Source organism: Rhyacophila brunnea, unplaced genomic scaffold (genome assembly GCF_057557595.1).
Source record: "Rhyacophila brunnea isolate RB1 unplaced genomic scaffold, BYU_Rbru_1.0 scaffold_3, whole genome shotgun sequence".
Classification (NCBI taxonomy): Eukaryota; Metazoa; Arthropoda; class Insecta; order Trichoptera; family Rhyacophilidae; genus Rhyacophila; species Rhyacophila brunnea.
The window spans coordinates 52,593,784-52,650,987 of NW_028232965.1; the positions used below are offsets into that span (position 1 = coordinate 52,593,784).

At 35.2% G+C, this 57,204-nt stretch overlaps 3 protein-coding genes and 1 pseudogene across 4 annotated transcripts; 3 read left to right on the forward strand and 1 right to left on the reverse strand.

The window, feature by feature from the left end:
- Nucleotides 1–2,577: 2,577 nt before the first annotated feature.
- Nucleotides 2,578–29,288, reverse strand: LOC147068534 (ski oncogene-like). The gene is made up of 2 exons (XM_085952051.1): nt 28,184–29,288; nt 2,578–3,963 (listed from the first exon to the last, which is right to left on the reverse strand). The coding sequence occupies exons 1-2, from the start codon at nt 29,018–29,020 to the stop codon at nt 2,986–2,988; spliced, it is 1,815 nt and encodes a 604-aa protein (XP_085808177.1). The 5' UTR covers nt 29,021–29,288; the 3' UTR covers nt 2,578–2,985.
- A 4,845-nt stretch (nt 29,289–34,133) lies between these two features.
- On the forward strand, nt 34,134–38,788 carry LOC147068535 (sepiapterin reductase-like). The gene is made up of 3 exons (XM_085952052.1): nt 34,134–34,228; nt 36,011–37,041; nt 37,461–38,788. Exon 2 carries the CDS (start codon nt 36,096–36,098, stop codon nt 36,882–36,884), a length of 789 nt encoding a protein of 262 aa, XP_085808178.1. The 5' UTR covers nt 34,134–34,228; nt 36,011–36,095; the 3' UTR covers nt 36,885–37,041; nt 37,461–38,788.
- LOC147068536 (uncharacterized) lies at nt 34,134–41,478 on the forward strand (annotated as a pseudogene). The gene is made up of 3 exons (XR_015071380.1): nt 34,134–34,228; nt 40,049–40,232; nt 41,472–41,478. The product of XR_015071380.1 is annotated as an uncharacterized LOC147068536 (transcript).
- A 5,957-nt stretch (nt 41,479–47,435) lies between these two features.
- Nucleotides 47,436–56,905, forward strand: Slob (Slowpoke binding protein). The gene is made up of 9 exons (XM_085952375.1): nt 47,436–47,679; nt 49,091–49,250; nt 50,014–50,085; nt 50,288–50,390; nt 51,683–51,868; nt 53,411–53,607; nt 54,676–54,865; nt 54,981–55,097; nt 56,608–56,905. The coding sequence occupies exons 1-9, from the start codon at nt 47,436–47,438 to the stop codon at nt 56,854–56,856; spliced, it is 1,518 nt and encodes a 505-aa protein (XP_085808501.1). The 3' UTR covers nt 56,857–56,905.
- Nucleotides 56,906–57,204: the final 299 nt, after the last annotated feature.

Genomic DNA, 57,204 nt, shown 5'->3' on the forward strand with positions numbered 1-57,204 from the left:
TGCCATTGTAATTCGCAATTCAATCCACGGCCTGAATATAATTGGTCTAGCATGGCACCATAGCTCTTACAAGTTTACATACATTACATACTATTGAGATTGTACCGAAACAATTAATTATTTTAGATTTAGCACTCTTCTGAACGATTTCTAATATTATGCTATGTAATATAATATACTTCTCTTCTGACATACAAAGATTTACTATAAGAACAAGTGCAATTGATGACTGTAATAATTTGACAATGTTAATTTATGTCAACGCGGTACTTTAGATACATCACTCAATTTTTCGAAAATTTTAATTCCAATGCATGTATTCTATAATCAGTCTACAGTGCACTATGGATGATGTGCAGTTGTATTGTTTGCTCCAATATCTGTTCCAAGCTAGCAAACAAAACAAAATTGAACCACTTATTTTATCTCACTTCCACATATTAAATTTCCACATCTACAACATGAGAATCCACAGATCATACTGAAGATATTTTACCAAATGTTTAAGAATAGACAAGAAATAAATATCAATAGTTTCATATAATTATGTAAAATTCATCTCATTGGCCCTCATAGTCCAATGCGTAAGGCGCTGGCCTTTAATCTGAGCGCTCCGGATTCGATACACAATATATTTTTGTGATTTTCTCAGTCCGGATCTTTCTTCTATTAATAACGACACTACTGTCATTGGCCCTAACGGCCTGTTGTGGCGTTAAAGAGAAAGAAAAAAAAAATCATATGTAACCCTCAAAAATCCATTGCCAACACCAGCTCACCTCTGGCGAGTAACAAACGTCCTTTGATGGGTGAATTACTTCATGTTAAAATCGAGTCTGGTAAATAGTGTTTGCTTCATAATTTTGGCTGTTATCCAGGCCAGCCGGACGATTGACTTCCAGGAGGTTGATTCTGTGTGGTTAAATTTATTTATATTTCGTAGAACATGGGAGTTGTATCGAGAGCATGGTGCATAAATTTGTATTGAAAATCAGCATGGGATGTGTGTTAACACAATCATTTATTAAGCTTGTCTGTTGGTTTCAAAGTCCATTGAAGATCAACCATTTAGGAACCCATAATATAAAACACAGAGACTAAAAAGAGTAACCCTCTGAGCTGCGACAATTACATACCGAGGAATCAAATCACCTTCGTGAAAAATTTTGACACGCATCCACATGGTGAGAAGGGACCTTATGATGCATATCATAAACTTGCATAGTTTCCTACTAAGGAGCATAGACCGAATACAGTCCAATAGCCTGTTGCCTCGTGAATTACAAGCAAGTCTAGCAGAACTATCACTCCACAAAACCACAATATATTATCAACCGCCCCCCAGACTAAATATGTAACAAACCCCCTTAGATGAAAATGTAGCAAATAATGGGTATATATCTTTAAGCACAGAATTCCTACAAAAGTTACCTCATGTAGACACAAATTGAATGGTGATTTAGAATTTTTTAATACAAATAAATATTTTACACGCAGAAATTCTTTTTATCTTGAATTCTCGTTATAGAATAGTATTTCACTGGTTTATGATTGCCATTTAATTAGTCATATTGCATAAAACATGATTAGTTTTCAGCAGAGACCTGTTTCCAATGGAAACACTCGTTCATGACATTGATGCATTATGCGTCAGAGTCATGTTTTTGTGTGGAACAAGAGTGCATTATGTTAATAAAAAGATAAAATAGGACAGATTTATCTTCTAGTTGAGTAATATAAAGTATGACTTAATTTAATGACTTGATGAAATATCGTTTCTGAAAATGTAGGCATAAGGGAGTAATAAATAAAAGACAATGTAAAAGGCGTAATTTGGGCATATATTATATAGTAACATATGGAGGGGTACGATTCTCTGTAAAATTTGGTTGTTATTAAATAAGAATTATCCGCAAGTATATTTTGATGTATTGCATAATCGGCCTTACCTTAATCGGCTGACGCATTAAACCTAAGCTCTAGATTATTGACAATATTATATATTAACACTATTACATTTTGAATGCAATAATTACAGGTAAACCGCTCACACCTTGAGATCACATGAGTACTTTTAACAGCCTACGAGGGGTCGACCGCGACCGCAACCGCCTAACAAAAATATCTTAATTCAAGAAAAGGCATACGACTAAGCCTCCGTCGGAACGGACGCACCATAGACTTCAAAGAAACGGGGGTTAGAGTCGTCGAGACTAACAATAAATAGGATTACGTAATTAGTGGTAACTGGCGGGCGGCGTGCGCAACGCACTCGGTGCGCGCGGCCGACGCGCCTCGACCCCCGCTAACGTACCGAACACTCCCTTACACGTAATTATATAGAAAACCTATTCTTTAGACTACCTTTAACTGTATTACATAAAATTTACCCAATGCTGTTGACAATTTACACAGCACCTTACAGTTTTGTACTTTCAAATCGATTAAAATATTTTTGACAGACGCATAAACGAGTAATATAATTTTTTAACAAATAATCTGAGAAAAAAATCAACAAGTAACATCATATTATAATATATATTATATATATATATGTATATATAGTTCTCTCTTAACAATTTCACCGAGGAAAATAATATTATGAATCTTAAAGCATAAGAATGATTATACAAGACTTTTTTGTACATTGTTTCGAATATAGCATGACTTCTAGAGATTATACTTGTTTTACAATAGTACGTGGAACCACTCCGGTGATGGTGATAACTATGTTTTTAACATAAGTACTATTCTTCGCGAGCGGCGGACTCGAGCGTCGAGAGTCCGCCGCGAGTCTTTCCTCTACGTAACGTTTAAGTAGGTGGGATTCATTTCGTACTCTATCGCCTTCGCCCTCCGCCTGGGAACAGCCAAAACGATAATGGAGCGCCGTCGACAGTCCACCGGCCGGGTTCACATCACGCAGGTATAAAACGGACTCGATTATCATTTTAAGCAGTGTTCTACACGCATTATTATCGAAGGTCACTCGCGCTCCGGCCCCGCCACGCCCCGGCCTCGGCCGCTCTCCTCACCGTCTGAGTCTCTTTTAATGTCACTTTCAACGGCAGGCGGGGTGCGGCTGCTTTCACTGGGCGCCTCCGAGAGGGGAGGGTCGGTCACGGCGGGAGGGGCTGTTCGCTCAGCGACACCCGCCTCCCACCGTCGGATGGCGTCCGCTTGCTCTGCAATAATCCTCTCCTTCTCCTCGAGGAGCTCCGCTTGGCGGGCTATGACGGCCTCCTTCTCCTTGAGAAGCAGGATCTGACGCGCGATGATCTCGCTCTTCTCCTTGGCGACCTCCGCCTCGCGGACGATGGCGGCTTCCTTGGCCCGCAGCCGCTCCGCCTGCTCCTCTACAATGCGGTCTCTCTCCCTGACGCTCTCCGTCTTCTCGCACGCCAGATTGTCCCTGTCTCTGAGGCTGTCGGCCTGCCGAGCGACGACCGGATCTCTGTCTTTGGAGGCGTGAGACTTCCGCGAATGGGGTGGCGCGTCCCTGTCAGCGGGAGGGAGGGAGGCGCAGCCGTCCCGGGCAGATTCCTTGATGTCCTCCTCATCGGTGTCGGTGGACAACTCGCACTCTGGAGGGGGCGCGGCGGCAGTGGGCGGGTCGCCCCCCGGTGGGGGAGACGTAGACGAAGTAATCTCGTCGGAGCTGGGGGGCGTCGGCGGGTGCGGCGGCTTGAGCGCCACATTGGGCTGGAAGGTCCTCTCGAAGCGCGCCGTGTCGTCGAGCCGGATCACCTTCTCAGGGTGCTGCAGCAGGGGCGGCTCGTGCGACAGGAAGGGCCGTTTGTTGGGCCACGGTCGGAACGCCGACAACACCCGGCACTGATCGTAGAACGCCGCCTGGATTTGTATGTACGGATCGATGGCATACATGTAGGCGCACAAGTCTTGCATTTTCGGTTTCTTCAATGGCACGTCTGATGGCTCCGATTTGCACGTCGGCTCCGTCACCTGAAAAGTGAAAAATAAAGTTGAATACAAAATACTTTTAACAATAAAATAGACAACCCTTAAATGTGAGTAAATTTTAAATTGCCTAGAATAATACTCCACTAATTAAAAAAAAAAAAAACATTTTTTTATGTTATAACATAATTATGTTTATGTATATATATTTATTTATATCATGAAACTACAATTTCATGCAATAATATTATTTTGTAGCTGCAACAGCAAGGTCGGTGGAGAATACTTCTTTACTCATAAATTATTTCTGATGAATCTCCATGATCTAGTTCTAACAAAGGCGCAGAATATGTAAAGAGAAATTAATAGTCAAATGCAGTCATTAACTAGTCTATTCCCAAATAATAAGAGATTTATTATCATTAGGGCCCGGATTTGTATGCAACAAAAAACATGGTTATATGCATGCACGTATGCACTTAAAATCAATAAAATATGCACTAAAACCGAAGAAATATGCAGTTAAAAATTGACATTTTTTGTGGGAAAAAATTGTAAATACCCACTTTACCCAATATTACTGACAAAAACTAGTTTATAATTTTTCAACATAATACGATATCAGAACAAAAAACACAAACAAAGAATATAAAGTTAATCAATTACAATTTTCAAAATAGTTTTTTCACAAGTAACTACAAATAATTGAATAATAAATGCAATGTAAACCAAACATAACTTAAAAAACAAAAACGACACACTTAACTATTCCTAAATACTATTTTCTGTTTTTTGCCAGAAAAAAAATTACATTATTTTTTTCAATATTATGCTGACATTAAATTTTTCCTCATAGGTATCTGTCAGTATTTTGTTTATATGCGGAAAACTACCTCTTAACGTCCACTTTGGCAAACTTTAAATAATAGCGCCCGAGTTGACTTCACTTTTTCCACTGATAAATCCACAGCTCGGAGATGGCATTAAAAATGCAAGTGCATCTAAACTATCTTCCTTCCTAACTTAGTTATATTTCGATAAAATACTTAAAAAAACTAAAATTATACATACAAAAGCTCTAAAATATGCATTTATTTATGAAATATGCACTAATGTCTCAAATATGCTCTAACGTCTCAAATATGCATTTATATGCACAATAAAATTTTATTTTTGGATTCTGTGTCTTTCAAAACAGATTTCTGTGCAACTCTCATAGCTGTGCATACACCCTAACAAAACATGCACTAGCATATAAATCCGGGCCCTAATTATCATGCACAATTTGACTTATCTGTGATATTTCAAACCAGTTGAAGAATCAAAAAGAACTTTCTCTACATCAAGAGTCAAGACTGATCTGCACTAAAATTGGATCCAGTACAAATGATGGAAGCCTCAAATATGATGTTTCTTAAAGGGATACTCCAATTCCACTTCGGAAAAACAATTACATAATATATAAATAAATACCTAGACAAATACATAAACAGCGGAAAAGATTATCGCTGACATTCGATGATGATTTAATGAATATGGCACAGAAAAAAGAGTTTGTTATGCCCTATAGGACCTATAGTCTGCCACTCAGACTCAGATTATATCAATTTAAATGTCATGTCAGCTTCGAAATAAATATAATTGATAACAATGATAACACACAGAGGTACTAGACTAAAAAAAACCTGTAGAAAGTAATCTAGTTGGTTTGGTAATGTGTCATGTCATTAATGTGTATGTTTATCGTTTACAGAAAGGTTCAAAAACATTCGCATTTCACTGCATTTTTATGAAAATAGAATTTGTAAATATGCCCCTTCTTGTGCTTGCCAACGTGGATTTTTAAATCATATAAAATACAGTATTGAAATAATTTCACATGCGAGCCGCACTTTCCGTTAAATTGTCCATCATTTGCAAACAATTTCAGATTTGCAGACAATTTGGGCTGCAAAAAAATAGACGTTTGGGCCCATACGCCCCAAGAGCCGCTGATTTCCTACCACTGGCTTCGATTAAAATATGTATATTATTTATTTACACACACATGATAATAACGCTCTTATGTATGAATAATGCCGATATTGACATAAAGTATAGCAAATGTACTTTAATCCAAAATGTCAATAAAATTACGTCTTTATGTATAATACGATACATTACCATTATACAATATGAACAAGTATGTAAACATTCTCTGTAAAAACATTATGAGTCGAAAAGGCTTTTTTCATTATAAAAATAAGTTATTTTATATTGTACAGTGTACACGATACTTACTAAGCTAGACTGCTTATCATTATAATTATTATAATTGAGGGCAATCTGCTGAGTGCAGAGATATTATCTGACCCAACGAATTATAATATGGTATGTTTATGAAATCAGCCAGTAAAACAATAAGGCTTATCAAAGAAGTCTGGAATAAAATAATATTATTGTTGGCAAGCCAAGCCACGAAAAACATTTTAAACACAAAAATTAATGTATATTATATTATGTACTTATTAGTATTTATAATGTTTTCGTATGCCAAATAATCGAACATACATGGTAAATAAAAATAGTATTTTTTGCTGTAATTCTGCGCTGCAGAGTGAAGATTGTCTCTAAATTGAATAATAAAACCTTCCAATGGCCCTCCCTCCTCCCGACAATACCGCATACAACTCACGCCGAAGGACATACTTAGGTACGACTCTTTCAAATCGGTCTTCATCCAAGATACAAAAACGATTATTTTTAGATCCACACACATCTTGGATACCAATATAACATGTCTGGAATTCGCTGACAGAAATATATCTGATTTTAGTATGAATATCTTCCTAGCGGGCAATGACCCGGCCATTCCATTCAGAGATAGGTATTTCGTTTACAAATCACAATATTTTGATGCAAATAATGGATGGGATTAATTATACATTTTTCTTTCTGGCAAGTGTGCACGCATGCCAGACAAACAATACAGAATTAAACTGCATTTCTCTGTTGAAAGAATTTCAGTACTGTTCCCATTCAGTACGTATAATCGAGTTTTCCATCTTAAAAGAGTTCATAAATTAAAAAACATTGAAATCTAAACATTATTTTAATATGAAGGTATGTACATTGTATAACTAATAATAGTTACCTACTTCGGAAAGTAAAAAATAGGATTTGATTCTAATAGGAAATTTACCATTTCGCCAGAGGTACCATGGGTCTTTGGTTAGGCATGTGCATGTATGTGCGTAATGTAGATTTTTCACACAACGAATTGCATTGCAATAACAATATAGCAAAAATCGTTTCTAAAAACCGCGTAAAAGTACTTCGACTTCCATCTGCAAGATTTTTTAAATAGAACTGAACTCTATGACACATGAACAAATCTAAATCGTTGCGCTACTTATATTAATTTGGCTCTTCTAATGTCAAAAGTTTGCCGAACCCGAGGTAAAATTTTCGGGAATGGAAATTCTGGCATGGATTGCAATCCCTGGTATCTACCAAAAAAGTTCATATGCATACCAAAATTGATACGGCGACCCTACCTCATTCCCCGAAAGAGTGGTTTTTTTACATTTTATTGATTTCATGATTTTCAAAATAAAGGACAAAACTGGGAGAATAAAATAAATGGGATAATCGCCGTAACCAATGTTGAAAAACGTTATATAATTAATTATACTCGTAGTATAATATACTATAACTTTGATACACGTCATGTATATGTACTATGAGTTGTCATCCAGAAATCTTGTCTCGAGAAATAATCAGATAATGTGAATCTCGAATCTCGCGTTATTAATTATTTACCGAAATTTAAAATGAAATCATCAATGAGATTGTCGAGAATTTGACTACGCCAATCTGCCAACTGTTTGAATGAATTGAACTTCTAAAAATCGGCGATAAAAAAATATAGGCGTAAGAAAAAATTTAAAGTCCTCGAATTTGATTCTGCGTGGAATTTTATTTCTTAAAATTCCCTGGTGAAAGTTTTTGGCCGATAGACCCTAAAAAGGGTCTCCACTTTGATCCTGAATGGCAATATCTAAAAATTTCCCACTGAAAAAATATTTGGCCGAAAAACCAAGAAATGTTAATAAATAAGGCAAGCGAAGGTAATTTGATTGTAATGTTGATTTCTTGAGAAATCAATAAACTAATCGCGAATTCTCGAGACGACAAATATTCTTGATTTCGAGAATTATCTCGAGAAATACACAAAATCGAGAAATCACAAGCTACAAAATACCTAGCATCTACTCACATAATACCTAGCATCTACTCACATAGTGCCCAGCATGCTATATTTTATTAAAAATACATTACATACCTACCTACATAATATTCGTTGGGAACTATAACTTCGAAAATTGGAATAGACAAACGGGAATTGATATTCGTGACGCGTATAAAAATGTAGTGGTCCAATGAGGTAGTTTTTTCACCGAAAAAAAATTCCTATCTAATCACATAATACCTAGCATCTACTCACATAGTGCCCGGCATGCTATATTTTATTAAAAATACATTACATACCTACCTACATAATATTCGTTGGGAACTATAACTTCGAAAATTGGAATAGACAAACGGGAATTGATATTCGTGACGCGTATAAAAATGTAGTGGTCCAATGAGGTAGTTTTTTCACCGAAAAAAAATCCTATCTACTCACATAATACCTAGCATCTACTCACATAGTGCCCAGCATGCTATATTTTATTAAAAATACATTACATACCTACCTACATAATATTCGTTGGGAACTATAACTTCGAAAATTGGAATAGACAAACGGGAATTGATATTCGTGACGCGTATAAAAATGTAGTGGTCCAATGAGGTAGTTTTTTCACCGAAAAAAAATCCTGTGATAACGTGCCGCGCGCCAAGAGGAAAAAATTGGGAAAACTTAAAAAATAGCTCTCGGTCTCGTGTATGGAGGGAAAATTGGGAGAGAAACGTTTCAAAATCAAATCGACGCATGCTACGCTACATCTACTTGCGCATTTTTCTGTAAAATGTAGATAGGTACTATAATTTTATTCTACACCGTACATTTATTCTGCAAGACTTTGACGGAAGATTTATAAATCATTCACACGAAAATTCAAGGCTCATAGATGATTTATCTAAAAAGTGGCTTTACTGAAATATGTACATACGTACACAGATAACAATAGTTAAATGAGATTAGATACTCACTATAACCTATAACAGAGGTGGCGAACCTATGGCACGGCGAGATGATTTTTCATGGTAGTAATAATGAATGACAGATCGCATTGTATAAAAAATAGCGGGCACATACTTTTCAAGAAGAAGCATTACGAGTAATGTAAATATATAATTGCATAGGTCGATCCTTAGGTTTTATACGTCACATAATATAATAATATCGTACCAACCTCATCAGGCGGCGGGGGAAGCCGCGCCGCAAACTTTGCAAAAAAAAAAACAAAGCCGATTTTGATCGATTTAAAATGGTTGAGGCCACTATAGCGAGAGAATTCCTAATCTGATAGGAGCAATTCTGTCAATTTGTGCATAACGAACCGAACTAAGTAATACAGTAACAAACAATTTCAGTTCTACCCACAAAAATGGCTGTACCAAATAAGAAACCAAAACTTGGTGGAGCTAGTAGTAGTAATTCTGGCAGACAGTTTCAAAATTGGTGAAGCGAAACGTATGGCGTAATTATTGGAAAAAGTGATAAGAGTTACACGTATGCTATGTTCTGTGAGTGGTATCTAGAACATCGTCACTTTTAAATAGAAGTCTTAAAAACTATTTTTTCCCATGACTGGCCGGCACGTCAGACAGTTGAAAAATAATATTTGGGAAATTTTGGCAAGCGTACGTAAAAAGGTTTGCCAATCCTGACCTATAACATTTAATACTTATTAATATTTAAAACTATGTATGCACACTCAAATGTATGCCTCATTCTTCCGGCATACTTTTATTACGCGTGCAGTGATGGATGATAATAATTACTAATAATATGTATAATAATATGCTTCCGACTATTGCGACGTTCCCCCATTGCCATCATTTCAATACAATAACATCGCTTGCGAAAGAAACCCCTTTCGCAAGGATTTCTACTAGGGCAATGAATGCTTTGAGTGCGCTCGTTGGAAGCCTGACCCCATTCCGGAGTTATTGTACTAACTTTACTGTGCTTTACATGGGGTCGCGACTGCCCCTCATGCCATTGAAAAGCACAGGATGGTAATCAACAACGCCACGCCGCTCAACATTAATAGATAGGTTCATACATAGTATTTTAATAATGTAAAATAAACTAGAAAGGCACCCATCAGCGTAACGTGCGGTCCATAAAATGCTAGAGTGTAGATGCTCTGTATCCACAGATATTTATTATGTAGGTATATATTGTGCAATGGTATATACATACCTATAATAAATTTTACTTAACTTTACTTCTTATGCAATATGTATAATATATAATATAAGTAGTTATTTATCAAAGTTATCGGGCTGCAGTACTGCACACCATACTACTCCACAGGTTACCCGCCAAGATTTAGTCAAATTAATAAAACCCTACCCGTGGTCGCTAAACCGTGGCGCATTGGATGATTATTAGTGGCGCATTGCATCTTTACGCCTACTTATTCTTTTGAAGTAGGCGCCATAACTGAATCCATCTTCATTTATTTTCAACACCTGAGTGCTGATTAAAAGCAAAACAAGGTCGCGAAAAACTGATTCAAATTGAAGAATTCTCTGCTGCTCTCAGTAACAAATTTAACACCAAGCATTGAAAGACTAGCGAAATCCAAACGCTCCAAACTCAGTGCTCCATCCCGCTCAGAGCTATCTCTCTCTCTCTCATCACATCCAACAACTGTGGCCCAGAGTTATATTCACCAAACGACTCTCCGGCAGCTGTAGCACCATCAGCGGGTCCCACGACAGCGATCACCCTCTCGTCAAAGAGATCACGTTTGATGATCATGAGTGCAAGAACAAATGAAGATTTTATAAAAACTGTTCATTCATCAAACGGCTGCTAATTTGGGGCCCTTGGACCATAGTAATTTAGCCCTAGTAGGGTAAAGTCAGCTGAGAGACTGGCCATGGTATCGAAGATAAATAAATGGTAGTAGGGGAAGAAGACCCGTACCTTGCAACAATGTATCTACATTCCTCAAATCTCGCATTCCCCGACCGCTCGCATTGATTATCAATTAGTTTCCAATCAGAATACATTTTTCTTTTTCCATCTTCACAACTCTTTCCTCGTTAAGTGCAACTAATTGCATTTGAATACTTTTTGACATTGGCATTCAGAGGATTTATAACAAAGGCTAGGATCGCGTCACTATTCCAGAAACCTTCACAGAAAACATTTTCTCAAGCTTAAAATAGCTATCCTAAAATGAAAACATTGTTTTCTTATCGGTGTTTGGTAAACATAATTTCTTGTTAATTTTATTTTAACATGCAATACTTTTGAAAAATCGCGCGTCCATCGAGTCTTAATTTGCCGACCGCTGCACTAGACTAATAATTGGTCTACTTTACTGTGTAACCGTAACCGAAGGGTGAGTAAACACCTAACATAACAATAATTTATTTTTATCAAAATTTATATGTACCTACTCCTATTTGAAACCACACACGATATTAAATATGCGTAATAATTAATGATAATTTATATCATATCAATTGTCCTTCTGTGTTGACTGCTGTTTCAGGAAGTGTTATTTCGAGCAGATAATATCGCTCAGCTGAGTATTTAAGTAAAACTGAAAATAATATAATTGATTAATTATCTAGAATCTTATGTACCTAGGTTCTAGGTATAGGTATACAGTCGAGTAATGAATGTTCATGAAAATTAATACGTTACGAAAGCTATAGACAGATTTAGTTTAAATTATTGAAAACCAAAATCACACAACCATACCGATATTTATAGGTGTAAACAGTTAGTGGTGATATTCAACAAGGGACCTACAAAGTCAACTGCACTAAATGAATAACTATCATGGTGTAGGGGAGAGAATTTGTTTTGGTAAATCTAGATTTACCATAATGGAGCTGAATAACCAATGCCCCCCAAATTGGCAGGTGCCCCAGAACCTGATACTTTTACATTAATTACCATGGGTTTTTTTCCAGGTGGACGCGAATAAAAGCATCGCACCTTTGATCAACATCGATTATGGTCAAATTCCCCAATTATCAATTGGTATTGTCTGTCAGGGCGAAATAATTATTCTTGAATAGAATATTCATATACTGTGGAATAAGCACAAATAAACTGCAACAGAACATTTTAAAAAGTTTTTATTTCTGTCATTCTAAAAAGAGTAAACAGTGAATTAGTAATAAATAATATTTTGAGAAGTAGTTTTAGGAGTATCATTTTAGATGTCTTTAATTACTCGCTTTTTAATGTTGTTGGGCTCCCGATCTCCATTAGTCCGATGGATGAATGCCCAGACGAAAAATAGAAAGGTAATGTATAACAATTTATATTAATTGGTACCTATATTCATATTGAATTAATAACTAGTCTGTGGTGCAATACAAAGATATCGATTCTTCCAGGTGCAACCTTCCGTAATACCCTATATATCGCTAGAGTAAGTTCCAGTTTGACATAAGTGCCACTTTTGTACTAATGCAAAAGGGTGTAAGGTACGTACCTAATATCTTAGCAGGGTTTATATAAAAATTAATGGCCCTTTTTTCTTTGACATAATGCCCTTGTGGAAATGGAACTCACAATGTGCTCTCATAGAAGCTATTGAATATAATTTCTTAACCTCTGGGTCCCCTTAGCATATAGAGTGGATCGCGCAACGTTTTCGAAAGTAACAATAAATTTAAGATAATAAATAGCGTACTGGGTACTTAGGTATATAAGTAAATATTATAATTATAGTTTTGTAAGGGTTAAAAAAGGGGGGTTTAAACCTCTTAACATGGACTCTGGGCGGATTCTGTATTCGTAAGTGTCGCAATCATCACACAATAACAACTAGGTATACGCTAATAATTTGGTTCACGACTCAAATAGAGGAACGCCAAACACACCAACCAATACTGGCATCTTTCCAGTTCATACTGCATACCATAATGTACCCACGGGTGATGATAGGTACGAATCTTTAGAGTATTTTCAGTATAATTCCTACTTGCGTCATATAATACTATTATGGTAGCATATATTTTACGGATTGACAAATTCTTTATTAATATAGTCTTGATAAATGACAGAAAACTTATCGATTCAAGATTAACAAATAAGTAGGTACATATGTTGATGCAAAAAATTTACTACCAAATTCATCTAATTACTGAACATTGTTCAATTACAGAAATTAAGCGTAGTATTCTAAGTTTCTTCTAAATTCAAACTATTAAATAATTATTAATAAGCATACAAATAGTAAGTCAATATTTATTTAGATGACAATTCAAACAGATGAAAAAGGTGACAAAAACAAGTACGCGTTATCTAATCTCAGTCTGAAGGTTGTAAAAACATTTTTTAAAACTGATAAGAATTAATTTTTCACTATTATCTCCTTGCTTATAATTAATTTACTTACGTAAAATTAAATGCTGATATACCTACGTCCCCCAATAATTTCACAAAAGTACCGAATTGTTCTTTTTAATGTAGACTCCGTAAAAAAATATCCTTAAAATATTGTATTGTTTCCATTAATAAAGCAATATTATATACTACCGAACTCACTAATAACCAAGGTGTGTTTAGTGTTGTGTCAAGTGAACAAATGTTTTTTTTAGTTAGCAATGCCGCCCAACAGATACCTACATCCTACATAATAAGTACAAAACTGAAATGTACCTATTAATGAGTTGACTCAATATTCTATTATTTCTCCGTGAAAAAAGACAATAGAAATTGTAATGGGAAATGTTCAAATTATAGAAAACTAACCTACAAATAGTATCAATATTTCAATAAATTGAATATACAAAAAGGAAGAGCTCATAAAATATAGCAAAATTACGTAGGTATGTACCTACATCTCAAAATTGCATATTTTGCACTAATCATAAATTTAGAACTTTGGTAAGTACCTACATATTTCATTTGAAAATTGGATGGAAAAACGAACGAAATCCATTGTTCCTTTATTGCAGCGGTATCCAAACGGTGGGGTTCGACATTTATTTCGAAATTGGTACCTTCTATATTTTTGAAAAACGGAAGAATAATTAATAATACTGGAAAAAATGACACGGAAAAAGATCTTATTGAACAAGGATTTGTCAATCTCATGAAAAATTAGATGGAACCAAATCGGTAATAGTACCTACACTACCTACATACCTAAATTCTGAAATTTATGACATGACTTAATAAAATTTACGACATTCATAATAATTGTATCATGCACATAAATGCATAACTGTCACCAATTACAAATTATCGTATTTTTTCATTGAGTAGATATAATCCACTGTCACACTATAAACGGAAAATTCGATTGAGATGTGGTGTTGGAGCAACCGACCAAATGACTGTAGAGGACGAATACCTCCATTCTGAAAAAAATAAATGTTAAAGACCTGCTTTCTAAAATGTGTCTGCGAAGTTGTGCAGTTCTTTGACCACGTGGGCAATCATAAATGAAAACAATAATTTAGAAGTGCTCATAGTCAGCGGAAGACAGAGGTCGCTTAGAAGATGGCCCGACCAAGGCTAATAATGCTGCCTTCGCTATACGGACTGGATAGCTCGCAGATACATTGAAACGAAAGGGGAGGGTTATCAACAGCCACTGCTTGTATTAATATAAATCGTTTTCTTCTTAAAACAAATAAATATTATTGCATTTAACTTATACCTACACAAACCTACTCAACACAACACAGCCTAATTTCTCGTTTATCGGTCTTTTGTCTATTGCACTCGGTGTACCTACACACCCTGAATCGGGCCCTCAGGCTAGGATATTTGGCGGGCCCCCTACCTACCGCTAAGATTAAAGGCAGTGTGAAACACTACATTAACATTTTTCAAATTGTGTTTTCGTTCAAATTAAGGGTAAGTATCTACTTATACAGTGAATTATTGGCGATTTTTAATACATCTACTTTAAGGGGGGACATGCTCGTCGAAGGTCAAAATTGAGTTTTTATTGTATTTTCAAACCATGATCCTGGACACTCCTTAAACGTTGTAGATAATCTATTTATATAATTTTGAAGCCTTATTATCCTTTATAGTTATTTTACACATTTGATGACTGCATGAAGTATTTTTGTTACATAAAATAGTATTCTTTTAAACCTCTCGCTCTAATGTTTTAGAATATAGTCATATTTCGGTACAGAACTGTGCAGTGGTGTTAAGATTTTTTACATTTATTAATTTTTAAACGCATTTATAAAACCATTAGTATAATTTATTACGAGATAATTTTTGTAAAATATTCACGATAAAAAATTATTTTGATAATCTCTGTGATCCCAAATTTGTCAAGAATTAGGCATTTTATTATTCAAAAAATCGGCAAGATTAACACATTTGAAGATGATTCTAAAGATACTTATTATAAGCTATGTCTTTGACCATTCAAGTGTGATAAAAATCTTATGAATAATGATTGCTTTATAATAATTATTGACCTAAAAATAAGGTAGTGTTTTTTTGAAATACGCCATTTCTTTTGTCATTCCCTAGTGGTTAAGCTACAACATACGGCCGTAGCCATAAAATGACAAACTATAATTAAAGTAGGGAGTAAAATTATGTTAACGCGCGTGTTTGAACATGTACCTAACCGAATTTTTTTTTATTTTTTTTTTAAACGGTACATGTTCAAACACGCGCGTCAATATCATTTTACTCCCTACTTCAATTATAGTTTGTCAATTTATGGCTACGGCCGTATGTTGTAGCTTAACCACTGGGGAATGACAAAAGAAATGGCGTATTTCAAAAAAACACTACCTTATTCTTAGGTCAATAATTATTATAAAGCAATCATTATTCATAAGATGTTTATCACACTTGAATGGTCAAAGACATAGCTTATAATAAATATCTTTAGAATCATCTTGAAATGTGTTAATCTTGCCGATTTTTTGAATAATAAAATGCCTAATTCTTGTCAATTTTGGGATCACAGAGATTATCAATATAATTTTTTATCGTGAATATTTTACAAAAATTATCTCGTAATAAATTATGCTAATGGTTTTATAAATGCGTTTAAAAATTAATAAATGTAAAAAATCTTAACACCACTGCACAGTTATGTACCGAAATATGACTATATTCTAAAACATTAGAGCGAGAGGTTTAAAAGAATACTATTTTATGTAACAAAAATACTTTATGCAGTCATCAAATGTTTAAAATAACTATAAAGGATAATAAGGCGTCAAAATTATATAAATAGATTATCTACAACGTTTAAGGAGTGTCCAGGATCATGGTTTGAAAATACAATAAAAACTCAATTTTGACCTTCGACGAGCATGTCCCCCCTTAATAATGGAGCTGTCGAGTATCGACACATAATAATCAGAAAATATATTGAACCATTATATAATTTAAAATGTTCATGGCATGAAGTATAATAGCGCCGCAGGCGATTTTTTTTTACTATTAAAGCTAATTTATGAGGTGTGTTTATCTCACTTATCTGGTCAACCTAACACGCCGGCCCCCCTACAGCCCGGGCCCCCAGGCTAGATCCCTGTCAGCCCTCCCCAGACCCCCCCATGACCTACACCACTCCGGAATTCGGATGGACACCGAGAATTTTTTGACAGTTCCATTAGGGATTGTTTCTAAAAAAAAACCCGACATTAGTGTTTCGAAATTTTTGTGTTAGAAATGAAAATCTAAGAAATTTTTCTAGTGGATAATTACAACACATTTTTTTGTCGTGTTTTTATTTGTCTAAGCCCAAGGTACAGTTTATTGCCTTTCAATTTCAAAGTTTAACATCATTCTGATAATTTTCATGTTTGGGGGGGTGCATAATATTTATTTTCGAGAAAATTATTTGGTACATAACTAGCTTCAAAGAAGTTTTAAACTGTTTGCGGTGTAGAAAAGCACTACAGGCCAGATGTAATTTCTGCAAGCTCTAGATACACACACCTAGATTCTTATTAAAAAATGCAAAATGCTAAGTTGGCAACGCTGATGAGGGTACAGAGAACAATAGGCGCAGTCAAAGCCTCGGTAAAACTATTAATACATAAATATCATGCATACCTAGCTAGGTATAGTGAGGTTGATGCAAAAGTTTTGACATTTTTTAACTGAAATAAAAAAAAATGTTTTTTTTTTTATTAATTTAATCAATAATGTAATTTTATTTCCATCGTTTATTTCAAGATTTAAGAATGTAACGCTCTTAGATCTGTGAATTACTCGTTGAATAAAAAAAGTAGTTTATTAAATTATTAGTGCAAGAACGTTATAAGTAAAATTTGGAGAGATTCTGACACCGGGTATTAATTAAGGTAATATTAAGGTGACGCATCAGTGAAACGCCAAATAATTTTCAGCTGCCATTCAGTGAGAGAATGTCGAGCCAGAAGCACGTCACTTTGCTGCGTGATGGCGACGGGTCAATTAATTCTAAAATCGTGTAAAGATGACTAAAAACGTTACCCATTTACTTTAAAAAGAAAACATGTCAATGAATATATTATTATTGTTACTAATAGAACAATAAACAGAACATAAAATGGACGTATATTGGATTTATATGACAAATAATATTTCGTTTGACAGGCGTCATTTGCACCCGTGACCCGCAATCCGCGCATCGCCTAGCAACGATCTTTTTAGACCGTGCCTCAACTAAGGCCATCCTCCCACGGCGCAACTTATGTCCGTCGGAACTGAAACTAAAATTCCAGCCAGTATCTAGCTAATGTATTTCAATGGCGGCTCGCTGACGGCGAGACTGGAATCTCTCAGCTTCAAAACGGTCGCGAAGAGATGCGACATGCTAGTCGCGAAGTCTCTGAAGTTTCCAGTCACCGTAAAACAGTGGTACCAACATCATTAGATTTCGGTGAAAAATCACATTTTCTTACCAAAATTGGTTAAATGTTAATTGGAAAATCAAAATAACCTTATGTAAACGCTGCAGCGCGCGTGTTGTTAGTTTTTGTACAACACGGTTGATAGTTAAGTTTGACAGTTTGAGGTTATGTGATTATTATTTCAACTGGGTTTCAGTGGCGCCGTGTGCGAAGCATCACATTGGTCAGTTTATGAGTTCCTTCATAAACCAGTTCCATCAGATTTCAGTTGCGCCGTGGGAGGATGGCCTAATGCATGGCCTTAATATCTACTTTAAAATACAAAAGCAGACTACAAAAAAAATGCAATTTAGAAAGCGTTTCAGAGAGTACTGTAAAAAAAACCAACTAATTTCGTCGCAATTATATAGGACGCGCTTAGCTTAGTTGGTAGAGGACATGGGAGCGAAACCTGGACACGCGGGTTCGAATCCGCTGGACGTCGTATTTTTTTTATTTTTTTTCCTAGTGGTTATATATTTCTTCAAGTTGTTTTCAAAATATATACCTATGCATAATTATATATTATAGGTACTCCACTATACCAAATTATTCATTTATGTTTCTGTTTCTATAATCCGATGTGGTGTGGGCCAACCTCGTGTGGAGTCGTGTCGACTCGTGAGAAAAAACTACAGGCACTCAAGTTCAATCGTATCCGGAAATTTGTACGTCAACAGTTCCCCGCAGGACACTTATTCGTGCGCCGCAGTACGTGAAACATGAGTTCGTGGAACATTTAATCGACGAGTTCTTCGTTGAACATTTCAATGTGGAGTATATTAATTGTACGTATGTTACAACATGTGGTGAATTTTATGAGATGTCTTTACTAGGTTAGGTTTTAAGGTTAATCTAATTGGAACAGTACTATTTGCAAACTATCGCCGCATTTTGTAAGATACGTACAAAAATGTATTCCACGGTGAAATGTTCAACGAATAACTCGGTCATTTGATAAAATGTTATACGAACTCATGTTTCACGTACTGCGGCGCACGAATAAGTGTCCCACGATGAACTGCATACGTACAACTTACATATTGTAACTAAGTGCAATCCGTCAGCAGGTTGATGCTTTGGCACCGAACATTGAAACATATGTGCGTACGTCGGCGCAAAGGGTTAAAGACGAATTGATTAAAAAAATTGTTTGTTATTTAATAATATGATAATTAATTGATAAATAATAATTAATGACATTAGTGACTTTATGAGGTCGTATGACTTATTCGTATCCTGAACAAAATATAGTTCAATGCGTAAGCGATGTGTCTAATATGCCGCTACAAGCTTCAGCATAACATGATAAGCGAACCCACTGATAATAATGAATAACGATGATAAATACAAATAAATTGATAAAATACTCGTACATGGCTGCGTTTGCATTCAATGTAGGTACTTAGATAGCAATATCTAACTGTGTAAAATATAAGTTCAATACATAGGTACCGTACTGGGTATGTCAATTAAATGCATGCAGTTTCCGACTGCGTCTCACTTATTATTTGGACGCAGTGTTGCCATCTTTCAGTCGCCGAATTGTACGCGGTCCAAGAAATTAAGTACGTAAGTATAGTATTTCGGAAAAACTTGTGGTACGCGTTGTTACGTCCTGTTGGAAACGTATAAGAATTTGAGAAATCAGGGCTCTATGTTATTTAGTAGGTACTCTCGACCAAAAATTATGCATACCGGAGAATTCAAAGAAATTCCGTTAAAACAAAGTCAGGGGCTTTATTGCCTCTCGACTCTGGAGTAATTTTTTTCTCAAGTTACCAATTTTTTTTCTACGTATTACGAAATTATAGTACTTTGCACCAATTTATAAGATCTAAATGAAGAAATTCAAGTATTTTTAGCGTATTATTTAAAGTCGAAATTAAATCAAAGATAAAAATACATTTTTCCGATATTCAAAATTATAATATTTTGGGCGTAGGTAATATACCTTTTTATATCGTACATAGTACGTGGACCAAAATTGTAGTACAAATACTATAATTAGTACAGTTGGCAACACTGGACGGCGTTACATCTGAACTTTTTTACTTGCGTTTCCTTCCTCCACCTGCCACACGGCATTACAAGACGCCCAATACCAATAGTGCTCGTAAACCTACATAATACAGATACGGCAAAACAAATCTTTAGACAAACCCGGATACTAGGACTAATGGTTAACAGCGAATACCCTAAAAGACGAAGCGCCGAGGGACAATGCCGCCGATGCCTAAAATACGGCCACCCCTCATCGAACTGTCACGGTACGCCTAAGTGCAACCGATGCAGGGGCTTCCCACCTCACATCGCTATGCGCAAACACAAGACAAACCCAGGAGAGAACACCAACCGATCAACCAGCCCACTGATCACCATACTGACCATCAACAACAACACAACAGGCCTGAAATAACAAGAACCACAGATCTTCCCAATACAGCATCACCGGAGCCCAGACACGCAACCACCACCGATATATCCGAAATCATCAAACTAAAGGACGAGATGAAGACCTACCTCGAAGGCCTCCTTGATGAGATCAAAGATACCTGTTGTAAAGCCAAGGACCTCAAAACCACACTCAAGCAAATGGAGGATATCGAAGATAGGATCCTCTCTCACAACTCCAGACAGACAAACCTCTCAAATGAATATGACCAAAACTATGAGCAAGACCTCTCCTACCAAGAATACGTACACGATCCACCTCAAAATAACCATGACAACTAAACGACACGTCTCCCTACAAGATACCTCAACAGAAATCAGCAACCAGCACAACTGCTAAAATACCAGCATCCGGAAATCTCAACGTGCAGCGATACAAAAGAAACGAAGCAATCAACCCGTCGGCGGCAAGGGACACATCGACAAAGAATAGCGTCGCACCCCATCACCAGCATCGCATCACACATCATCAAAGTTATCTTTTTAAAATTGGTTCGGACCAGTCGGATTTATCCCCCAGAAACCGAATTAAATGTAAACTCATACAAAACTCACCTACTACAAATAAAGAGGATAAGGGTCAAGAACCCAGGTGCTCATCCAAGAGTATTACCAAACGTAAACGTAACCACCTGCCACGTATTGTAACGCTTAATGACAATACCGATTGTATGAGGATTCCACACACGAAATGTGGGCATATACCGTGGTGCAGCGAACGTCATGCACGCCTTCTATGTTGTGCTGATTGTGCACTAGTTTGCGTGATTGAGAAGAGACCGAAAGACACCGTAAATTTCCGCATTGCTTTACCCATTACTGTGTGCCAAGTTGAACCACAAGAGACATTTGAGATAATATGACAGAGGACGAATGTTTCGGCAATGCAAAAGATAAACGTGAATGACCGGCTCCATAACATGTCTTCAAAAAGTCTTGTAGTTCTTTGGCCACACAGCCAGAACGGAAACCCATAAATTGGGACGGCTCATAGCCAAGGAAAAATTCGATGAATGGGGAGATCCCCACACACGATGATCCGAACCAAGTGAAGCTTGATCGCTTGAATCAGTATCGCATAATACGGCCAATTTATCATATTGAAAATTTGTAAATAAATAATCTGTGGAACCAAAGTACATTAGGTACTTATTAGGTATATTATTTTCATGTTCACAAACTTCTAACACCAGCAATCGATAATCTATTCGCGCGCGAAAATCCGTGATTCCCTAGATAATAATATAATACCTATATCGTTCCCCGATTGTAACTTGTAAATGAAAAGGGTAAGAACTTTAATCAGTCATCAAAAATGTGTTTAGTTTACATCTTTCTTCAGGCATTGTCATTGCCATAGTTTGACACATCGGGTACTTGCCACCCGATAATTCTAGATTGTCACTTAAGACTCAGCTGAACAGGAACAAGGTCATTCATAGTTTAGTCAGAAATAAACCTCAGCGTTGAAAGGACGTCATTTTAATTCAGTCTAACCTCAAAAACCTCTAACCATCGGGGATTTATTTTAAGAAACGCAATAATTATTAATTACAATTCTCGGTCGAACGAATATCATTATTATTATTCCCTTCAAACATAACATGTATGCGACGTAACCTGAAGCCCGCCGAACGAATACAGGGCTGTCAAAAAATTTAAAGTTAAAAATAGTTTACTGTACAGATGGAATAATTACATACTTCCAAGCGTCAAACGGCATACAACATTCATCTAAAATAATTATGAAAAGACTAGCTGATTATGTTATGTTATTTTTGTATTGTTCTTATTTTTTTGCTTATCAAAATATTTCACACATTATCTGATGATGTGTATTTTGGATATATCGTAATATGTATCTGGTCTCATTAAAATTGCTATTAAGTTGATATAACATAGGAAAATCTGTAAATCATTAAAATGTTAATTTCGTTATAGTTTTTAATTAAACCGGTGCAATTACATATTAGATTTAAACACTGTTGTACTGTGTGACTTTTATAATATCAGATAAAACTGTAGGATGTCAGCAAAAGAGTAAACAAAACCCAGCTCATGGGATAACCGAATGGTAAGCAACTGTATATATTATATTTCCCCGCCAAATTGCACACAATTAAAAACAATTTATCATAAAAACAAGTAAGACGTCTTCGACAGCCCTGGGTGATTGATTCGATAAAGTCGGCAGTTTTTTTTGTCTTGTTCTCTGCGATCGCTAGCTTTGAATAAAAAAAATCTATGGGTGACCATTTTTTATGAGTATAAATTATTTCTTGCATTGGCTTTTATTAATTAATTATTATTGTACCTACCAACTAAAAGTAAAGTTGCGTTACTTGTTTGTAAAAGTGTCAGACTAAATTAATTAAACTAATCGGGTAAGTAATAAAAAGTCATTAATTGAGTTAGCATTTACTTGGTAGAATTCCATTTTAAAAGAAATGAAAATATAATTAATTATATTTTCATTTCTTTTAATAAAAAGTCACTTTCTTTTATAATAAACAGACATCACTATATTAATTTTTTTTTAAATATGCATTAGAATTAAACAATATGTACCCATTTTTTTTTTAAATAGTTATGTAATAGGTCTTACATATTCAAAATAAATACTATTCATTAATAATGTTTTTTGGATAGCACATGAAATAAAGATGTAGGTAGATATGTATTTCAACATCCTCTCGGACAATTTCAGGTTAAAACGTTATTAATATATTATTATTAAGTTTATATCGTGGCTATCCATCATATTGGTTGCAATGTTTTCCACCAAACACCTGATTAACAAATTGAATTTAGTAACATTTACGTATATTAGAAGATATCATTTTTTGGTCACCCCATATTTTATACACTTTGACAGTGTTATGATTTAAATTAAATAAGAGATCATTATTATTACTTTAGACCAAAGCATTGTCGGCGACCTTTGCATATTACCAGTAGAGCAACAATTCCGGACCACATGTAAAAAAATCATATTTTCAATTCTCAAGGGCAATTCAAACCAGGTGTAGAAAGAGGTTGATTGAATTTCAAAGAACCTAAACAAGTGAAATATGTAGGTAGACCCCACAAGGATTTGAAAATGTCAATAAAGAAAATATTATCATTCATGTGATCCGCGCATTCAACATATTATTAATAATTAGGTTCTTGTCGGTTTACAGGAAGCCAGCGGCAAACAAATTTTGAAAATAGCCGATATACTGGATTATTAAATTTGTTACGGAAGGTCATGTATTCATTCTTGAATTCATGAATTTTGCCAAAATCGGTTTCCGGTAAGCATTGTTGGTTGGACCAGGATACCTGGTACCTAGGAATTGGTACCGAAATAACAAAAGGGTTTGGAGATTTCTCAAATTCTCCGTTATTTGTTGTGTGAGAAACAAAAAACGTACCTATACATTTTCAACAGTGATGACAACTTATAAATTTTGCCGAAATACTATAATTTCTTGTACCGCGTAATGAAAGTCGGTAACAAAGAGATGATAACATAACACTGATGTGGGTTCAAGTGAAGAAGAATTTATCAATCCATCACAACGCGACACCGACTTCTGTCACGGCACTTTATTGGATCGACCAACGGGAGTTCGAATTCATAATAAGTACCTACGCAATAATGATAATATAATGGCTCTTGAAAAAATCGTACAAACCTGAGTATTAATATGTATTTGAAAATCGCATAAACGTACTTAGGTACCAATTAAATCTAACTACTTAATTACTTTTAGATAATATTAAGTAATAATTATTAAATTTGTCACTTTTTGTGACACCCAATATATATTATTATAATTAGGTACACGCATGTATGATGGATGAGTATTCTTGACATGTCTGGCGCCGTTCGTTTATAGAATACGATAATAATTAATTTAAAATTTAAATAAGCCAATTTCTTAAAAATACAATACAAATAATTGTATATTGATATCAACTGATGATAATATCACAATATTATGTTATTTGCTTTTACTTCGTCAGAGGCTGCACGCGTGTCAATGAACTTTGAGATCTTCAGCGACGTTTAATCGTATAAATATAAATAATACTATAATGTATCACAGCTGGTGGAAAACTGGCGGTGGTTAGTTACCTGTAGTGATTGATTGTGCAATGATAACGATAAGTGGTGAGATAACAGACTGATAACAGAGATCAAAAATAGCAATTTGCAATCAACATTGGGCACCACGATGACTCCACTCTTCACTAGACTACACCACACACGTCATGTTAATACGCCATAAAATAAAAATAGCAGACTAAATATATTATAATTAATAATATATTCCTATAATACTAATTCCAAGGAATACAAATCAACTTTAATTATAAAAATCAAAATAAACAACGTACGTACAGATAAAAACGTCGTCATATAAATACTCATACCAGGTCATAGGGCATAATGATAATTTAGTACAATCCTAAGTAATAATAATTTTACTTGGAGTCAGAGTTTACGAAGTCTTCTTTGGCATTATTAAAATATCCAATTGCAATTTTACGCCATTGACTTTATTCTATTTATCACCCCGGAGGGCTAGTGGCATGGCGCCATGTCCCTTAACCCGAGACTGGAGGTTCGAAATCAGCGTTTTTTTATAAATTTACTCCATAATGACATACAAAATAGATCGACATGTAAATAGATATGTTCACAAATAATAGTTGTAGGTACCTATATCGTGAAATGAAAACTGGTCAAACTCACTTTTACATTAGCTTTCGCTTATCACAACCCATACCGTACGTAAGTATAGTAGTAACAATTCCCTCTAAACGAATCTTCGTATGTTGTATTTCCAATGTGTGTTTTATCTAGAACAAGAATGGCTAACTACCATTACGCCACTATCCCGCGTGTGACATAACAAGCTTAGCTTCGGAATGAGCGAGGGGTGCAAGACTAGTAAATGCGCTCCCCAAAGACATAGACATTTTGTTTTTGAAGTTTCATTTTATTGTATAACATTGTTTATGTTCGTTATTTTTTTCGTCTCGTGATGGTAATATTTTTTGTTGTATAGAAGATAAAAGTACCTATGTATTTTTATTTAACATTGAATAAAACGATTTTTTTTTTCAATTTAAATCTTATATTATGAAAGTTCCGAATTCCGATTTGTTATGCCCACAATGTTTTGTTTTTTTAAACAAATAAATACTTAAATACTTTCCCTTCAGGATCATATTCAACGGTTCTGAAAGGTTACAATAATCTGTAATTGACCGTTCAAAAGTGAAGTCATATCCGATCTCGACTCAAAGCGTAATGTGGACGATAAGGGAAAAGCGATGATTAGATTTACTCTATCCCCACCCGCCGTGTACCTATATGCTTTATTTAGCCGCGATTTATTCACTGCCGCCTTCCATGACGCCATAAACGTGTCAGAATGAAAAGATTTTTCCTTGTCCCGAAACGAAACTCCACGGGTGCACTTTAGTGCTTAAAGTCAACGCATTGAATTAAGATTGTCTGGAATTACATTTTGTTTTTCGAAGAAGCCAATGCCCTGGGAGTTAATCGCGGCGCACATTTTGAATACCTACCACAATAATCTATCCAGTAGGTAGGTACCTATGTTGTTATTGGAAAAGCCGGTTAAATAATATTACACTGTATGCATTAAATAGGTATAATAATATTATGTATCGTACACTGTGCGATCATACTAAGTACATAAGGATAACCCCATTCCATTGCTATAATAGTATAAAGATTTTCCTAATGAATGTAGTTTTTTTTAAGATAACAGGTACTGTTTGCAGGTTGGCTGATGGAGCAAAGATAAAACTAGAAAAGTACTTCGCACACAATTTTATTATTATAGTCTGATAGATAGTAAGTTTCGGAGTATGCATAAGTATAAAGCGGGTTACATACAGGTTCTTGATAAATATTATGGTAGGTATTCTATACATGTATAATAATTATAATACTAGCTGCCCGGGATAACTCCCTATGGGAGCAAATGTGGTGTGGTGTGAGATTTGCTAATGAAAAATAAAATAGATATACCTAGTGGAAATTCCAAATTTTGGTTTTAACATTACATAAAAGTGGAATAATAATGATATACCTAGGTAGGTATATGTTAAAAAATAATTTGTAAATAAGTTAATAACGTTTAGCTTGCCCACTCTACATGAATTTCTGTTAGATGGCAATTCTTGATATAGGTACACTGGCCAAAAAACTGAACACATTCATCGCATTAAAAATCAATTAATTTAAAAAAAATATTAAATTATTATAAGTATATTAAAACCTTGTTATTATTCCGTCAATTATGTTTTTTTGTATTAATACCTATATTATTTTTAAATGTGTGTATTATTTTATGAAATACGGGGGGCGTAGTAACATGAAGTTTGGAAACCACTGCTAGAGAATTTGCCATATAAACGTAGTTTGTATGCAAGTGACAGAAGGTGGAATAGGTATTCGTTTTTTTGTATCTTCTATAAAATGAGTGAATAGTATAGAAATGACAGTATTTGTGACCATCAATTATTTTTTTAATCATTTGTAAAATGACGTTTTGAATTTGGAATGTTTAAAAGAAACAAATGGTCAAATAAAGAAACATAACATATCGGAAAATACCCTGATATACCTACCTACCTACGAAGTTTCTAATAAGTAGGTACAATACACCTATTCAACTCGAAGATAAATAATAAAATAATTATGTACCTACATATGTATAGGTACATATAATATGGTAGGTTCTTGAAAGTGAAATGTTTCACTGTCACAATTACATTGAAATCCAATGCTAATTCAAATAACTAAATACCTAATTCAAAAAATATTTTCTATTTCGAATAATACACAACAGTTAATAGTTACTTCCATGAGTTAAGAATCTCTAAATTCTAATTAGATTGACTATTCGAGTTATCAGTTATCTATTGATTTTATTGGTGTTTTGTTTACGGTGCAGCTGGAGACCATTTATATTTCTAGGAATGCGAAAAGGAATTTCGAGTCATACCTATTATAATACACCCCGAGATAGGTATTTAATATCGAGTAGTGAGTAATTACTAATTATTAATAATTATGTATGTTGTACTCATGCACATACATACTGTGGCTATGTTAAATCATTAACAACAATGTCGGTTACCGACGAAATAGATACAAAGTTTATTATTGTAAACATAATAACAACAATCTGCCGAGCTAAACTATTTCTTTTAACGAATTCAATGTGCCCATCAATATATTTTTTTTATTAAAATGTAGATGTAGTAAATAGAGAAAATGTAGTAAATAGTAAAATATACAATCAAAATGTGTTGCTTAATTTATGCCCTTTATGGCTTTACGAAATGAATGGCATTGACATTGAAGATAATATCCAAGATTCTTTAGTCTCCCTTCAGTATGTAAACTAGTAAAGTTAAGATAATATTATTTACCTTTCGATCTATTTATTATTTGACATTTCATGAAGCCAGGCGGACATACCTACTGTCATTAAATGTGGCCTTCCGTACAAAACGTTTTGTGTATTTGTATACTGTATGTACCTATATAGCGTGACAATGCTACGCACTATTATGAAATTTTCAGTGGTTATAGGTACGAACTTATAATAAACAAACTAAACCACAACACACGTAGGCCTGAACACAATAGAATGAAATTAATAATAGAATACATTGGGATGAGCAGAATGAAAGAATTCAAGACAAGTACCTGTTTATGTTTGAGGGTAGTCTCGGCAGGTCGAATCTGCGGTCGGTCGTGTTGTTCCTTGAGATCGTCCAGGATCTTAGCCAGTTTCTCGTTGTCGGGCTGGTCTTTCGACACTAACAGATAAGCTCGCCAATTGCTAGAGTCGAAACCCCAGTGACAGGTGCGATTTTCTAGCTCCCTGTGGGCGTGACAGACGAACTTCTGGGGCGAAAAAAGCCCCTGACACTCGAGACATTCGATACACCCGGACTCTTTCTCCGTGTACAGTTCAGGTATACATATTCCTTTACACTTTCCGAAGCACTCGTGGTAAACCTTGAACTGCAGCGTGCCCTTCGAAGGCCTGATGGCGGGGCCGACCGATCGCGGATGCAGCAGAGCGCTGCACAGCCGCTCCGCGTCAGTTTTGGTTATCAACCCGCACGAAGGCGCATTCTTAGGAAGAATACTCGTCACTTTCAACTCGTTCAGCTGCTCGGGAGTGCACCTCGAGCAATATATCTGAAGCTCGTCGCAGATTCGGTTGATTTGGTCGAGGCTGAAGTCTGTGAGAACGCTGGTCAGGATCTGCGGCAAGCAGAGACGCTTTTCTCCGCCGACGACGAAGCACGAGATGGCCTCTCCTTCCAGCAGGGTCTCGCACCGCTCACCTCTGCCCGGGTCGGGCGCCGACAGAATAGGTTGATGCTGAACGGCAAATGGCGGCGCGGGCGACTCTTTCAATTCTATAGGTTTAGACGTGGACAGCGTCAGACCCGGACCCTGCAGGCTCTTGGTGGCACTATGCTGGTATGTCTTTAAAACAGTCTTCAAATGTGGAGTGACTAGCTCCATCATTTTAAAATATTTAATCACGAAGCACGTTCGCGCACCCTACACCATTTTTCTTCACACAAAGTAGACTCGTTTAAACTCGCGTTTTGTCCGATTAACGCCACAACCCGCGGCGATGGCCCCGGTAGCAGCGCCGAGTCATGTTGCCATTTCACTTCCCGTGCATTCTTTTCACAATATTAACACTATTACGCAATAATATCATGGTCCTGCCCTCACTTCTACACTTCAATCAAAACATGTCTGCCAAGCCGTCGCGACGGTGTAGTCTGCAGGCCCGAGCAAACCTGTTCGTTTCGCCGTGTTCACGCCCTGTCGCCTCAGTTTTCGCAAAGCAAAATTACTCAAAATTAAACATTTTTTCCTTTCGCGGAAGATAATAACACTTCTATCATCTGGATTTTCCTATTTTACTATATATTGGATAAAATTTTAAAAGGAGAGGTCACAGCGTAGCTCAAAAACGATATAAGAGGTATTTAAAATATTAAATATCGCTACAGACTGGGGCGTGTACGCAGTGAATGTATCGCAGTCAAAGCAGTAGACGGATGCCTCGGCTACTGGAAAGTCTAGCCAGCCCGCTCCCCCCTGGCAAGCTGGTCACGTGACCGACCTTCCCGTCAAAATATCCAGAATGCCAATGCATTGGCGACCTCACCTCGCTAGTCGCTCCATGTGCGCACCTTTACTAATCATAGTGGGGGCTAAATTAAACGTCGATTTGTTTCCACCACTCAATTTTGCCATCGTATGATAGTGCAATCTGTTGTCTAATCCGCGCACGTTTACAGCATTCTCTCATTGTTTATTTACTGTATTTTGCTGTGGGAGTTGAATATACATAAGCTATGTGTACGACTATTCGCTACATCCGTACGTGCCCAGTAATTGCACGGCGGATAGATTCGCAAGCTTATTCAAATAAACTAACATTACTATTTATTGCTATGGTACAAAACTATAATTGAGTATTAACCACTTTGTTGTACCATTTACACTGGAGTGTCTCCTATACATTAAACAACTTTGAATATTTTTTTTGCTTAGTCAATTGAATTAGTTTCTCCAGTAACCACAAAGAAGTAGGTACTTACAAGATTTTTTTTAATGCGCTTTAATCACCAGCATTTAATTTTTCGGTTTTGAAGGTTGACTGTAAATTCTTGGTGGAAAGAATGGAAATAAAACACAATACAATACAGTACACAGTCCTACACACCTACTAATTATAGTAATAAAATAACCCATAATTTAATAGTGAGCAAGTGGTGGGTGTCCTATTTAAGCGGATGAAACTGGTCCTGATCATTACACATTATTAAAATATGTGGAAAAAGTACCTACTACATACATACGTGGCGCTATTATACCACGGTAACATGATAATTAATAACCAAAGACTGCGAACCTGCAAGTAGAAACCTAAATGTCCTAAATCATTATGGCTTAATTAAAATTTTAATGTGCCCCAACCGCCATATTTTCTAAATTAAACCAAGAGTGTGGGTATAGTAAGTTCATGATTTTGGTCGGGTCGAAGGTCGGACGGGGCGAGGAAGAGCTCCCTCTTGATGAACAGACAAAATCAAGAATTCCACAGCAGGTTTCACATTGACGAAGATCACGCGTGCCGTGGAGGATGCTGTCAGACGGCCAAATCTTCTGGTTGATAGGTCAATCATGACTCATGAGGTCTCGACGGAGAAGAGAATAGTACTTACCTACCTATTCTGATTTTAATTATGTTATTTCATACTTTACATAGAAATATTATTCAAATTGTAAATTTTGAAAGAAATGGAATTGTGAATCACGGGTACATATATGAATAAATTAGGTACCTATTCACTACCGGCATGGGTGAACAAACTACGGCTCGCGAGCCACATGTGGCTTTTTGGTACACACGCGCGTTTTAGAAGTATTGAATGTGAACATAAAAGTACCTAGGCAGGTACAATATTACAAATAAGCCTCATGCGCAAAAGAAATACTTGTACGTCGTTGTGGTTTGTTTTTCAGAAAAAATATAAAAATAAAAATGTCAATAATTTAAAATCACTGTGCCATCTTTGATATTAATTGTTGGATTGCAATCGTAGCAGTTAAGCGCCCCTGTATACACAGAGTATCAAAGGTTGGTCCATTGACATACAATGCGTAAATCTTTTATTTTTACAATAGCCATCGATTTCATCCAAAAAGATAATACATATTCGATTGACGCGACCCAAGAACAAACAAAAAAAACCAACCGCGAGAAAGGTGATACACAAACAAAAAGGTGCCAAACAAACAGTATTAAATTTAATGAGCAAACGTGAAAAAACACGGCCGCCTTTCAATGCACCGTATGGAACTATCACAGCACACCTCACATTTGAAATAAAATACTACTAAATTTGTGTCACTCGAGGCAGCAGGTCTTAGGAAGCTTGAGGCCCAAAGAGATTGAACGTCCAATGTGAGGCCTGATGTGTACGAGGCCCCTAATTATAGGGCCGGGGCACAAATAGTATGTGTATACATACCTATATACCACTTATAAAAACAATTTATTGATCAGCGAGAGGGGGGGATATTAAAGTGTGTGAAAAATAAAAATAAATCTTATTTGAACATCTGAAACTTCTTCTTGACCTTTGATATAAATTATTTTAAGTGCCTATTTCAGTATAATATTAAATTTATGCAACGCAGCGCCGTCAGATTATATTGAATGTCCCCTCACAAATGTTGTCAACTCTCGTCAAAATAGGTATACCAGTCTGAGTAAGAAAAGAACCCATGTGACATGAAGAATGCCAAATCCCTTTTAAATCTTGTCTATACCTAAATTCTGATGAAATGTGTGTATACAGTCAAATACTTTCCCAAAGATGCAGTTTTGTTTTGTACCTAGTTAGGTATGTACTACTAGCCCGATACTACATATTTTTAAGTCAAACTTTAATTGATCAAAAAACTGGCGGTATTGCACCCTCATTGGAAAAACGGTTGCCGATCTTTGATTGAAAATTTTAAATGTTTTAATAAATATAACATGGTTATATTATAAGTATTATAACATAACATAACTGTTAATTCATACCATTGACATTAATGTTTCGTACCGACATTTTATTATTGGGTCAACAATTATAATAAGATAGATAGATCTCATTTTGAGTGGTCACAAATCGTTCATTAAAAATACGTCGAAGATGTTCTTGAATAATGCGACATAATTAAGAAACGAGAGCTACCTGTTTTAAATGTTTATTCTTTATATTTCAATAAGTAGGTAGGTTATTAAAATTAAAAACTTTTTTTTTCGCCACGTTATGAGTCACCTAAAGCGCGAGGCCCGATTTGGTCCAATCACCTTACGACCGGGTTTGGGACAAAATTCCACCAAAATAAAGGCAAATAAATATTATCATTACCAAATGTCATGTACCTACCTACATATTATAAAAAATATATATTATAATTGTCAATGTCACCATCGCATTCATATATCTACCAGTTTCTTCGGCTCTCTTCTCTCGATTTTTGATTCTTATTGGAATTTTCAATATCAGCTGACATGGCCAATTTTTTATTCAGTTTAGATTCTTATGAGATTCCAATCAGATGCTCCTACTATATACGAATAATAAATTGATTGTTATAATGATGACAATGTACCTAGGTACTTAATTGTGTATCACAGAAAATAAATACAGTCTTCACAATCAGTAATCTGACTTAAATATAAGTCTTTATGGTAACACCCCCTTTTTATGCGGGCAACCACCCATTCGTAAAACCGATTCACCACGAATTTGGTTTGCACAAAGTTCATTAGGTACCCTATTTTATCAATAGGTGCTCAACCTCTGTACATGCGTTGTGTAAGGAGAGAAATAATAATATTACCTAGATAGTATTATGTATTTTATTATTCCGGCGCGCGACACCGCGAACCATCCGCGAACTTTGAACTGTATCGACCTCCATGCCGAAGCAGTTAGACGCGTTCTAAATACCTACTCCGAAACTATCTCCTTCCAAATGCGTTGTGCAAACAAAATAGTATACCTACCTACACCACTTGTAATTTTTACTGTGTCAATAAGTCAGTTTACCATAATCAGTGTTCATTATCCAGCAACCCCCCCTCCGCCACAAAAAAATATTCCACCGTATTCGTATTCGTATCCGTATCCGTTCCGTATTCGTTCGGAACACGGCGGCGGATTGTTAATACATTGTTAGTTATAACAACATATTAATAAAACAAATAATTAGGCGCGCACTGACTGAGCGAGCAGCCTCGGGCATTTGCGTCGCAAAAATCGCTACGCGAGGCAGCTCACAACAAAATTAACGTCACGCAAGGCAGCCGCGCACAGCACCTTTGAGCACGTTAAACCGACGACGATTTGATCGGGTCGTGACGTGAATGTAAATATTATGTACATACATATTATATTATTAAAAAATGCTCGTATATTTCTTTACATACCTACCCTAGTTATTTTTCTTTTACTTACGCGAAAAAGAATGGCAATGATACTTTTTTCGGAATGGCAATTTAGTTGCCGGATTATATGATTATATTTTATGTGGCAAGACTGTTTAGTTATAAGTAGGGCTGTCATATCGAAAGAAAAAGTTTCGGTACATGTCACGGTATCGGAAGAAAAGTATCGAAACATCGTTAAAAAAATATTTTTTATACATACGGTAGGTATTCAAATACATACATAATAACACCGCAAAATATTGTTATCGAAAGAAAAAGTAAAACCACTGGTATCGTATCGAAAGAAAAGTATCGATACTGTATTGATGTATTGGTAAAAAAGGTTTTTATGGCCCAACGTCCCCAGCCGTAGCTGTGTTGCCAAGAGTACTAAATTATAGTAAGTAGTTGCAATACATTAATTTATTTTCATACCTACCACGAAAAATGTTAATTAATACTACAATTTTACAAGAAATTTTGTATTAAAAATACTATAATTTTGAAAAAAGTCAAAAAAATATTCCTGTATTTTAGTTTTATCAGAAATAATATTTTTTACATCTTTGTATTAAAAGATGGCAATACTGCCGTAGCTGTATAATGCTTCTTGTTCTTGTTTTTACCGCAAACACCGCTCACACTGACAGATACGACGTGTCAAACTTTTTAGTATTTATGTGGTTGCTTCAGTAATACTCAAATATTTCTCTCTCATAGTAAGTCTGTTAGCTAATTATTTATTTTATTTAATCTGTCTTACGTATTGCTAATTTTTCGTGTCCAACTAATAGTACCTATGTCGGTGAATAGAAATTCTTCGATATTGTTCTTCGTCCTGTTGGGTAGATTGAAAATTATAAGTCTAGTATTATATTTTATCGTTCGTATAATTGATTTTTATGTACGTTCGTAGTTTTAGGTCGATGAAGAATATTTTGGAAACAATATCCAATCTGAACATTCCACGAATTTCGAATTTCGTAGTTCTTTTGTCACAAATCTTTGTCCATATAGTTTTGATGACATGGATCCCAGGTAGTTATTAATTTACTTAAAACAAAAAAAAAAAAAATAATTGCTTAATACAATTATTGGTAAATGTGCCGCAGATGCCGTCATGAGATTTTATAACTTTCTATTTATACCAAACCAAACCTAACCTAATCTAACCTACCCCAACCTAATATAATCTTAGTTTGTGATAATGATGCATGAAAATTTCAAATTTTCAATTAACAATTATTATTGGATCGAAAAGCCTATGCGCGGACAGAAAAGGGTATTTATTTTAATTGTCTACATGGAATAAACTGTTTTCGTAAAAAAAAATATTAAAGCTCATGACGGCATCTGCGGCACAATTACCAAAAAATCTAATAATTGAATAATTGCATAATACAATTATTTGATATTGGAAGTAAAAAAATACTGATATCGCTATCAATTAGGATGATTTGAACAGAATGACAACGAAGAGCATATTGTTTTGATATCCACTTGTCTATAGAGTTAATACAGTGATATTATGTTATCTAAGAACTAATCAGAAATCGGGCATCATCTTTCATTTCCTATTTCTTAATTTTATTCCTGTTTATGTATTATTTTGCCACGCCATGTTGAACATTTATATGTCACGAAAGTAACTTGAAAAACAGCCCATAATTCACATTTTTAAATGTAGAAATCAAAATGAATGTAAGCCAGACCAATTATTTATGCAATGTAAGACAATTAAAAATTAATAGGATACAATTTTGTATTTCATGAATAATAATCTCGATTTCACCAGTTGGTGACAGACGCAAATGCGACAACGCCTGTTGTGGCGGTTCTAAAAAATCAAAACCTAAAACTTCTTAGTTGGAGCATCAGGACACCATGCAATGCCTCCAAAGAATCTGATTGCCAGCTGCATGGTATACACTCTGTGGATAGTATTTATCAACCTTGTAAACGGTGTCATGAACGCCGGAATCGAGACTCGGAGAATCGGACTGTAACCAAGATGTAAGCAGTTTGCGTTAGGTTTTGGTTTATTTTTAAGATTAGGAAGTAATGGTGCATTTACTTCTGTCGTTAACAGGTCGAATCATGTTTATTATTGGTAATGAAATATATCCGGCGATAGCCGAGTGGTAACGTATCTACTTGGTAGGTCGAGGGTCTCAGGCTCAAATCCCAGAATTCACATTCAATGTGTATTTGAATCCAGAGTGTAGAGTTGATAGGTTGAGTAAGTAGCTAACATCGCATTTCTCATAAAAAAAATGTTACACAACCTCTTTGTGAGGTGCCCAAAATCCACACGGATTATAGAGCCTATTTAAAAAAAATGAAATTGCTTCAATTAGTCTGCATACGTTCATTTTGATTTCTTTATGTAAAAATATGAACTTCAAGCCGTTTTTCAAGTTTTGACAATATGGTGTACTGTGTATTTATCTTCATTTTACCTCACCAATTGTGCTGTTAAGACTTTTTATACCTTCTTTTAGCCGAGCAGATCTTTCATTATAATCCTCCGATCGCCGTCATCCACCTCTTCCGTTTCTATATTTTTTGAAAAACATAAAACGTGCAATGTCTCTCAAACTCAGTTTGGAGGGTCGCTGTTTTTGCGTGATCACCGGCGCCTCTCAGGGCATTGGACGGTCGCTCGCTGTGGATTGCGCTCTCCGAATGGGGCCCGGATCGCTTCTGCTGCTGTTGGCTCGCAACGAAGATGGTTTGCTGCAGACCAAAAGTCTTGCTGAAACCTCAAATGTGAAAGTCGTCGTGAAATCGATCGATCTTTCTAAATCTAGCACCGAAGATATGAGAAGTGCCCTCGTGGACTGTTTGAAGGACTGCGATATCGGTTTGTTTGATGTAAACATGATAATCCACAATGCCGGTTCCGTGGGCGACATCAGTCTTTCTGCGACACAATTAGATGACGTTGAGAAATGGCAAGAGTATTATAAACTTAACGTATTCTACATCGCTGCCCTTAACTGTGTTTTTTTGAAGATGTTCGAAAGTCATGAAGAGCAATGTGTTGTCATCAACATTACATCACTGTGTGGCATAAAGCCGTTCGCCGGAATGTCTCTGTACTGCAGCGGAAAAGCCGCACGTGAGATGTATTTCAAAGTGCTGGCTGAAGAGCGACCTCGCTTGAGAGTCTTAAACTATTCTCCCGGTCCGGTGCAGACGGCCATGGTTCAAAATATCATCGACAATGCGGCTAATCCTACTTTGAGGGATTCATTCGTCACTTGGCGCAACGAAAAAAAGCTGCTGGAACCGGACCAGACGGCTAAGAAGTGCCTATCCGTGTTGTGCGAGGGCAATTACAAGTCTGGGGACCATGTTGATTATTTTGATTAAAAAATAAACATCCTGTTTCTACTAAAATCTTTTCATAATGATGAATCAGTTTAAAATTGATTTTTTTTATATTAAAAATTATACTTAAAAACCTTTTTATTTTTTGTTTTTTGTATATTTACTTGTAAGTAAAAATAAATTAATAAACAGTAAAATTGTAAACATGCAGTATAGCTTTTATTAAAAAACAACATTCAATTAAAATTTTTATTGAAAAAATCATGTAGGTACATATGTATATTAGTTTGTTGCATTTTTGTTTTTTTGTTATGTAATTCTCTTTCAAGACTATATAAACATTTAAAAGTGTCATCTTGGATATCAGCAAAGCTTGTAAAGTGGGTTTTTAAACCCTCGGTGAACCTCATTGCTTCTTCTTTTGTTGGAATATCAACCTCGTCTTCATCAGACAGTTCTTCAGAAGCGCGCGTAACTCGCATATTTTGAATATTTCCGACGTAAATCGCGGGAAAGAAAAACGTAAATGCGGGTATTAAATGTACTGAAATACATCGGGACCGAAAAAATTACACGCAATCGCCGGGAAAACGTGAATACCGGGCACGTAAAAACGAGGTTATACTATATAAATGAAGTCTCGTAAATTAATTCTATGATATGTACTCCTAAAAGTAGTACATAGTAAGCAGTATCTTGCCTTTATGTTATTAGGATTATGGTATTTTAGGTTAGGGATTTGATATGAGTACCTACTAAGATGAAATTTAATACAGTTGAGTTTTACAATGTTTATTTACACCATTTTATTATACAAATATTTTATGTGCAGTTACAGAACAAGTTAAAGGCAACCAATCCGTCAGCTTGAAAGACATGAAGAAGTGACTATAAATTCTAACACTACGTGGGTGTGCGATCGGTTCGGTTTGCCGTGCGCTCACTGAGGTGCATTGAGAAAATAATTATTTCTCAACTTAATGGTTTGAAAGAAAGTTTCTTTTAAACAACAACCAAACCTTTGTTTGAAAACCAGTTCAATTGATATATTCCTCAATTTCTAATAGTTTATCTTGCCACTTTTATTTTGATAGTCGGAGAAAAATGACAATGAATATAATGTATACACAAATTTTCAATTAATAATAATATAATGAATCTCAAAAGATATTTGGTAATATTAATTGGACATAGTTATGCAGAAAGTAGCCAGTCCACAAAAAATAAAAAAATGAGACATGATATAGATCAGACGCGAGAAGGTTTTCTCTACGTTCTGCTGAAAATAGCCAAGCCGCAAAAAATATTCTTGAAATAAAATACTATTTACAATTTTACATACATTTTTAATAATCATGTTGCTAAAGTGCCATTATCTCAGCTCGACATTATCGTGGACTGGCTACATTCTGCATAAATACGTTCAATTTTGATATATATAGCCATAGCATTAATTTTAGAGTGATTTTATCGTCATAATTATACCGTATTTTCATCTGTGAGACAGAATAATATATTCCTATGATTTTATTTTAATTGTTGCAAATGATTTGTTTATTTTATTAAAAAAAAAACATTCCAATGTAACCGGGACCAGTGCTTCCTTGATATTGACAATATTAGTAAGTAGTTAAATGGTTATTTATTACTATCAAATATATGGGTACTAAACACGGACTAAATACTCACGAATTCGTTATTTTAAAAAGACAGTTTTTTTGTTATGATCATACCACACTTACAGTCTATCGTAATATATTTTCAATGATATGTTTTTCTTTGTTTTTGTTTTTTCCTGATACTTATTTAAATTGGGTAGGTACTTATTGACTGACCATGTTCCTTTATTTTTTTAAATTTTTTTTGTGATGTTAAACTAAAAGTTGATGAATTTTAAAGAAAATTGTTCATGATTTTTCTGGTTCAATAAATGAAAATAATATAAATTTGTGTCGCCTTTTATTTTACATTTCCATTATTATACCACGATATAAAACTTACATGATTTTCCGATATATAAATCAAGATTTAAATAACCTTCACGAGAAAGTTATCTACAGTCACACATTATTATCATTCACACAATAGGTACTTATTCTTTGAAGGCTGTCACGGTTTTAGATTAGATTTCTAATTTAAAGTAGTCATTTCCATACTTTAATTTTATTATCCTCAGCCAAAGAGATTATATTCATATGACACGTTGGAACGATACGGTGTGATCTGGTGGATATGATATACCTTACTAACGGTATAAATCGTTATAAATCCTCCATTTATAGCACGCTTTTCAGCTATAGGGATACCATATGTTTTTCAGAATTACATGTAATCATTTCTCGGAAACCGCAGTAAAAGGTGTTAATGCGGTAAAACAGATGAATTGCAAAATGAAAATAAGTGTTAGTGATTAATGTAATATACGGGACAGGGCAATCCATGTCTTCAACTCATCCAATAAAGAAATGATGTACTTAATCAAATAAAGAAAAAAAAACAGATTTTAATAAAAACTAATCCTAAGTAAAGGAGGACCATTGCAACCAAATGGTCAATTAATTATAACGTATTCTAATATTTCCACTTTTTAATTAGTAGCTACATAATTAAACCTTTTCAATGATGCAAAACCATAATATTGAAAATACAGAAATTACAACCTGTGATATATTCTTATTCGAATAGAATAGCACCGGAGGATTAAAATAATATAAGAGGGTAACGTAATTGAGTAAATTGACTGGCATAACTGTTTCCAATATTCCGCAAATGTCTCCTTATTCTCGAAAATAAATATATTATATTTAATGGTTGACAAAACATTCAAATTATAACATCGCTATGAAAACAATTGACACCATGTCTATGGGATATAATTCAGTGTTAGGTATAATATGCTTATAACTTTTCTTACAAAGTGTGTAAATGTTTGAGTCCTGTTTCACTCACAATTAGGGAAAACTTCTCCTAACATCATGTTTAATTACATGTCACTTAGCACCTCAATAATCTAATCTAATGACACAAAAGTAGTGTTTTATCTATACTCTCTTACACCCTACTTAATCCTCCGAGGGCTTTTATTTGAAAGCCCCAATAGTAGCAATTGAGAAAAATGTACACATGAAAGGATAATTAACAGTTTCAGGTTATTTTTATTACATATTATTATATCAATAATAAACATTTATTATTTTTCATATGAGGAGTAGCAGAATGGTTGCTGTCGGCGGGAAGTCGGATAGCTTCTTCTTGTTCCTGATGAACCTGGCGTGGCGTTGCAGATTCTCCCTCCCAGCTCTTCTCACCTGCTCTCTAGCGCTTATTGGACAAGGCTGTGTACTCGAGATCAATGTCAGAACGCAACGAATCAGAAACCAACCGTTCGAAGTTAGCATACTATTTTAACATTGTTTATAGTGCATATCTACAGTGGAACACCAATTTTATGCCACTTGCATGTAGTTTTTCCGGTTCCGTTTCATTTTAGTACATTTAATTCTCACCTTTATGTTTTTATTTCCCCAATTTACATTTGAAATGTTCGAAATCCAATTTATTTGAACTAATTTGTGGGTGAACTGCTAGACAAATTCCGTCATACAGTGGTGTCACACGTTTAGATCAAAAAAAATCAATCCTCGTGCTGTGGAAGCCTATACGCACCGCATTGAATTTGGTAAATTACCATGTAAGCCGACTCTCATATCAAAACTCGTCTCGCCTTAAAACGTGTTGAATATGTCGATGTGACGTCATCGTTATTCAACACAAATAACAAAACACACATTGCCAAATGGAGTGCCGCAGATTGGTCGAATGCGACTGTTTCGTTTGAAAAAACATCTGGCTGTGGCAATCGACAAGTTGCATCCTTCTCGGGCTCCGAGTCGAAGGGTCGATGTCACATGCATACACCTACGAATTAGTCATTCCTATACCGGCTCGCCGATTACCGCATTTAAATATTTATACGTTTCGAAGGCTACAGGCGACTGTCACTAGTTAGATGTGCGCCTATACTATAGATACATCTAGACGCCACCCATTGCATTGTTAAATGAAGCTGCGTGCCGTGCGTTTGGTTTGTGGGCGAGCGAATGCATTCGTATACAAATGTTTGAGACCATAGACCATTTCGCTAGTGCTCGCCCAAAGTGCTCGCACTAGACGCTCAGAATTAAAATATAATTTTCTATTTTTTTACGTTATATAGTATTTTTAAGTGGTCAAAATGCAACCATTAGATAAAGATATCCATAATTTAAGTTATTTTAAAGAAACACTAGGTCACTTGATATTAAAATATATGATAATATACAAATAAATTATTACGAACATGTATCAACTTACCTATAAAACGTAATACCATCTTCTTGCTACCACATTTAAAGTATCAGTACGGGTACCACATTTAAAACACACAGAACCATCTTTTCTACTTAATTAACTAAAGATATTTACCACTGACTGTTTAATACAAAAAATATCAATTTTAGCAACATGCGCTCGCAGGTTATCGACACCATAGCCAACCATCTCACACATCTGTAAACCTTTTATCTTACTCTAGCGCGTGTCGCAGAGATTATAAGGGTGCCGAATACTTTATGCATTGTTTTTGTTCAGGCCTTGATGTGCGCGGTATTCAAGAAACACTGGATTTCAGGTCCTGGAATGTTTGTTCGGTACACGGGACGAGTTTTGATGTGAGAGCCGGCTAATTGATAATTATTGTGAAATATTTTTCTTAAACATTGCAATTCGTTAAAGCAGGATGACATGTCGGATACTTCTGGACACTCCGATGCTTCCGCTGACTCGTGGGAAACCATCTCGGAAGAGATTACTCATTGAACTATTTATCCTGTAAAGTATATTTAACATGTATTTTCTTTTAATAGTGTAATAATAATTGTAAACATTGGAATCTTTCATTATCTGTGATCAATAAATTATTTTTGTACCTATTAAGATTTTATTATTTCAACCTTGTAACCTTCCCTCATCTCCTTGCAAAAGTGGCACCGTGACAACTATCAAAAGTCTTAACTAGAAAACAGTGTTGCTATAACAAATATGTCGCTCTAATCTTCTATGAATACAATAATGTAGCACTTATTCCACATACAGTCGAACCTGGTTATTACGAGGAAGATGGGACTGACTGAATTTGCTCGTTATAAGCGTCACTCATTATATCAGAGAATAAGTATTTTTAAATGAGCAGTCACAAAACACAAAAAGTCGCAATTCAAACAAAAATTCACAATTAGAATTTTTCCCCGAAACAAGGATGGCATTCATAAACTACAAAAGAAGTCGTTTATTGTAATGAACGCTGGTAGGTACCTACCGACTTTACACACCTTGGATTTTTTACATGGAATTTCAACCATATGCGTGGATACTTTTTCAATATTGTCGGCGAAACAACCAATTAGGTAGGTACTTAGACACTTAACTAGTGTCATAAACGTAATCCGACCCCGGTGGCATCCTGTCCAGTCGGATTTTATTGCTTAGCCTAGCAGTTTTAAGAAAAATTTTGACTATATTTTAGCTCGGTATATCCGATAAGGAGCTCGTTATAAAAGTGAATAAATGTATGGAGAAAATCATAAACTAAAATTTTAACGAATGTTTCCTCGTTACATCTGAAATCTCGCTATATCCGTGATCGTAATAACCGAGCTCGACTGTAGTTAGGTCCAAGAATTGGGAGTTTACACTATTAGAGATACAAAGTTTAAGTTGCTTATGTCGACTATATCAAATGTGTTTTCATTAATATATGCACGGTAGATTAGAATAGAGATTGTAGAAATTTGTAGTGGGAGAAGGTGTGTAGGGTTACCATCCCACCGTGCAATCTCACTCTACTTTTCCAAGATCCAGTACTCTATTATATCAATTGTGTTTTCACTGGTAGTGATAGAAGGATAGTTATTACTTGCCAAAGTACACTACTACTAACTACCAATAAAAACCGGGATTCATTGATACACTTTTTCACTGCAAAACAACTGTCAAATCAAACCATAATAATTTATTACTTGTAATTCATTATTTGTGTACCACAATCCGAGCCAAATATATTATAATGTAGAGCGGACGACTCATTCAAATTTACAATAAATTGGGTACCCTGCTATCTATAAACATCATGTTAGCGTGAAGTTCAGTAGTTTTGACAGAAAATAAGTCATGGTCGGAGGAACGGTATTGAATGAGAGAAAGTGATGAATTGATTTATGAAATCAGGAATATAAATCTTAACAATAATCAAATTTGCACTCATTAGAAGAAATCACATGTTCGCATATTATTCCACTATAGCAGTGTTTCTGGACCACGGTTCCGCAAATAAAAAGTACACTTAAAACCATTTTGGTTATAGAGAAAATAATATTTAACCTGACCTATTTTGAATGTATAGTTTGATAGGTTGGACGGGCTTATCGGGGTCCACAGATTAGTTTTCCTATCAACAGTCATTTCATTCTATATTATGTTTGAAATAACAAAAACATGCTATTGTCATAATAATACCAAAATAGTCAACGATCTCATGGATATCAATCAATAAATGTTTTACATTATTCAAAACTCTGAATTGCATTGTAAATTATAAATTTAATTCTTCCATTCCATGACTACAATGAACAGTGACATCCTATTGGGGTAGGTAGGCCATGCGTAGTGCTAACACCGCGACTGGCGCGTTTGGAGTACTGGACCATTAGATATAATTAACGTGTTATTTAAATGTGGTAATTAAAAAGTAATTAAAAGTTCAGCAGTGATTGTGTTTTAATGGCGGCAAATTAAAGAATAAATACTATCATTACAACTTTTGAAAGTTTGTCAGTTGTCCATTAAGCGGACGGTGCAGTCGCTTCGTTAGAAAGTATTGACAGCTTGGTTTAAAGAAATCACAAGGAGGCCTCCAAACTTGTCAGTACCCCAGACCTCCACATACCTAAAAGTATTGCTATTTTAAAGAAGGTTTTGTAGAAATGCTCTAATCCTCAGTAGATGATAATAAATGTACCTACGTATTGATTTTTTCAAGATTATTATAGCATTAAATTTTGTTAGTTTAAATTAGTAAAATAGGTAGACGCATCTAACAATTTTGCATACAATTTGAGATTAAAAATGAAAGGGGAAGGAGTCTGCCTAATAGCGGCATTTTGCTTAGGGACGTCTCTGTTTGCTTAGGGGCGTCTCTGACAATGAAGCGTTTCATTTTTTACAAAATATGATACTCGATCTTCCACAACAGATATAAAGTATATTATTATTTAAAACGATAATATCTTGATGGTCATTTAACAATTATCATCTTTTATTGACTTATAGATATTAGCTTACGGGATACACTATAGCATTTTAATTCGTAAGAATTATACATCGACGGATTAGACATATTGATTTTCTAGTTATCCACCCAGGCTCTTGTTTGGCTTCATTGAGAAACAACATATAAATATTGTGTATTCCATTTGCAAAGGAGTGGTGCAGCCGTGAAATAATTTTTTCTTTTTATATTCGCTCCGATGATCTTCTGGGTGGACAGAGTTCAATATTCCGCAATGACGGATGAAGAAAAAGAATTGAATTATTAAATGACTTAAATCACATTATGTGATAGTAAGTAATAAGCATAGAATCACAGGTATGCAGGAGAACGTTCAAGGAAGGAGATACCTTTTAAGAAGACGCATATCATGGCTGGATAATCTTTGTGGATAGAGCAGTTACTAACTACTTTTTTCAGTTTTTGTATATAGACATCAATGTTTATACAGTGCAATTTTCTTTATATTGGCTGATAGAGTCAACGCTGTATGTAGTGTGAAAAGCAGGAGAGGAGTATAGAGAATGTACGTGAAAGAGTATAGGAGACTTGTAGTTCACTAGATAGGCTCTACTTTAATCATGCTCTGAAGACGGAAAAGCTTGATATAATAGAGCTTCTTCTTCTTTATTTTGCCATATCCGCCCCTTAACTGGAGCATATGGACACCACGCGGCGCCTCCAAGAATCCCTGTCGCTCGCCAGTCTTCTTGCTTCGTTCCAGGTCAAACCAGCATCCCGTAGCTCCGCCGTATACACTCTGTAGATTGTATTTAGCGGCCTTCCAGGACGCCGGAATCCGGTCGGCTTGAAGAACAGGCAAGCCAGGTTGAAGTTCTCTTCTGGCATCCGCAGCATGTGGCCGAGCCAGGTCCAACGTCGCCTCTTCACTTTCAGCGTGATGAGAGGCTGCTTGGTGCGTTCTCTTATCTCCTCGTTGCTCCTAAAGTCATACCACCGCACACCCAGTATTCGTCGCAAACATCTGTTTTCGAAGCTCAGTATACGGTTGCTCTGAGCCTTCGTAAGGTGCCATGATTCGCTACCGTAAAGCAGCACCGTCAGAATGCAAGCGTCGAATAGGCGGCATTTGGTTTTGACCGAGTACAATCGTGAGTCCCAGACATTCCGCATCGAGTTGAATGTTGCTCCGGCCATTCCCATTCGGATAGCGAGCTCTTTCTGCAAAATGCCATCTCCCGTGATGTGTACCCCCAGGTACTTGAAGCTGTCGACTCTCTCGATGTTGCTGCTCGATATAATAGAGCAGAGGTGTACAAATGGTAGCCTTCAGGTGCTTAGCAACCTACGAAATAGTTTGAAGATGCTTATAACAAAACTGCATAAATTAGAATTTATGGTAAAATTATAATGCAGGGTCGACAACCTTTTCAGATTTAAAACACGCGCCCACTACTATCGAGCCGTTGAGTTTTTATGTATTTGTGTGCCCTCTATACCCCCTCCCTCGCAGACATACTATGCTACAGAGGAAGGGTAGATAGGCGACTACCCATAGACTATAGATACATCTAGACGCCACCCGTTGCATTGCTAAATGAAGCTACGTGCCGTGCGTTTGGTTTGTGGGCGAGCGAACGCATTCGCCTACAAATGTTCGAGACCATAGACCATTTCGCTAGTGCTCGCCCAAAGTGCTCGCACTAGATGCTCAGAATTAAAATATATTTTTCTATTTTTTTACGTTCTATAGTATTTTTAAGCGGTCAAAATGCAACCATTAGGTAAAGATATCCATAATTTAAGTTATTTTAAAGAAACACTAGGTCACTGATATTAAAATAAATAATAATATACAAATAAATTGTCACGAACATGTATCAACTTACCTATGAAATGTAATACCATCTTCTTGCTTATCAGTACGGCTACCATATTTTAATACAACACGCAGAACCACCTTTCCTACTTAATTAACTAAAAATATATACCACTGACTTTATGTTTAACACAAAAAATAGCAAATTTAGCAACACGAACTCGCAGATTATCGATGCTACGTGAAGCGATTCACCACGATTTGCCAGCGATACTTTTGGAAACTGACTCAAAAATATGTAGACCTTTTATCTTACTCTAGCGCGTGTCGCAGAGATTATAAGGGTGCCGAATACTTTCTCACTCGCACTCATGCATCGTTTTTGTTCAGGCCTTGCGACTACCATTATAATGTAGTAAACTACTGTTTAATTCATAATAATATGGAAAAATGAGACATCCTAAAATCCAATCATATTTTCCTTCTAAATCTAAAATTTGAGTCATATATATTATTCGCTTTATTTTCTACACTAAATCTGTCACCTGCAGTAAAAGTTTATTGGATTTTAATTATATAGTCACACAATGATCCTTATTTTTTGATGTTTGGAATGAAGGATTACTTTAGTGATTTTAGATCAAAGAAGCCCTCAGAAGAAACTTCTTGGTCTTAGTTCAATATCACTGCGATGAAGGAATGATTTATAAAATTACAACAAAGCCTCACAAAAAATCACTGACAATATGGGACACATCAGAGCTTGAAATCATAGCGGTTTGGAACGCAGCTCCGGTTCGTTATGTCCTCGAGGCTATTGCTCTGCATCGTAGGATATTTATAAAATGCGTTTTAGTTCGTGAGTTTCATATTTTTTCTTAAAGCTTAAAATTGAACACATTTAAGATTTTCAGAAAAATATCAAGCGCTCCAGTTCGTAAAATTTTCCATTCCGAGAGCTGGGATACACTGACTTACTGAAACAATCTACCTGCCAGTTCTGTTAAAGAATTACCCTTGCGATATTACAATTCCCAAATTACATAATATGTATTTGTGATATTATGATGATTGTATAAAACTTTTCACATTTAAAAATATTCTATCAACAACTCCACCCTAACGATTTTGCTAGTTTACTAGAAAATGTAGTAATCCTGTTAGCTGCGACCAGTGTACGCGTACCGCTCTACTTAGAACAACCTCATTACTTACATTAGAAAATGAAGTCATTAATTAAATGGCACAAATTAAATTTTCATTCTCCGCTGAATCGTTAAACAAATAACTAAAGAGTGAGATGCAGTATCCGTTGGCAAAATAATCAGTTAAAACAGTTCACTATCTGTGTCATTTATTTACAATTTATTTCCTTCAACAATCAAACCTGATTGAAATCGATTCTGAATAATTTTATTGATCGTGAGAGTGGTTGGTCGGCCAAGCAAAAATGTTCAATCTATATCAAACAATGAACCGGCATGCGGAGGGTAAAGAGCAAAAAGAACCGGAGACGACCGGCCACGATCGATTTTATCAGGAGCGCTCGGGGAGAAGCAGCTATCGCAAGAAACGCAAGCCTGCCTGCAGACGCGCGCAGAGTGCAGCCGAATTCAATCCGTCATCTATTGCCGCAGCCAACAGAAGGGCAGCTTTTCGAGCAAAGTCTGCTTCCACAGAAAATGAAAGCGAAGGTCTGTATTATTATATCCTTCTTGATAATGACTATGGTCTGCTAACCTGCGATCCCGAATCCTTTCGCCAACTTCATTATCATCACAATATGTACCTTTAATATTTTTTTTCCATACAAAGTAGCAAAAACTAATAATTTATACATTACCACATAAAAGCAATGCAAGGATGGCCATTGAATTTTCAGAATCCAGAATTCTAAATCATCACAACCTGAAGACTATATACTGACAACTATAACTTGAAGTGCAGTGTGGGGTTGGTGTCGCGATTTGAGTATCGCCAGTGTGTGCTATAAGTTCTTCAAACCGCCTCATGTTATAGTTCTCAGTATCCAGCCGTCTTTTGAATATTTATTCTATATCACCATGGCTATCACATCTAAAATTACAGATTAAAAATGATAACTTGTACACGAGATAAAGAAAACCCAACACAGAATACATATAATTTGGAACACCTCACAAACATAGATATTAGAAAAATATTTCTAAAAAAACATTGGTCGGTACAGATCATTGCGGGGCTTTTACCCCCATTAGACTCATTTCGACGTGCTTTACGACACAACAAAATTTACCAACAGATAAGTGACTAAAGTGTTATTAAACCGTCTTTAACGGTAAACACGACCATGTTTTTGATTTTGAGTCAAGGTATTAATAATACGTAGTTACATTGATTCGTTGACGCTGTCAAGATTTCTCCAAATTTCAGTTTTAACCAGGGAACACAAAATTAATGGGATCTGACTTACCCTAGTGGGTGTGGTATAACAGGTTATATGGATTTCGAGTGTGGAAAAATATGCAATAAACTTAAACACATGTTGAAGAATATTTTAGATACATTCAATTTTTTCATCTGTATCATAATAATATGCATTAAATTTTCTCACGTAAATAATGTAACTCGCATTCAATATTTGAGAACATTCAGCATGCTTTGTTTGTCTATGGTTTCATGGCCTGACTGTCATAAAATACCCTGCTTCAAAACTTTGGTCCATGATAATGGCTTTTACATTTCTATCTTATTAATCTGTTCTATGGTTTTAACGCACATACACTTGCTAATATTTTTATACACTATACACAAAAATGTTATTATCGCAATACATCCGCGATCGGAAGTAAATATAAAGAATTTTTATTTAATAGCAAAATCAATGTTTTTTCAATACACAATTTATTGAACTACATTTCATTTATAAACACGATTATGAAAAAAAAAAAATATTTTTCTTATTGTTTCCGACACATATATTAAATAATGTTCGATTTGGGTGATAAAATATTTTCCCCTTAAGTGTAAAGATTTATTTTGTCGGTCTTTCATGAAAAAGAGAATTTTTGTCAAAATTATGTAATTACTCGTTATCATTATTATCACATAGCAAATTGATTTTAGAGGAAGGCGGAAGTAGCATAAGTACTGCTGGAGAAAAGGCGCCATTGGTGGCACAGAAAATCGATTCGCTCGCCAAATTATTATTTAACAAATCCATCATCGGGAGTCCTAGTGGCTCTTTGAAAGGATCTCCAGTTGAAGAAAATAACACCATATTGAGGTAAATTTTCATTGGAATAATTATGAAAAAAATGACATAAAAGACAGCATATTACAGACATCATGGCCCCCACAAGGGGAAGGGGGCTGACAGGGTTCTAGCCTGGGGGCCCGGGCTTACGGGAGGGGTAGCGTGGCGGATCGACCATTTAAATGAGAAAAACACACCACAAATTTGCTCTAATTGTAATAAAAGTTGCCTGAGGCGCTATTTTCCTTAATAATTATTAACATTTAAAAATATGAGATATTATAATGATTGATATAATATAATTAAATGATAATTCACACGTATAATTTTATTTTATAATTATTTTTAATGTGTTTACTGGTAAAATGGTTATTTATCCAATATGACTTATATAAGTGCTTCATATTATGATACTGAGTGTCAACAACTCAATAAACTAAGTGGATTCATTTAAAAATCACTAAAATTACATGATTGGGTTTCACGGAAACCATTTAGGGAATATTACTATAAAAAAACACACCGCCCTTAACCTTAGCGATAGGCAAGATGTGGGGGCCATGACAGACATACTCAGTGGCATAGCTAGAAATATCATTTTTAAAATAAAATGTTTCCATTGAAACAGAATAGGTAATTAATTTTATGAGCAGTGCAATATTATGTGATAAATACTTTAAATTGTCCAAAACAAAACACATTGAGAGTTAGGGTCATTTGTCCGGTTAAAATGGTTTCCATATTCTTGGGGTAGTTATGCCAATGGATAATAATATAACCTTTGGTATTTCAGAGATGGAGAAAAAACCGTTGAAAAGACAGCTGCTAGCAATATTTGTATGCAATACTTGGAGAACACAACAAGGTAATTATAGTAATGTTAATTACATTTTTGTTCATCAAAAACTATCCAATGGACGATTGACTGCATTAAAGGGGTGAGGCTACGTTATAAGTAACTCCAACAATTAGAATCAATAAAATAAATGGTGATTGATATTGATACTATTACATAAGAATTAATATACTTTAAATCTTTTGATTATTAATTTTATTTTTCTAAATAGGTATGAATTCATATCACAATTGAATGACATTGGATCAAGGCCCAATAAACATTGGTTTGCCATTAAAGACTGCTCTATCAAAACAGAAAGATTACTAACATTGGTAAGTTGGATTCATCCATCAAATTTCTTTCTTTATTAAGTATAGCATAGTTAAGATGAATTTCCCTTAAAGATTTGGCATTTCCAAATCATTTGTTGACAAAACATATTATGCAATAAGCAGAACCAATATTTGTTATTTTTTCCTGTCTTTACTAAGAGGTAAGATCTTCAGTACTTGGTAGATTTTCATTTTAATATTAAATTCCACAACTTCCACTATTTTTTTAGTCAATAGTTACATATTTTGATTGTTGCACTATTGTCAAAGTTATGTGATTATAATTATGTATTTGTAATGTAAAAGGATAATATCGTCACCTTACTATTAATAATTAAGACCTTGTAAGTCCGATATTATGGAAAAATTAAGTTTGTTCGGCAAAATTTAAACAAAAAAACATTTTAAATCATAAATCAAAACCTCGGTTCTCTAGACTAGTATGTTGTCCATCTATCGACAAATTTTAATTATACGTAAGTCTCGTGGTTTTAAACATGGAGTTAAAACCTTGTATTTCACAACCAGTGTTGGCAGATTCATCGATTAGAGAGGTGTTTAAAATATTGTTTTTATTACTTTTTTCCTTCCCCTAAACATTCTTCTCAATCAGACTTACATGGTTTTAATAGTAAAGTGACGATATTGTCTTTCATATTCACTATCATAATAATATATACCTACCTAGTATTTAGGAAACCTTAGTTTTATATTTGGTTTTTACTCCCAGATATTTGCTGTCATTAGTAAACAGTACATTAATTATTAAGGGGGGACATGCTCAGCGTAGGTGAAAATGGAGCTTTTATTGCATTTTCAAAGCATGATCCTGGACATTCCTTAAACGTTGTAGATAATCTATTTATATAATTTTGAAGCCTTATTATTCTTTATATTTATTTATTGATAATCTCTCTGATACCAAATTTGATAAGAATTAGGCATTTTATTGTTCAAAAAATGGGCAAGATTAACACATTTGAAGATACTGATTATAAGCTATGTCTTTGACCATTCAAATGTGATAAACATTCTACGAATAATGTTTGCTTTATAATAATTATTGACCTAAGAATAAGGTGGTATTTTTATCAAGGAAGTATGATAGTGCTATTAAGGTAGTATGATAGTGCGATCTTCACCACCCATATGAACATACGTATGTGTAAATAATCATAATGGAAGCAATGCACCAGAATAACTAATACCTACTATGCATATGAACAATAGAATTGTTAGGAATGTCTTTTGTATCTGTCAGACATTATGTAATATAAAAATGTCTTTTTCAGGCACCCTTAACAGCAAAATGTCCAATAGAACTTTCAGAGAGATCCCGGGACACTATCGTTGAACTATTTCGTGCCCTCCATCACCCCTACATATATCCAGTGCTGGATGTTGGATTTTACTCTGGTCATGCTTTCGCCATTATACCCTTTAATCCGAAGGGAAGTCTGAAGGATCTTATTTATAAGGTATAGATATATTGTGATTTAATCAAACTAAGATAATGTAAGAATATATTTAAAACCTTCGAAAACATTCTAGGGAGATAGGAGTTAAAAAACTGCTGTTCGCGAGCCACATCAGCCTCTTTGGTACGCATGTGTGGTTCTTCAGGAATATTGAATGTGAAAATAAAACTACCACATTTACAAAACTTGTCATAAAACTGCACTGAAAATAATGCCAGCTATTTTAAACCTGAGAGATATTTTCTGTGAAGGATTCCGAATTTATTGAATAGTATAGCAATTCTAACTTTTGTTACTAATTCCTCTGAATGGCAATGTCAACCAGGCCTGGTCTAAGTGCGATTGGAGTGATTGGGCCTCACGCTCCAGGGGGCTACACGCCCCGGATGGATTTGTACATTGCATGAAAAATAAATAAAAAGAGAATGAAACTACAAGAGAATTTTTTAATTTAAATTTGAATCAAATATTAAAACTTTTAAAATGGCTCTTTAACAGTAGAATTAGAAATCTGAGGAAAATCGAGCCAAAGATATTAAATTTAGGACCTTAGGAAATACATTAAAAATAAGGTGAAACAATATTTTAGGCGAATAAAAGCGATTCTATATTTTGCTATCATTCGTTAGTGAACAACCGATATCAACCACCGGGAAACAGAAATGCCACTGGCAAATATTAACATGTTTGATGGATACCAACTTTTCTTATATACAATCGGTGTAAAAGAAATTTTTCACTGTAAAGAGCAACACCGAGAGAAACTTATTTACCTAGAAGTGTCATATTTGATCTAATATAGGGAAGAGATGTGAATACCACAAAATTTTGAAGCAGCTCTCGTAGAGATAAGAATTTTCACATACGGCGTTAACGAGGTTTCTTTGCTTTAGATATTAATTGATCGTTCTTATGTATGTCAGTTGTTTAAGGATTTTCATTTCAATAATTAGAGGCCTCGTGCAAAGATTGCAATGTTCCAATATTTGGACTTGCTTGGACCGACCCTGATAACCATTAATTTGTTATTGACATGAGTATTATTGAAATATAATTGTAATATGATTCAATATGATTTCACAACGTACATAGGCTGTTATAAAAGATTTACAGAACATGTACGCACCACTGAAACATACGGGTGTTCTTCCTTTTTTACTCTTGATACTAGGTACTAATTTGATTTGAAACTTATAGATACTTTTCTAATTTGGATTGAAATATTATAATTTCTTTAAATATAGTTACTGCATTACAAATAAGGTTCATTTTAGTGGATAAAAAATGCGTAAATATACACCGCCGATTCCGAACTGACCTGGCAACTGAAACCTTGACTGAACGGACAACTGATCGTCTAAATACACCGCCGTTTCAAAACGGAAACCTCGATTGAACGGACAACTGACCTGACGTTTAAAAGGACCTTTAGTAAGATTTTGATGAGGATTATGTTCTCAGAAACTATTCGTCTTCTGTTTATCTATAGTTTCAAATATCTACGTATTTATTGATAATCATAATGTGATATTTATATTGAAGACACAATGGCGTGATGAGTGGTATAGAAAACACGGTGATTGCGATGGGCGCAGCAATGTTACTGGACTGCCTCTATGGCAAGTGGGGACACTAGGAAGACAAGTTCTCGAGGGCCTCTTGTTTATTGCTGAGAGGGGATTTCCACCGTTCAGACATCTACATAGTGGCAATGTCATATTACAGAATGGAGTTGCAAGGTATACAAATATTAATATAATTTCATTCACACCATTTTCAAAATATTAATAACTGAGACAGGTCTATTGTAAAGATACCGCATTAGTGTGAAGTTTGGTAGTTTTGACAGAAAATATGTCGTAGTAGGAGTGGCGCCGAGTAAGAGAAAGTGTTGAAATAGGTTTGATGTAAGTGAAGTCTGAATTGAAACCGTAATAATAATCAAAATCACCTGTATAGCCCATGTATACTAGAAGAAATCGTAGCTTTTTATTTTTTGTTGATTCAAGCCTTTGAAAAGATGCCATTCAATTTAGGAGACTGATGGTATCTCTTTAAAAACTCATGGCCATTTTTTCACTGGTTTGAGTGAATATAATATATTACTTCTATCATTCAATGAATAATTCACAAGATTTAAGAATATAACATTCTTTATTGAACATACACATATCTGGAAACACCTCAAAAACATACCTATAAGAAAAAATCTTGGTAAATATGGTACCGGACACTTTTTTCTCCACCACGTCTTTATGTAGGTGTATATCGTGGCATAACGAACATTAAGTGTCCTTCAGTCATGCTGATAGTGTCCCAGGAGCGACTTCCCAAGAACTAAGTACAATAGTACCGGACAAGACCGAACCTACATCCATTGGATTCTAGACAATTTGTTTTACCAATAATTTAGCCACCTAATTATGACGAAATTAACTTATAGTCATGCAACCGCAGTATTCCTCTAATGTTGATGGCAAAATGTAGTGCCTCACGATGGTGTAGTTTGTAGTAGGTCATCTGTCTCTGAAACCCATGTCTATGATCCATAGGAAGAATTCAATGGGTTGGGTGAATGGCTAAGAACCATTCCTTGTAAAGTGTGTAATTATATTCTCCACCCTGTGGAGGCCATAATATGCCCTATATACTTCACTTTGAAGAGAAAATCATAAATTAGGTACCACTTTTCTTTTTTAAATTTAATATCTTCATCAGAATATGAACAATTAAAATAATTTTTTACATATTCCTTGATTTAAAAGTTTACAATGACTGATAATCCAACAAATTACTACTTTCAATAGGATATCAGGACTGGAAAATACTCTTTTTGGACTGAACCCTAGAAATGTGTCCAGGATTCCAGCTACATCACCATATCCGGAGGTTTTAGCCCTAGGACATCTCCTATTTGAAATGTGTGCAGGTTACGAATTGGACTGTCCGGCGCCTACACAAGGTCATTTGCAACTGGACCTGGAGAGGTACCCACAGGTAATGCTATATTCAAATTAGGCCGGTGGCCATTACTCACGAGGCATATTCATTTAGAAATGATTATAAGAAACAGTCGAAATATTACAGAAATTGAAAAATAATTTGATTTCAGATAGTGGAAATATTGGAGGTTATATTTCAACCAAGAACGCCTAATCTTGCTGAGGTAGTTCTATGTGACTTCTTCAGAAAAATTGATTTGCGAGAAATGAAGGGATCGTGTCTGCCTGTAAGTAACTATATGAAATACTTCAATTACGATTGACCATTGGAAGAAGATTCATCTTCTGAAATATAAAATCATATATAATTACAGTTGTAAGTAGTTTATAATCTCTTATATTTCATTTGATTAAATTTAAAAAATCGTCCATTTGAAAATACCTTTGTGAAACGTTGAATAGTTTAAGCGTTTAAGATATAAAACACACTGAATTTCGACTTAACATGAACATAGCCATAAATCTTAACTTCAGCCATGTTGCACGTCTCTCCCTCGCACACAGCCCTGACAATGACGAGAGGTCAGACGAAAAATAAGTGATTTTGTATCAGTGTTTAAGAAAATAAAAAAGCAGAAATATTGAGTACATTAATTGTCACCCACGGTGGCTGCGCGGCTTAAGCGTTGGACTATCACGCCGTGGGTCTCAGGTTCGAATCCTGGGTCTGGCAAGTACACATATTGTTTTACAATTTGTGTGAGTCAGGGTATGGACCTAATAGGTTGAGCAAGTGGCTGACATCCATTTCTCGTAAAAAACAAAATCTGTTAATACAAACCTCTACCCTGTGGAGGCCCATATGATCCTATTAGGATCGGACATGGTCGGAAAAAATTGTCAATTAGAAATATATGAATGCATGGCATTTCAATTTTTGAAGGATCTTTCATAACCTGAAATATCATTTCATTATGATCACCGCCATTTGACATTTTTGCTCTCTCGTGATCTGATACTAACAGGCCCCTGGGGTAGCGACGGCTATTGTATGTATAAGGTTGAAAAGTGACCGCTGTAAAATAGTATGAACTTTACGCGGCAATTTTTTGAACAAGCGACATTCATGCTGCATGCTTCCAAATATGTCACATGCAACAGTAGACTTTTTTCAAACAAAAATTTTGTGTGGACGTTATGTGTAGAATGAATGCCAGCAATATGAAATCGACAAATTTGACATATTGCAGTTGAGATGAGTTTGTATGTGCGACCCGGCTAAAACTAACGTTTCGCTATTGTAAAGGCCGTCAATTTTCAATAATTTTATGCTTAAAATGTGCTTTGTAGCAGTGTAAAGAACTTAAACTTGAAAAACAAATTTTATTGGTACACATAATTTTTTCAGTACAAAGCCCTTTTTCTAAAATTAAAGCAATGAATGACTGACCAACCTATATCTATTGTACGACAACATCTTTTTGGCTACGTGTTAAAACTGTGAACTAACATGCTCCGCCCATTTTTACCTGAAATTCCATTATAAACTAACAAGCTCCTCCCATTTAGTAGACAGCAGCGCCTAGAAGCGTAGCCAAGAAGATGTTGTCGTACAATAGGAACTCGTTGCTTTCAAAATCCTGGCTTTTTCATGTGTCTATATTACTGCACAAGAACTTCTTACAGTACATCATAATTTTTTGTGCACACATATAATATTATAAAATTAGAGGGAACATTGATTGCTTCATTGAATTTCATTATGATAAATAAATGCAGTTGATATTGTATTTTCAGAATTTCAACCAACGACTGAGTAGTTCGTGCGCGAACTTGTTAGGGCAAGTGGTGAGACGCGAGAGGAGCTTTCCGGGGGCAATCGGCCCAGTGACAAACTTCTCCGGATTCCACCCGCGCTCTGCGGGATGTTCTCCCGTTCAAACACCACCACCTCGCAGGTATTATTTTGTACAAAAAGTTTACCCCCAGACCTTCAACCGAGGGCTATGGGCTCTATGCAATGTGAGGTATTCTACGATCTTGTGAGAGTCTTGGCCTTATTAAATATTAATCTCCATATTATTCTATCGATGTATGTGTATATAGATGTATGCTTCGTATCTGCTTCATGGAACATCTATATCAGTCATGCACAAAGAACTTCATAACCAATTATTAAGTAACTATTAAATTTTAAATAATAAAATGTATGTCTCGTCTAGTATAATATAATATCATTATTTTTCAACAATTTTACTCACTGCGGCCCATGAAAATTTAGAAAATGGACAAATTTGGCCCTTCTTTAAAATAGGTTGTGCACCACTGATCTATATAATCTAAATTACACTTGCACTGTAGGCAGTGGATAAAGACAATAGATTTTTATTTCAT

Excerpts from the sequence above, each read along its gene's own strand:
- LOC147068534 (XM_085952051.1), bottom strand. The coding sequence starts at position 29,020 with ATGATGGAGCTAGTCACTCCACATTTGAAGACTGTTTTAAAGACATAC. Across the intron at positions 3,964-28,183 it reads CTACCCTCAAACATAAACAG|GTGACGGAGCCGACGTGCAA; the intron begins GTACTTGTCTTG and ends TTCACTTTTCAG.
- LOC147068535 (XM_085952052.1), top strand. The coding sequence starts at position 36,096 with ATGTCTCTCAAACTCAGTTTGGAGGGTCGCTGTTTTTGCGTGATCACC.
- Slob (XM_085952375.1), top strand. The coding sequence starts at position 47,436 with ATGTTCAATCTATATCAAACAATGAACCGGCATGCGGAGGGTAAAGAG. Across the intron at positions 53,608-54,675 it reads TTACAGAATGGAGTTGCAAG|GATATCAGGACTGGAAAATA; the intron begins GTATACAAATAT and ends TACTTTCAATAG. Across the intron at positions 55,098-56,607 it reads TGAAGGGATCGTGTCTGCCT|AATTTCAACCAACGACTGAG; the intron begins GTAAGTAACTAT and ends TTGTATTTTCAG.